Source organism: Hyaena hyaena, unplaced genomic scaffold (genome assembly GCF_003009895.1).
Source record: "Hyaena hyaena isolate Hyena2069 unplaced genomic scaffold, ASM300989v1 scaffold_193, whole genome shotgun sequence".
NCBI classification, from domain to species: domain Eukaryota; kingdom Metazoa; phylum Chordata; class Mammalia; order Carnivora; family Hyaenidae; genus Hyaena; species Hyaena hyaena.
This window is the reverse complement of record NW_024080823.1, coordinates 1,511,683-1,582,511: the sequence shown is the minus strand read 5'-3', so window position 1 is coordinate 1,582,511 and position 70,829 is coordinate 1,511,683. Positions and strand designations below refer to the sequence as shown.

At 49.7% G+C, this 70,829-nt stretch overlaps 1 protein-coding gene across 1 annotated transcript; it reads left to right on the top strand.

Annotated features, from left to right (window-relative positions):
- Positions 1 to 17,961: 17,961 nt before the first annotated feature.
- CUNH1orf198 (chromosome unknown C1orf198 homolog) lies at positions 17,962 to 48,502 on the top strand. The gene is made up of 4 exons (XM_039241268.1): positions 17,962 to 18,314; positions 32,259 to 32,309; positions 41,572 to 42,105; positions 45,586 to 48,502. The coding sequence occupies exons 1-4, from the start codon at positions 17,973 to 17,975 to the stop codon at positions 45,640 to 45,642; spliced, it is 984 nt and encodes a 327-aa protein (XP_039097199.1). The 5' UTR covers positions 17,962 to 17,972; the 3' UTR covers positions 45,643 to 48,502.
- The last annotated feature ends 22,327 nt before the right edge of the window (positions 48,503 to 70,829 follow it).

Here is a 70,829-nt window from a genome sequence, read left to right as displayed (position 1 = left end):
ATAGTTTCTCCTGGGGCGTCTGGGTGGCTCAGTCGGTTAAAGGTCAGACTCTTTTGATTTCGGCTCAGGTTATGATCTCACGGTTCAGTTCATGCGATCGAGCCCCCTGTCAGCCTCCTTGCTGACAGTGAGGAGATTGCTTGGGATTCTCTCTCTGTCTCTGTCTCTGTCTCTCTGTCTCTCTGCCCTGCTCTTTCTCAAAAGAAATAAATTTAAAAAAATAAAGTAGTTTCTCTTTTGTATATGCTTTTGGTACAGCCACAAAGGCCTTTACAGTGATACGGAGTGTATCAAATGGCTTCCTCATTTTGAATCCTATGTGGCAGATACAATAGTTCTGGCTCTTACTTTCTTTCAACCAGATTGTGTTGGGCGTAAGCACCAGAAATAATGTCATGGTCTAAACTTTACCTTTTTTTTTTTTTAACCTCTCCTCCTCTGAGTAGATAAGCAAAACTCAAGCCCTCTCAGGAAAGCCTTTCAAATCCCTCACTTTGTCCTCAATGTCAGGAGTTGGAGGCCAAGTGTGTAGGTCTGACTCATTGCCCTGTACTCCTTGATCCTTCCAGAAGTACAATGAAGAGGAAAGCTAATGCTGTAGGGCTACTTCCTGCCTGTGGTAGAGCTATTATTTGCTTTGTCTAGGGTTTTTCTCTGCTTGATCTCTCTTACATCCCACATCCCTCTCTTTCTTCCCCTCTTCTTCCCCCACCCATCTCTTCATGTGTTTACTGACAATTTGTACTTTTTTCTGAACTGTCTTCATGATCTTGGGCTACTGCTTTCAATTTAGTAAGAAATACTTGAATCATACAAGAAGTATAAAAAATTATATGTGAACCCCCAGAGGCTCACCACGTGGCTTCAGGAACCATCGCCAATGCCACTGAAACCCACCGTGCCCTCTCCCCCATTCTCATGAGCAGCCCTTGCCACACCCCAGAGGTAACCCTGACCCTAGGTTTTGAGATCCTATGGCCCATGCATCTCTTTATTTTTTTGCTACACGTGTATGTTTCTCTACTATTTCTTTTTTGCCTGTAACCATCCCTGTAGCAATTTGCATCATTAGAAAACAGATCCTGTAGAACCATGCTTTCCACGAGATGGTTTAAACCCTACACATAGCTCACTACTTCTTCTGCCGCCTTCATCATAGATGCCTAACGTTAAGTTTTATCTGGGGAAAACCATTGGTGATTGCCACAAAAAGATGTTTCTCAGGTCATCACATTATAGACAAGGGACACAATGTCTACCTAACAGAGGTGAGGAAGAACGCTATGTGCCATGAAAACCTTTCTCTGTATGCCATTCTCAGTGTGGTGCATGTCTTTCCAATATGAGGAAAACAATAAGATGAGACACAGACACCACTTACACAAGTTTGTCTCTAGCTCCTTCCTTCCTTCCTTCCTTCCTTCCTTCCTTCCTTCCTTCCTTCCTTCCTTCCTTCCTTCCTTCCTTCCTTCCTTCCTTCCTTCCCTCATCCATCCAAACATCCAATGTTTGATGAGAACCCACCATAAGTGCCAGGCACTGAGCTAAATGATGGGGAACAAAAACAAAAAAGACACAGTCTCTGCTCATGCATAGCAGAGTTAAGAAAACAGACAAGTAAACAATAGTAATAATAAGAGCTCAGAATTGTTGAGCATTTCCTATCCAGCTGGCACTGGGCTAAGCACTTGCTTCTATTATTTTATGTGGTCCTCATGTGGGACTTGCAGAGTGGGACATCAAATAGCACCTATAGAAAAATGGAAGCGGAGGAAACAAGAGTACACGGCCACCAGAGAGTGGAGCTGGGATTTGAACCTTGGCAGACTGATCCAGGGCCTATGTCTTTACAAACTTCAACAATCATCATTGAAGGAAATCAGTTGTTAGGATCCGATGGGAGGGGGCAATGACAGAGGGTGAAAGGTACCATGGGACACGGACATCTTGAACTGCTTCATCGTGAGTGGCTTGATAGTAGGGTTCAATGAGATGCCTCTTACCTCAAGTATAGACAAATGATTCAGTCCATGCTCTAACAGACACTTCTGGTATTAATTTAGTTTCATTAACTTGATATTGGAGCATTATAAATAAGTTAGTTTTAAGGCCTGGGGAAAAGGTATGCACCATCTTGCTAACTTTGGCAATAGAGAGATTCCCTGTTTGCAAAGTGCAGGTGGTTCTTGCTAGATATCCTTTCACAGATACGTGAGAGCCCAAGGAGCTGCAGAGCAATCTCTCCTTTTAAAAGGAACATGAGGAGGGGCACCTGTGTGGCTCAGTAGGTTGAGCATCTGACTCTTGGTTCTGGCTCAGATCTCACAGTCTGTGGCTTTGAGCCCCGTGTTGGGCTCTGACAGTGCGAAGCCTGCATTGGATTCTCTCTCTCCTCTCTCTGCCCTTCCCCCAGTTGCAAATCAATCAATCAGTCAATCAATCAATCAGTCAGTCATGAGGCAAGTGGCCTGAGTTATATGATCTAGCCAGATTCGAATTAGGTACATGAGGTTTTTTCCCTTAGCGTTCTTTACTTTGCCCCGGTGTAAAGTCAGAGTGCCCGGCTACTGAACAAACAGCTGGGTGGAAATCGGAAGATTGCAAGATGGCAAGTTAACAAAAGAGCAAGTCATGGAAGGTTTGACTGTGAGGACTCATGAACAACGGGGACATAATATCTATAGCCCATATGGTGGGTGTGGTTAGGAAAGGTTCTGCAGAAGCCCACCTCACCTTTATTGCGCTTCAGTCCTTCTCTGGAAGGACCCCCTTAACAGGAACCAGGATTTAACATTTAATGACAGAAACAAGCCCTTAAGTCTTTGCCTCTTGGCACGTGGACTTGGATTACTACAATTTACAGGAATAGTTCTCTGTTTCAAATTAGTGGGGAAAATTGCCCTCGCCTCAGCCTCTCAAAAGGAAAATTCCACTTATTCTCTGAGCCTTGTGCCTATGCATGTCAACTATGATTACAGCATGCATCCCTGTAAATGCAAGTCACGGCTCTGTTGACACCTTGCAAATGGATATGTTTGCCTCTTGCCCTCTGCTAGCACTTAGTATTAAACAGTGACCTTGCTTCCGAGCAAGAACTATCTCCAGTAAAGATCCTCTGTGCCAAAATCCAAGAAACCCACAGGTAGGCATGACTTTTTTGGAGGGAAGCATCACAATATGTGTGCTTAAAAATGTTTGCTCCTTTATCATTATAGAGAACCCTTTGAATGGCAAGAAATAGAAACCTCTCCAGGTTAACTTGGGCAAAAGGGGAGAATTTGCTACAGGGACATAATACGGTTCTTGTGTTTCCTATAGCCAGGCCTCAGGAGAGGACCAGAAGTGAGGGGTGGCTATAGAGAAGCCAGAATGTTTACGTTCTCTCCCTCGAACCACATTTTGAAAGAATAGGACTCTGTGTGTGTGTGTGTGTGTGTGTGTGTGTGTGTGTGTGTGTGAAAGAGAGAGAGAGAGAGAGTCTTTGCTACCCAGGGATTGTCTCACCTGTCTCTCAGCCCCAGTTTTGGGTTCCTAAGTAGAGTGCTCTGATTGGCCCTCCTCCGTTGCCAGGGAAACAGGGTCACAAGTACAAAACCCTGGCCTATCCACGGAGGGAGAGAGAGATACAGTTTCAAGAAAAGTGAATCTTACTAAGGACCTTCCTTCTGGCATTTATAAAAGTTCCAGCATATGGGTTTGGTTGAATAAATTAAGCATTCCCTCACGTTGGAATACTATGACTATTAAAATCATGTTTCAGAATATTTAACAAAATTAGAAAATGCTCATAACCTTCTTGAGTGTAAGGGGCCAGTTACAGAGTAGTATTTAATTTCATATTATGTAATAAAAAGAACTTTATTATATAATGAAAATAATATTACTTGAATTTCTAGTTTGTATACATATGCATGGAGAGAAGACCAGTGTATAAAACAGAATGTTTACATAGTTCTACTGTGTGCATGTGTTTTCTCTATTTTTCAAATATTTTTATGTTGACATTCATCACTTTTATGATCAAAGTTAATTAAAAAATTTTTTTCATGTTTATTTTGGAGAGATAGATAGAGACAGAGACAGAATGTGAGCAGGGGAGGGGCAGATAGAGAGAGGGAGACACAGAATCTGAAGCAGGCTCCAGGCTCTGAGCTGTCAGCACAGAGCCCAACACGGAGCTCAAACTCACCAATAGTGAGATCATGACCTGAGCTGAAGTTGGATCCTCAACTGGCTGAGCCACCAGGTGCCCCAATCAAAGTTAATTTTTAAACTAATTCATTGACAAATGATATAAGTAAAATTGCCTGACATGGAGATGAGGAAAAAAATCCCTCAACTTATGTCCTGAATCAGGTATTTTATAGTGTCTAAAATCACAGAAGTAAGTTGAATAAAGTTTACGTAAAAAGAGTTAAGTGGCTTGGGGAGCCTGGGTTGCTTATTCGGTTAAGTGTCCAACTCTTGCTATTGGCTCAGGTCATGATCTCATGGTCATGGGATCAAGTGCTGACAGTACAGAGCTTCCTTGGGATTTTTCTCTCTCCTTCTCTCTCTGCCCCTCCCCTTCTCTCTCTCTCTCTCCCTCTCTGTCTCTCAAAATAAATAAAAATAAACATTAAAAAAAAGAGAGAGTAAGTGGCTCTTTATAGCAACTCTTTGGGGAAATAATTAACTGCTTTAAAGTTTTGTAGTGTCCTATTTGAATGCTTCTTTTAAAGTCAAGATTTTGAAAAAACTCCCAGCCTGTAGTCACTTTGTTTGAGGAATCAGCTTGAAAAGCTGTCTTTTGCATTTAAGACATAACTTAAACATCGCAGGCCACTTAGGAATAATAATTCTAGTGATAGGTATTATTGAAAAGTGTGGGCAAGTCAGAAAGGGAAATCACCTTGTTCCACCTAAATTACTGGTTTTCCTTTTTTTACAGTGAAGTGAGAAAAACATCCAGAGGGAGTTTCTCAGTTGATGAGCCCTAACAGAGACGTTGAGTTCAATGGACCATTCTCCCATTGCTTCACTGGCACTTGAAGCTTCACAAAGAATAAAGCCATAGATGGGAGCATCCTACAGGAGGTTTGGGTACAGATTTTACTAGGAGTCTTGGGGCTGTGACCAAATCTGGAAAAGTTGACAAAAGTGTCAACATGAGTTAGAAAAGTCTGTTATCAAATCTCAGAAGAGACTAGTATGTCAGGACTCATTCTGTTCCCCAATCCCATGAGGGCAGAGCTTCTGGAAGATCAGAGAGGACTTCAGGAAGCCCTTCTCATCAGCTAATCAACGTAATTCAGTCCAAATGCTGTCCCTCAGTCCCAGATCTACCAGTTCTAGAGCATGCTCCAGTATCAGCTTTAGGTGGTCTCTCTTCGTAGCCTCTGATTTGTTTATTTTTTTAATGTTTATTCATTTTTTGAGAGAGAGAGACAGAGTGCGAGCAGGGAACTGGTAGAGAGAGAGAGGGAGACACAGAATCTGAAGCAGGCTCCAGGCTCTGAGCTGTCAACACAGCGCCTGACGCGGGGCTCAAACCTACAAGCCATGACAGAGGCTCACCCGACTGAGGACCCCAGGCACCCCTTAGCCTCTGGTTTGATACCTTCTCTTCCTCTGTCCATGATCCCGATGTTGCCCTGGCTTCTTCTGTCTTCTTTGGGTGGCTTTTCTTGCTCCCCTAGTCTGGACTGCTTGATCTCAGGCTTGATTCAGAAAGAAGACATAATAGTAATACAATACGACAGCGAGTGTTAAAAACAACATAAAAAGTGTTGTGAGAAAACCAAAAGGGCCTGATTATTTCTGCATGAAGTGGATTGCTGGCAGTTGGCTAACCAGAGGAGGTGATGAGTGTTTGGGACCTTGGAAGGTAAGTAAAAGTTTGCCAGGTAGGATGGAAGGAACTTCCCAGAAGAAGAGGAACTGGGAAAAAAAGAATCAGAAGTGAGAAAGTGCATGGCATCCTTGGGACGGCTTGTAGATGGCAACATGGAGCAGAAGAAAGTGGAGAGTCTTGCAGCTGTGCCAAGAAATTTGGACTTCATTCTCTGAAGGTAGATTTTAAAGCAGGGGAAGGACTCCATTAGATTTGCTTACACAGATCTCATTAGGCTACATCACCAAGGCTGGCTGAGAGAGGGCAGGAGGCCTTGGCCCTCATCCCTGACTCCTTTTATGCAGCCTCAGCCCTCTTGTGCGTCAGCTAGATCCTTACTGGGGGCTACATTCTTCCATTCTTCCCTGGTTTTGTCCTGGGCCTTTCTCATGGTTTAACCATCATCCTGATGCTATTTTTGGCACTGACCTCCCTGTCAACCCTAGCCTTGCATTTCCAGGTGGCTACTAACCCTACGTACCTGCATGTGCCCCCAGCCCCTCAAACTCAACATGTGTAGAGTATCCAAACTCTTTAAATCCTTCCCCCAACACTCAGTTCTTCCCCCCGACTCTTCGTTTATGCCCTTCGTCCCACCATCCTCCAAGTTTCCTAAGCTTAGAGCTTGCTAGTTGTTCACCTGTTTTTGGCCCTCATGTTCAGCCCATTTTTAAGTCTGTCGGGCTTTCTTTCTGATTTCTGACATCTGCTCCTTCCCAATCCAACCATGACCATCCTGAGACCCTCTCCACACTTTGACTCTGCTAAAGACACACAGCATCCAGCTGGTGTCCCAGGTCTCCAGTGGTTCTCCTGGATGGCCCCATTCTCATATAGTTTCTGTTCTATCTTGATTATAGAGGGCCCCATATAAGGTAAATATTGAGCATAGTCCAAATGACATTTGAAAGTCCCTTAGGAAGACACCATACTGAAGTCTGACAAACCATCTCTCCAAAAGTCCAACAGCAACAATAATGAAACAATTTTTTTCTTCCAAATTGGGAGTAGACTGTGCTTTCTTCTCTCTAGCACTACACAGTGTAGTTGACTTGTACTTAGAACTCATTTCGGGAGGGAAAATGTATTTTTAAACATTCATTCTATGAAGGGTGAACAAGGAAGACTTGAAACTGTAGGGGAGGAAAAATAATTTCCCCTCTACCATTCTCAGTTCTTATTACCTTTGTAATAAAAAACAGATTAACAACAAAAAACAAACAGATTTATTGACAGTATACCTCATGTATATATGGGAGATACTCAGGGGAAAAAATGACTAACACTCTGAGGTGGCTTAGAACTCTGGCTTAAATACCATCTTCAACTAAAGACAAGAGAAAAAAGGGGGGAGGACAGATTTGAGCAGTTACTAGGAAAAACACAGAAAATAAGAGTAAGGTTTGTTATGCAGATCTGCGTCTATACCTTCTCCAGCCCATAAGGGTTTGATGTTGTCTCAGGAAATTAGCCTTTGTCTTTCCTCAGGGGAGGGAGAAGGGACACCTTTGTAAATTATGTCTTGCTTTTAGGCAAATAGAGGGAGGCCAATGAGGCTTTCTTGTATCAGCTTCTTTTCAATTGCTTTTAGCTCAAAATAATCCTTATGCCAAACTGGGTTTCTGGGGATGGGCGTATTATGCCACTCTTCAAGATTAACCAAGAGCACAGTTGATTCATGCTCACTCGGGGCACATGTTTCTGGAAAGGATGTCATGTAACATCTTCCATACTGGTCCGGTCCTTTAAATTCTTAAAAAATATTTGCTAAGAAGCTGTAATTCAATAGACAAAAATTAAGCACAAATTTTGCTGACGTTGCTTAGGTGGATGGGCCAGTGTGTCTCATGCCTGTATGTGAGGCCCCTCACAGTGCTGGTTAGACCTGGGTGGGCGGAGAAGGCACCTGGGGTCTGCCACCCTGTGCCACCAATTCAGGTGAACTCCAAGAATTTCAAACCTTCTAAATTCATACTTGGTCTTCTAGGTCTTTATATAGGAATATTTTTCCAGTGAAGAGGATATAATATATAATTTTTAAATATGTAATTTTTTGTTACCCTGATTGATAACTTTTAGCTATTTAGACATATGGTAGACGAGCCCCTCTCTGTATTCTTGCTCTGGCGCCTGTGAATATCAGGGTGGCTGGCCTTATGTAACACATTTTCCTGAACCAGAGGGAGAAACAGCAGTGGGGGCTTTCCTGAACAACCACACAGCACAAACATCTTCAAATTGTGGGTAGGAAGTCCTGTGGCTGTTCTCACTGTCTGTCTGTCTCCATATCTTCTGGGTCCTTCTGGCTTGCCCAGACCCTTTTATGCTGCAGGGAAACCCCAAATGCTCCTTATTTTGCCAGGCAGAGAATTTAGATGTGTGCATGGCACCCTGCATTTTCAACCCTTGCTATTCATGTAGGCTCATGGGTCCTCAGCATCAGCATCAGCATCAGCTGGAAGCTTGGTGGAAATGCAGACTCTCAGCTGCCCGAGTAACAACATTCACTTTTCCTCGGAACCCTCAGGGACGCATTGGGAAATGTTAGAGGAGAAGCCATTGATGCTATAGTAAGCTTGAAGCAAGGAAGGTGATCAGAGATGAGAGAAGGCAAAGAGAGCAGCACAATCCCGAGAGAAGAGTTTCCCACCCAGGACCAGAACCACCAAGGCGTCTCTGTCTCATCCAGCAGCGGGGGCTGAGGAGGGGCGAGGGCTAGAGAAGCCCAGAAGCTGGGCACTTAGGGGGCAGAGGATGACAGCCAGTGATGTGGAGGGAGGCCTTGGCTTTAGGGACAGAGGGCAGGTGGAGATGACAAGAGCCTGGAACTGTTGAGAAAATGGGACAAAGTAAATAATGGAAACAGACAGGAAATGTTGCACACACGTTTGAATGGGAAAGGGACTGGAATGCAACCCGAGCAGCCCTGGGCTTCTCAGGATGCAGAGAAGAGTCCTGGCAGAGGGAGAGAACACAGCCTGTGTCCATGCAAAACCAGAGCTGGACAGTAGTTAAAGTGCTTAAAACAGATCCTCTTCAAGACTGTTGCAACGGGGAAAAGAGACCTGAGCACAGACCTGGGCCCAGTTCTGAATACAATAGGGGTCTGTGGGGATTTACAGCCAAGGAGCAGGTGGGGGGGGTGTCAGTGGATGGAAATTATTACTAAGAGGAAACATTGGGGTGGGGGTGGGGGTTCTGCCTGAACAGATTTAACAAGATTCTTGCTGAAGACAAGCCAGGGTGATCCGGTGTCACCTGGGGGAGGGGCATGAGGAACCCCATTAGATACCGAGGGTAGGGGGTTCTGGTTAAACCAGCTCAGCAGGGTTCTTGATAAAATTGGATTTCACAAGTGCACAGATGAACCTAGGAGAAGGTGCAGGAGCCTGACTAAAGTTTGGTCAGGCAAATCACCTTTGTCACATGCAGACAGATGGGCAGCTTCAGTCCCTCACAGGGTGTAAATGCCTGGCCCTGCTAGAACGCCCCTGTGCACCTCATACTTCTGCCCACATCAGGCTGCCATGTCCACAGGGTGCACCTTCCCCCTGGGTCCAGACCTCTGAGCCTTCAGAGGCTCCCCCAGCTAAGCCACAGAGGACCTTCCTCCTGGGCCAGCTTTGCTAAGTAAAGATACTCTCGGGCTGAGGAAGCCAGGACAGGCTCCATGGCAGATGGCTGTGCTCCTTCAGATGGCTGCCGACTGCGGACCTTCCTGGGGGCCATGGCCTTGGCCTAAGGTTCTGAGGTCATCTGTTAGAATCATTCCATGGAGCTCCTCCAGGCACCCATCCTCTGCCCCGGCCTCCCTGCTCTGTGACCGGCAGCCCTCCTCCCCGGAAATCTGCCTCCCTTCCTTTCTACCCTCCTCCCGTGATCCCAATCTCCAGGACTGCTCGCCCCTCCACCCTGCCGAGGCTCTTTACAGCTGATGTGAAGCCTTTAAAGCTTATCTGAGAAGTTCCCATGCTTCCTCTCTGGTCCCTAAGATGGGGGAGTTAAAGTCTGGGGAGGAGAGGGGGGCAGAGGCAGGGCTCTCTCCTCGTAAACACTCGCCATTCAGCCACATCTGTGTTGTGCTCCTGGTAGAATAGAATCCACCTTGTGAGCCTAATAGCTTTCAGTGCTATGTGCCAGGTACTCTTTTAAGTATTATATATACATGGTTTCTGTCTTTTAACCCAAATACAAACTTTCTGAAACAGCTGGTTCCGGATTATTATCCTCACTGAACACATACAGAAACTGAGGCACGGGGAGGAAGTTGTGTGCATCACCCCACCTATGCCCAGCGATGCCAGGACTAGAATGTAGGCGGTCTGGCTGCAGAGCCCACACCCTGCCTCTGCGAGAAGACACTTTCCCTTCCAGCCAGGGCCACCATCTCCCCTGGGGGGAGGGACGCACAGCCTTGTAGCTGGGGAATGACCGGCACCAAGGACGGAGAGCTCTGAAAGCAGCCGGCAGAACAAAGGGCCAAGTGTCTTTCTCAACACGTTTAAAGCTCCTAGAAACAGCAGGAACGTTGATAAGCAAGATGCGCTTGGTTTATTTAGTACCAGGCTCCACGTGTATAGATCAGAAAGAGAGGAGTTTTTGTTTTGTGTTGTTTCAGAAGCTTAGCTCTGAACGTCATGAGGGCAACACTTTATGTGTAGAGCTTGTGCTCCAAGCTTGAGTGGTAGTGCGACCCAGGGTGCAGGAAGGTTCATTTGTCCCCGAAGGAGGTGGCAGGAATTGGGGGGGCGGGGAGGCAGTGTGCTGCAAGAGCTGTTTGGTCTCACCAGATTGCCGAGACCCAGGGAGGGGCTTCAGGGAATGTCCAAGGATCTGCTCATGCTCTGCTGGCTTATTTTTGGAGAGGGAGTTTGGGGAATGTCCTGCCGTCTCCCCCATGGCGGTGAGGACACAGCCCATTCCCCTCCTTCGGCTGTACCTCCCAGGAGCCTGTTCTCCTTGATGAATGGGGAAGAAGAGACCCTCCAACTAACACTTAAGAAAAAGCAGGGAGCTGTCGCCCAGACCCTGGGCTTCTCTGTCTGCCTTCTGGAGGCAGGTCCAGTGAGTAGGGTGAGGTCACTTTGGCTCCGTGGTGGGCGATGTTGGGGGTCAACAGCGTGTGTCAGATTCCTGCTCTGGACAGACCAATGGGGAGACTCTGGACCCTGGTGTGGCCTTTTAGGGCTTCTGTGTGCTTCCACGTAAGATCCTTTTGACTCAGGGATGCTTTCTACAAGGAAGCGCAGTAAGGATTCAGCAGATGTGTGTTTCCTTCAGACACTTTCCAGGAGTTTTGTCTGCTTTTCATTTTCTGCCTCACCCATTCAGCGATAAGCTTGGTGAGGGCAGGGTCTTAGCCATTGTTGTTTCCTGGTGACAAGAACAGTAAGCGGCACATATTGAATGAGTGGATGAGTGAGTGAGTGAGTGAGTGAGTGAATGAATGAATGCTTATTAGGTAACATGCTGTGTTGACATGCTAGCTGGAGATCCCCATCTCAATACTGTAATCTGTGAGTTTGAGGAAATCACTTTTCTCTGTCTACACCAGTTTCCCCCACCATTAGGGGAGAGAAATGCAACTTCCTTCTTCTTAATAGGGTTGTTAACATGTCTATAGCACTCAGAGCTCCTTAGATGGAAGTTTCTACTAAAGAGATAGGATTCTTTTCAGGAAGTTCTATGACTTTGCACTCAAATATATAGAATACACAGAAAGCCTGGCTTTTGCTCTTTGTAATGGGTTTAGAAAAGAATGCAGAGATTATACCTAGTTGATGCCATCTAGCTCCAGTAATTGATGTAGGAACATGACTAATACTTCTGAAATGTAGCTTTCCTGACCTATCTGGTCTCTATTTTATGATGTTTTCAAAACGGCTTACTCAGAACTGTCCATATTTCTGGGTCTTTAGCCAGCATGGAGAATGTCCTGCAGTCTCCCCCAAGATGGCGATGCCTTCAGCCATGAAGATGGAGCCCATTCTCCTTCTAGGGACCAGAAGGAGCCCCACCATACCCTGTGGACAGGGAGTTCACATTGGCCGTGAGCAAGGTAGCCACCTGGAGGTACCCGACCAGCAGGGAGAAGGGACAAAGAGGTGGGCAGAGAGGCTCCCTGGGCCACCTGTGTGACCACTATGGCCTTCTTGTAGTCTCTTGGCTGTCCCTGGAGCCACTTGACTATTGTCCTTATGCAGCAGTCAATAGGAGAGGGGATGTGGTGACGGTTGGCCAGATGGCATTTAAAACAAATGCTCAAGAGTCAGTAGACTGTGGATGGCTGGACATGAGAAAGAAGGACTTTCCAACCAAATGGACTGATGCGCACGGAGCTAGGAGGGAGGATGCACCTGCCTCTGGTGATGTGCTGGGAGGCAGGGAGGCCAGTGAGTCCAGAAAGAATTTAGGTCTAAAGTGGTAACAAAAAGGGAAACACCCAAGTTATTGGCAAGTTTTCCCCCTTCATCCACCTCTCATTCATTTGCAAAGTATTTATTGGGGCACCTGGGTGGCTCAGTCAGTGGAATGTCTGACTCTTGATTTCAGCTCAGGTCATGATCCCAAGGTGGTGAGATTGAGCCCCATGTTGGGCTCTGCTGAGAGTGAAGCCTGCTTAGGATTCTCTCTCTCTCTCTCTCTCCCTCTCAAAAAAAAAAAGTACATAATAAGGGCTCCCTTGGGCACTGGCCAGTGACTTTCATTTACTCAGAAGTGGGAACACTTTGAAGAGGTGTGAGCCACCCTCCCTTCCTGTCTTGCATTAGACAGGTGTCAGATTCACTGACGCCAACACACATATTTCATGTATTCAGTGTTCCGTAGCATCTCACGCTTTGGAAATGTGAATGACTCATGGCACTTGGTAATTTTAATGTATCTACATTTTCACAGAATTTAAATCAATATGTTCACAGAAATTAAACAATAAAATCCAGTCTTGGAATCTTAACAGACAACTGTTTTCACTTTCCCATATTTGTTTTCATTTTTTATAGCATCTTGGTATTTTGATGGCATATCCGGTTCAAGGGATTCAAGGACATAGATTCAATCCAAGCAGGGGCAGTATCGTGAAATGTTATGAGAGCCAGAAGGCTATCTTTCTTATTGCATAAAGTTTTGACCAAGTCCCTGAGCTCTGGCTAATACTGAAAGAGGTATAGGAACAAAGAGAATCGTGTCTCCTACCAAGCAAAGAGCTCCAGTGGATTCCACTAAACTCCCCCAAGAGGGCTGAGATGACCAACTACACATCTCAAAGCGGTGACATACACAAGCCAAGAGCCAGGCGCCCATTTAACAAATGTCAGCGCAGCCTGAGGACAAGGCAGGAAAATGCATTCTACATCAAAAAGTCCCTAGATGTTGAGAACAGTTTAGAAGAGAGAGGGGAATTCCCTGGACTTCTCGGTCAATAAAGCAGTGCCCATTCTTTTCTACCTTTCTCTCCCGCGGCCATTCTTATCTCCCCCATTCTCTCTCCCTCTAACGACATCGATACATTCTTATTAAACCAAAGCTTTTATATGAATTTGAAGCCATTTTCACATTGTCTTCATTCAGGCTGCTCTAACAATAATACCATGGATTGGGGGGCTTACATAACCAACATTTATGCCTATGGCTCTGGAAACTGGGAAGGCCAAGATGTAGGTATCTGGTGAGGCCTGCTTCCTGGTTTGCAGATGGCCTCCTTCTCCCTCATGTGGTAGAGAGCAACAAGAGAGGCATGCATTTCCTATTTTCTTATGAAGGCAATATACCATCTTGGGGGCCCCATCTTCATGACTTAATCACCCCCCAAGAGCCCCACCTCCAAATACCAGACACTGGGGGTTAGGGATTCAACACATGAATTTGGAGGGGGGCGGCACACAACATGCACACATGTATAATGCCAAAAATGTTCCAGGACCCTGAAGTCCATCTGAGATCAAGCTACAAAGGAGATGAACTGGCTCTTCTGTGTCTACCTATTACTTAAAATACATTTTATTTATTTATTTATTTACTTATTTATTTAGAGACAGAGAAGTGAGGAGGCACAGAGCCCAGTGCGGGGCTAGAATGCACGAATGGTGAGATCATGACCTCAGCCGAAACCAGGAGTCAGGCACTTCACCAACTCTACCTACTACTACTACCTACTACTTTTGAGCACGGCCAATCTTGAAGGCTTCATGGAGAAGGGGGTATTGGAGCTAGGTCTTAAGGATAGGATTTCTACTTTTGGAGACAGCAGAGTGGGGATTTCAGATGAAGGGGAAAAAAGAATGAACAGTTGCTTCTAGACTTACTCAGATGCTTATAGAGGGCTGAAAATTGCAGAGGCTTTTCTAAAGGCATATTTTCAGGCAATTAGAAGATGTTTGTTGTTGTTTTCAAGAAGCCTTTTAGCATTTTTCAGAGCAGTTGAGCCGGTTGACATTGCTATGTAAAATATGATGTCAACAGAGAAAGGCCCGCTTTTGAACCTCATGTGGGTCATGTGGCTTTGCCCGGAGAAGATGATCATGTTTCTGAAGGGCCAGAGGGTGCCTCCCACCTGCCTGGACTTAGTGACAGACCATGACGGACAGAGAGAAAGCTCTCCCTACGGCTGGAAAAATAACCCAAAGCACATTTTTTCTGCCAACAGATTTGTAAACTCAGCTGCTTGTCTTTCCTTCGTTCTCCCTTGTCTCAGTCATGAGTGCTGCCCTCCAATGGCCAGGGTACCAGTCTTCTAAATAAACCAGGCTCACCCTAGCCCATTGCCCATTCTTTCTGGGTGTGGGAGTGCACAGCAGAGTATAGTCCTTTTGCAGGGTAGCATCTGGAATAACCAGTAACAGATGTAGGTATGAATCATCGTGCTCAGGGAGCCTTCCTGCAGCCAAGCTGAAAGCATCTGTAAGGAAGGCCAGCTGGATCCACCCGGACACTGCCCTGTCACATCATCAAAAGTATCCCTTCCCTAAACTGTCAGCTGTTTGCCATGGTGTCTAGAATTGCACCATTAGGTTCAGCAACTTACTCCCAAACTGTTAGAGCTGGTCAATCAACTCTTAGAAGCAGGGCTAGACTGTTTGTCCTGTGGTTTTCCATTAGCCCGCAGGGCATTTCCACCAGGAGGGGGTTGGGCACACAAATCATGTGGGTGGGGGGCGCCTGGGTGGCTCAGTCGGCTAAGCATCTGACTCTTGATTTGGGCTCAGGCCATGATCTCACGTTTTGTGAGATCGAGCCCCAAGTGGGGCTCTGGGCTGACATCCTGCTTAGGATTCTCTCTTCTCTCTCTCTCTCTCTGCCCCTCCCTGGCGTGCTCTCTCTCTCTCTCTCTCAAAATAATTTAAATAAACATTAGAAAAGAAAACAAACAAATAAAAACACTCACAAATTACTTGCTTGGGACAACAAATTCATTCAACAGACATTTGTACTAAGAGCCTATTTGACATTCAGTTGTGTAGGAGGGACTTTGGGATGGAAAACAGAGAAAGGAGCCCGGCCCTTACCCTCAAGAAAGAAGATCAGAGTCCTGAAATAGCCATACATAAACACCAATGTACCTTCCATGTAGGCAAATATGACAAATATAGTTTAAAAAATATATATATTTATAAACATATATAAATAATTTTCTACGCCAATTTCAGTTAAGTCATCCATCAGAGCGATTTAATTCCTGTGAGTTTCTTATAATCTGGAAGTTTTCTTTCAGTTAGCCCTTATCACCCAGACCATGGACTTCACATGCTTTGGCTGATGTCTCTGATATATCTCATATCATACTTATATTATGATTTCTCTGGCAACAAGTTTTATTTTATCTGAAATATACATAATTGGTTTGTGCTTTTTTTGAAAGCAACATTTATTTTTGCAACGGTTTGGAAAATCACATGGGACTGAGTTTCTAATAGCACAGAAGCCTTCTTACGTGAATTTGAAAGCAAGTTCAAAGATGTTAGTTAAGTTTCCAGAATACATCTTTAAAAATCGACCACACCCATTATGAAACAAGGATTAGGGGGATAATAATGCTAACTATGTAACATTCATTCATTCATTCATTCATGATTCATTCAATAGTCACTGAGCACTTACTCTGAACCAGGCATTCTTGTACCTGACAGTAAACAAGACAGATAAGATTCCGTGGATTCAGGTTAGTGTGCGGAGCATAAACATAGTGTCAACTTAAATAGAGAGGATAATACTACCAAACTCTTCTCAACCCGGTGGCTTCATAAATAGTCATTCACATATCCTGCAACCCAGACTATTATCTGTTGGCTTTTCCCACTGCTTCAATATATTATGCTCATCACATTGTTGATAGCAATATCTTTTCTTATAGATCTTCTCACATTGATGACATTCCAAAAATATCTTCTTAGGATTTCTGGGCCAGGATATGCTAAGGCTACCTCACATTTAAAACAGAACTTTGCAAGTTATTTCTAGGACTGTGTTCAGAATTATCCAAGTATTACTTTAGAGGCAAAGACGATAAGTTAACAGCTGAAATGCACATTTTTTTTTGGTTCTAAGAGTTCTAAATTCTCATCTGAGACTGTTATTGTCTTGTGCAAAACAGCAAGATGTTGAAGTAGATGAGGTCTCTATATTATTTTAATTGTGATCTGGAACACACTTCAAAAAGACAAACCCGCCTTAACTATTGTTGCTTCTCTGCCTAGGAAAACTTTCCGCGCCTCTTCAGTTTGCAAATACCGAGCTGCTGAGAGTTCTTGCGATCTCTGAGATTCCAAAGTAAATCCTGTCATTTCATCCGTGGTTTGGGAAAAAGCAAAGACCACGCAGACGCTCGGGGAAAACCTGTTCACGTGCAATGGGAAGGCCAAGTTCAGGTGTCCCGCCGCCGGCCCCTGCACCTGTCCGGCAGTTCATGTAAGGAAAGGCCCAGTGAGCCAGCCGGCACTTCATTTCACTCCTCGGCCTCTTTAAGAGGAGCGGGAACTAACTTTCTTTGAAAGGCCCGGACTCTAGTCCAGTGTCCCCAGGTCGTCCCCTTGGGCTTCCTCGCCTCCCGGGGCCCACCCCTTCTTTGTCGCTTGCGGCGCCCAGACCCTGTCCCAGTGTCTTGGCTGGGCTCCAAGAAAGCGAGGAAGACGGCTCATCAAGGAAAGGGACAGGACAAGAAAGAGGTGGCCGGTGGCTCGGTCCTGAAATCGGGTTTTCTTGGCACACTGGAGGGAGAAAAGTTTCCTTTGTCAAACAAGTGACCACGTGGCGCTATGGCGGTCACCACCACCAGCATCCCGGGCAGTCCTCCGGACGCGGACTTGGGGGCGCGCCCGCCATCTCCAGCGCAGCCCAAGCGGAGCCTTGAAAAGTGGGGAAGCCGCAAGAACGCACAAGAGCGATAAAGACCCGGCAGGGGGGCGTGGAGAGTGGGGTTCCCGGGAGTGGGCGGGCTCGGGGAGGCGGGGTTCCGGGAGTAGGGGGCGCGGAGGGTGGGGTTCCCGAGAGGGGCGGGCTCGGGAGGGGGTGGTGGGCAGGATTCCTGGGAGTGGGCGGGTTCGGAGGCGGGGTTCCGTGGTTGGGCGGGCTCGGTGGGCAGGGTTCTCGGGGGTCTGGGTGGGGAGGGCGGGGTACAGCGAGGGGGCCGGAGTGAGGTCGCGGGGCTCCCCCGGGCCGGGAGGTGGCGGGGGGGCGGGGTACTCGGGGTTAGGGGTACGCGGGGTTCCCAGAGTTGGGCGGGGGCGGAGGGCGGGGTGCCCGGGGCGGGGAGGTTGCGGAGGGCGGGGTTCCGGCGGGTGGGCGGGCTCGGGAGGCAGGGTCCTCGGGGGTGCGGGGCACGGGGCTCCAGGGGCGGGGAGGTTGTAGGGGGCGGGGTTCCTGGGGGTCATCGGGCTCGGGAGGCGGGTCCTCGGGGGTGCGGGCTCGGAGGGTGATTCCTGGAGCCTCGGGGCGCGGGGTTCCCGGGTCGCGCCGGCACGGGGGCGGGGCTCGGGGGCGGAAGGGCGCCGCGCTCGGGGGCGGGGGACGGGGCTCGCGGGGCGGGGCTCCGGGCTGCGGGGGCGGCGCGGCGCGGGGAGGGGCGTGGGGAGGGGCACGGGTTGGGGGAGCGGCGGGCAGGCCGGGCATGGCGTCGATGGCGGCGGCGATCGCGGCCTCGCGCTCGGCGGTCATGAGTGGGAACCGGCCTCTGGATGACCGGGAGCGCAAGCGCTTCACCTACTTCTCGTCGCTGAGCCCCATGGCCAGGAAGATCATGCAGGACAAGGAGAAGATCCGCGAGAAGTACGGGCCCGAGTGGGCGCGGCTGCCGCCCGCGCAGCAGGACGAGATCATCGACCGGTGCCTGGTGGGGCCGGGCGCCCCGGCGCCCCGCGACCCCGGCGACCCCGGGGACTCCGAGGAGCTGGCGCGCTTCCCCGGCCTGCGCGGGCCCACGGGCCAGAAGGTGGTGCGCTTTGGGGACGAGGTAGGTGCGGGCGGGGCCGGAGACCCTCTCCCCTCCGCGCGTCGTCCCTGCGGGTTGCGGGGCTCGGGGCCGGCACCAAGGCGCGGGGGATGGGAGCGGGCGCGAGGGGCGTCCTAGGGCCGCCCGCGCGGGGCTGGGGGCTCCCCAGGGGGAGTTGGAGAATCGCCGTGAGGAGGAGGTCTTTGAAGACCCTCCATCTAGACTTGCTCGGCTGGGCTGCACCGGATCCAGAGACTTCTCCGAAAGCCGTAGGCGGCTGCTCTTTAGCGAGGTGGACCAGTGTGGAAAGAGCAAGGAATTTTCAGCCAGCCAAGCCTGAGTTCTAATCCACTCTGTTACTTAGCTGTATGGCCAGGGTCACTTAACTTCCTAGAGCCTCAGTCCCCCAACCCCCACCCCAGGCGCGGTGCCTGCCAGGGAAGGCACTCAGAAAGTTATATAGATTAATGTTAATATTTGTGATGAGCTGTATGGGGCTAGTGAAATTGTCAAGCAAGACAACGGGAAGGGTGAGGTGCCTTCCTGGGTTAGGAGGCAAAACCGAAGATGTTTCCCTAAAATGCTTTCCAGGTGAGCACAGCTGTGCAACTTTGGTTTGGGGTGAGCACGGAGCCCCGGTTTTCCAGCAAGAAACTAAGGGATGAGTTCAAATGGACTCCCAACAAGCCTTTGCTACATATAAGGGCATGTCTGCGTCTTTGGTCTGGACACTGCGCTGGCTTCTAGAGGAGAGAAACACTTTAACCATACAAGAAAGAACTCGGGGATGACTGCTTCTAAATCAGAGGCCTGAGTGTTGAGTGCTGCTTGTAAACTTGGTCTTTCTCCTTTGCTCCTTCTTTGTTTGTTTCACTGAAACCTCTTAGGTGCCATTAGAATTTGCACTGTGGCTGGCTGGCCTTTCACACTAAACTTTTACCATGAAGGGCAGAGTCAAAAGGAGCAAGAGGTATAAAAAACAAAGTATACAAATGAAACGCGCACTCTGTTAAGGCTGTGAGCCTGGAGGAGGGGAGCGGGGCTTGGCAAGTTTTTCGGAGCGTGTTGTGGATTGTGGATTGTGGAAGGGATCCTGGTTAACAGCGAGTTTTAAATCTGATTCTCAGACCTGGCTATGCTGAGCCATGTATTAATACAAAATGTCTGTGGTTGTAAACCCATTTACGTGCGAGGGATGTGTGAAATGTGCTCTCAGTATTGCCTTATTCTGACAGAATTCAAAGAAAAGTCTCCATTGGACTTTCAACTCTGAAGACTTGGCCAGGAAAAACAAGGGTGTGTTAAACCGGAGGCATGAAAATATAGGTTCAAAACGTATTTAAGAGCTGAAACGTTTTGCATGTGAAAATCCGCATCTGTATTAAGATGTTTGCAGTGTGTGTGCTCAGGTTTGGGTGATGGAAAGCATGTATTCCTTCTTTGGAAAAGTCATGAGTCAGTGAATATGAGAGGAAGTAGACCTGTAAGTATTTAACAGTTGTTGGAGAGTGACAGTCATTTTTCCTTAGCTTGGTGTCCGGCTAAGAATATCCACAAGCCTGCTCATCATTAAAAGGCCCTTGCCATATAAGGCCTCAGTATCACTGATAAGGAGAGATGTGGCCAAGTTAATTTTGTGTTCCACTTCCTTCACTGGGTGCCAGACTGAGCTGTTTCTGAATTTGTAAACCCAGTGTGATTTAGAAGTGAATGGAACTATATCGTATGGTACCTACACTCTTCTCCAGGAACGGACCTTCCCCTGCTTTTCGGAGTGGAACTCAGCTTTCCAAAACTGGCTGGGAATGCGCCCTGGAGTGGCTCTGACCAGCTTTAGCACAGATGGGCAGAGAGACCGAGCACACAGAATTGGAGGAGGGGTACTAAGGGACATTGCCCATGGTGTTTTTTTGCCTGCAGTGGCTGGGTGGGTTAATGGCACTCGGCGGTTTAAAATGCATTTCCTGAGACCTATCAAGAGTCGGGACCACCAGACTAGTTGGTGGTCCAGGAGGAGAGCTGTTCATGGAGGCGGGCTTGCTCCTAGGCATGAGGGGCGATGGATGGAGACGGGGGTGGGGAGTGACCTTGGGTAGGCTGCTGGACAGAGTGGCCCAAATAGGTGACCCAGGTTTGTACAGAAGGGCCCTAAAGCAGAGTGAGTAGGGCACTCTGTCCCTTCCCACTTGATCTGTCTTCTGGTGTCTCAGGGGCCTCCGCAGCCAATCATGGAATGGAGAATGCTCTCCAGGGCCCTCCAGCATCCTACCTGCTTGACTACCTCCCCCCACCCCCCCGCCCCTCCACTTCCTGCCCCATATCTACAGACAGACCTCTGATGGCTGGGTGCTTTGAGTGAGTCAGCTCTCTCCAGAGCTACTGTCTGACCCTAGACAATGAGCACGCCCCATCTTTAGTTCTTCAACGAAAGATCACCCGCCTCCTGGGTTCTGAGCCCCTTTCCTAAGGCTAAAATAAGAGGAGCCTGGGCTTTGTAGTCAGTCTTGAGTTTTGGCTCCCCCAGCTACCCGCCTTTTGACCCTGGCTAAATCACAGAGCCTCTCTGACTGTCAGCTTTCTCGCCTCTGTGATGGGAATGACATTAATAGGATGATAGGAGAGAGATAATGTCCAGGAAGGGCCTATGGGCTCCCAAGACGGAGAGAACGCCCTTGACCCTTGACCAACATGGGTTTGAAGTGCTCGGGGTCCATTTCTATGCAAATTTTTTTGGATAACTACAGTAGAGTCCTATAAATGTATTTCTCTTCCTTATGATTTTCTTTAAAACGTTTTCTTTTCCCTTGTTTACTCTCCTTTGAGAATACGGTAAACACACATAACTCACGAAATATGTGTTAATCCACTGCTTACGTGACCGGTAAGGCTTCCGGTAGACAGGAAGCTATTAGTAAAGTTTTTTGGGGAGTCAGAAGATTACATGTGGATTTTTAACTGCACAGGTGTCCCTAACCCCCGTGCTGTTCAAGCATCAACTGTATTATTAGCCAGTCTCTCCATTTCCACTTAACAAAAATCATGAAATAAATACATTCCTGCTGCTGCTAAGCCTGGAGTTGGCCAGACACAGTTGCCCATGTGAGAGGGAGCTCTGTCCTGGGGGGCTCTGGGGCTGTCCCTTGGAGCCCGTATTTGAAACTCTGGTTTACTCTGACCACAGCCTGGCCACGATGTGACCGGTCTCCGGGTTGGCAGTCACATCGGCCTCAGATCGTGCCACCCCACCCTTTCAGCCACCCTGAAAGACAAGGACATCACCTGTTTCTCTGAATACCCTCTCCCCCGTCACCAGTAACATTTTTGTATCCCACATTTTAAGTAAAGTGTGACCAGCATCTAGTCATTAGAAACCTGATTGTGTGTTTGTGTGTGTGTGTGTGTGTACATATTTTTTTTTAAATGTTCATTTATTTTTGAGAGAGAGAGAGAGAGACAGAGCGCGAGCAGGGGAGGGGCAGAGAGAGAGGGAGACACAGAATCCGAAGTAGGATCCAGGGTTCGAGCTGTCAGCCCAGAGCCCGACGCGGGGCTCAAACTCATGGACCACAAAATCATGGCCTGGGCCAAAGTCAGACGTTTAAGCGACTGAGTCTCCCAGACGCCCCCAAACCTGATTGTATAATGATGGCCATCGATCTCGGTGGCCCTAAGTATGGTCAGGGGGGACCGCTGTGTGTTGGACTGGTGCAGTATAATGGCATCTGTGTTCATTTTTACCCTCACTGTCTGTGCAGCAAGAAGATCGGGGATCAGACCCCCCCAGCCCGTGCTGGGACGACCAGCCTGGTGCAGAGGGAGATTGGCTGTCTTTGTGCATTGAAGCCAGGAGGGGACCTTCCGTTTTCAGTTTTTACTTCCTTGGGACTCAACCCGGCAAACGTTTCTCAGCCTATTAGGTTAGACACTAGCGGCCTTCTGGTTTAGGGCTGCTTAGGCTGCCGACAGTCTTCACCAGCTCCTCTAAAAATTCTGCCCTCGGACATAGGATCTTTGTACGGTTTTTAAACAAGGCCGCCAGCCCCTCCTGCCCCCCCATCATGTCCCCAGGCACCTCCTGTCCAAGAGTCTGGAGCTCCTGCTGGCGGAATACCTCTCTCCTAGCGAAAGAAGTGGGTTCACTCCTGCCTGTGCCCCCAGCAAGGCACCCATACTCAGGGTTAGGTGTCCCTCCGTGAAATGGGCGGCAAGCCTGGCTCCGAGCAGATGTAGATCCTGGGACCTGCCCTTCTGGTCGCGTGTTTGGTATGAATATTAGGGCACATTTGCCAGCGGATGCCTCCAGCAGTCTGACTCTCCCGGCATTCTTCAGCGATGAAGTTTGGAGAATGGCTTACCCTGCTAGAGGAGAGGTTTTCATTTTAGAAGGTTTTAGGGATCACTCCGTCTGCTTCTGCTGCTTCCTGTTATCACATAGGGGGAAAAAAACAAAACTAAAGTGGAATTTTTGCGACCACTCCCAAACCCCTTGCCATCCATCTTGCAGGATCTGGGCCACCTTCTTGGCCCCACGCAGGCCATATGCAGGTAACTTATGTCTCCCACCTGGCCTAAGTAGATGAAGGTGGGCAGGAAGGGTGTTGCCATGGGCCATACGCCAGCCCCCGCGACCCTGATCTGGGTTTTGCGTGTTGCAGGACACAGCGTTTTAGGGCCCTGGAGCCAGATGTCCCCGCCCCCTCTTCAACAGCCTGGCCAGACCAGCTGCTGTGGGAAGGAAGGGTCCCTCCCCGGTGCCTGCATCCCTTCCCCTCCTGCAGGGATCTGGGGGCTGGCTGGCTGCCCCCTCGCCCCTCTCCCCTTCACCTCCTTTTCTGGGGCCGAGGTTCGGCCTCTATGAGTCCCTGACACCCTCTGCACGGTCTGAAGCCAGCACTTGCCTTCCGCGGGCCACTCAGGGTCCGTGCCTTGCCCGGACCCCACTGCCCCTCCGGCTCCTGCTCCCGGCCCTTCCCAGAAGTGATCCGCGGGGGCCTCTGAGGCGGGGGGTCAGTGTGGACTGTCCCACTTCAGCAAACGTGGCGAGGCTGCTGTCTGCACCCCGCATCCTCGGAGCTATCTCCTCCTCCTCGGGAGTCCAGGCTGGCCAGCCTAGATTTTTTTTTTTAAGTTGATTTATTTTTCTTAGTAACCTCTATCCCCGACTTAGGGCCCAAACTCAATGACCTTAGATCAAGAGTCACACACTCTACTGACTGAGCCAGCCAGGCACCCCCCCTTTTGTTTTTTTAAAATAAACTAATCAAACTGTTATAAAATATATAAAATCATGTACCTATATGTTCCTGGTAAGAAATCCAAATCACGCGGAAGCAGCTTTGCGAAGCAGTCGGTAGTATCCTTCCAGAACTTTCCTCAAGTGTTACACCTTTGTTAGGTTTGAGGTTGGATGTGTGGTGTCCTGACACAGGACCTGTGAGGGCCTTACACTTCTGCTCATGCAGTTTGGTCTTCCCTTGTTTCAGCCTTTGGCAACAAATAAAAAAGAGGGGGCGGATTTGAGAGTTCCTTTCTGAGGATTTGGGATTTGTTTTTTAAGGAGGGCGGAATGTATAATTATGATTCCCCACCTTTTGGCTGGTAAGAGCCGTGCATTTTTTAGAAAAGATGATAGGGTTCATGTGGCTTTTCAAATCCTGGGACCTGGACTTCTGTGCCCTCGCTCTGGACAAGGAGTTGAGAACGTGGCCCTGAGTCTAGATCTATTTCCTGGGCCGCGAAGGGGAGGCTGCCTGGCCTCTGTCACAGGCTCCCGCTTCGGGAAGGTTCTTTGCCCAGAGTAGCACCTGGCCTGCAACCCCATGTAGGGGAGGAAGGGTTTTGAGCAGGTGGGCCCTGGGAGCCGAGGCAGCCACCTAGGTCCTCTCCCTGGGTCCTGCGTGTGCAGGGAGGGGGAAGGGCAGAGCGTGGAAGCATGTGGAGTCCTCTCTCATTGACAGGAGTCATTTTCACACTCTTAAGAGATTCCCTTAATCTTGGAGAAGAAAATCCATTTTTTCAAAGAAAATAAAGATCAGCCCTGTCTTTCTTTTAAAAAATACATATTAAAAAATTTTTTTAAACATTTATTCATTTTTGAGGGACAGAGAGAGATAAAGTGTGAGCGGGGGAGGGGCAGAGAGAGAGGGAGACACAGAATCTGAAACAGGCTCCACGTTCTGAGCTGTCAGCACAGAGCCTGACGCGGGGCTCAAACCCACGAACTGTGAGATCATGACCTGAACTTATTAGTTGGATGCTTAACCAATTGAGCTACCCAGGCGCCCCCCCCCCAAATATTTTTATGTTTATTTATTTTGGAGAGAGAGAGAGAGAGAACAAGCGGGGGAGGGGCAGAGAGAGAGAGAGAGACAGAGCATCTGAAGCAGGGTCTGTGATCCCCATGCAGGGCTCGAACTCAGGAACTGTGAGATCATGACTCAGCTGAGGTCAGACGCTTAACCGACTGAGCCCCTAGACCTTTCTGTCTGTTGCCTTCGGACTCTCTTCCACTCCCCCCTGCTCTTCCACCTCCTCCTGCTCCCGTTACCGCGATGGCGCCCAGCTTTCATTTCCGACTTTGTATTCCCGCTAGAACCTGCCCGCCAGTTCAGTCCTAGCTGCTTTTCTGTTGTGGGGACTGCAGTTTTGTCCTTGGGCTTATGGAAACCCTCCTATCTCAGCAGAGTTAAATATATTACAAGTCAGAGGGAAAAGCATCGATCCCATAAATATATAAATAATGGTCCCTAAAAAGAAGGAGTTGGTTAAAAAGGGGCATATTTTAATCATTCTTCTTCCTCACTCCCCTGCCTTTTTTTTTTTTAAAGTAAACTTTGTTTTTTTAGAGCCGTTTTAGGTTGAGAGCAAAACTGAGCAGAAAGTACAGAGATTTCTTGTATTCTCCCTGCCCCCACATACGCACAGCACACAGACACTGACACACACACACACACCCCCGTGGACAACCCGCTCAGTGCGGTGCACCTGTTACATTGGATGAGCCCGCACTGATTCACCAGAGTCTGTAGTTCACAAGAGGGCTCACTCTTGTGAGCTGGCAGTGGGTCAGGCCAAATGTACAATGACACCTACCCACCACGATAGCATCATACAGCATAGCTCACCGCCCTGAACATCCTCTGTGCTCTGCCTGCTCACCCTCCCATTCCCAGCCCCTGGCCTTTGCACTGTCTCCACAGTTTTGCCTTTTCCAGAATGTCATATATTTGGAGCCATAGAGCATGTGGCATTTTCAGATTGGCTTCTGTCATTTAGTAATATGCAGGTCTTTTCATGTAGCATTGTAGGTCTTTTCATGGCCTGATAGCTCATTTCTTTTTAGCCCTGAATCATAATCCATTGTCTGGGGGTACTGTAGTGTATTTATCAATTCACCTGCCGAGGGCCATCTTGGTTGCTTCCAAGTCTTGGAAATTGTGAGTGAAGTTTTTGTAAACTTCAGTGTGCCCGTTTGCGTGCAGATGTAAGTTTCCAGCTTGTCTGCTTGAATACGAAGGAGTGAGATTGTCCCACCTGCTTTAACCATGCTGCTGCTGCTTTGAGGTACAGACCGACACTCAACAGCTCACCAGGGAGAATGTGCTCCATGCTGGACGTGCACTGAAACCCAGGGGGCCATCACCAAGGGGCTGGGATAGTCAGCAACAGAGGGGAGTTTCTGTCCCTGTTCTCCAGGCCCCACTGTCTGAGCCTGATTTCTCTTACCTGTGGTATTTCACAGCTCAGACTTCTTAGCTTTAAGTCAAGATGTCACCATCTGTCCACCAGAATCTCCTCTAATTTATAGGCTTCAGGAACACAGCGACAATTTATGGTCCCAGTGCACACCTTACAGTGTCCCAGGATCCTGACACCACTTCGCAATTGCTCAAGGATCAAATCTATTTCCGGGATGCTCAGTAGTCGGGATTCTAACGCTTGGAGGCACTGAAATTTACCAGACCATGCACCATGTTCCGACATTCTGAGGACATCTGACTCTAGCAGATGAGTGTTTAGTCTTTACCATTGCGTTGCGTATGCAACAGTGTTGTTAGAAATGCAGCTGCACTGGTTTTGTTTGTAATCTTTGAATGCCGGGAAGAATAAGGAGATACATGCTTTTAAGTGTGAGTTGCGTTATGCTGGAGACTTGCAGCATATTAGGAGACCGTCAGTTTGCCTCGGTTGATTATACTAATGCGCGGGGCCCTGATCTCGCCTTGCTGCGAAGCAGCGTGCGAGAGAGCTGGCCCAGAGACGCCAGGCTTCTCCTGAGAGCAGCTTGAACCCTGGGTGGGTTTAGGAGGAGGCCCTGTCTGAGGATGATGAGAGCTACCTGGCAGTATTGACGGAGGGCTCCGCTGCATGTGGCATGGACTGGGCAGACAGAGGCGGGCCCTGCGTCCTAGAGGGCCGCAGGCACGGGCAGCCTGGTGGCCGAACTAGGTAAGCCACCCGGTGGAACGGGTGATGTGAGAATTACCTAGGAGGTTGTTAGTGTTGGAAAACTAGGTCGGGTGGGACCTACAGATCCTGCCTCTTGTAACAGCACCCTAGGTGATGCCAATTTACAGTCAGGCCCGGGAATGGCGAGGGGACGGCCCTCTTGAGAGAGTCTTGAGTCCAGTGTCTGGGAACAGTGCCTGCGTGAGCCCCAGGCACGTGGGAAGGAGCCATTCCCATTGAATCCCTGGGACAGGTGTGCATGCCACAGAGGGGGTGCCGTTTGTTCAGGCCAAGGGGGCAGATAGGCCCCCAGCCTTCAGAGGGGCCCAGGGTGGAACTTAGACTTACCAAGTGCTGTAGAGCCTCAGAAACGGTTCGATGTTCCAGGGAGGGCGCGGCTTCCTGTCTGCTGGCTGCTAGCGGCCTGGCTCTGTGCAGTGTGAGGTCAGAGGCCTCCTCAGAGCGCATGCCTCTGGGTTGGCTTCCTTCTTAGGGTGGACCTGTAGAGGACCTAAGGGGCACCCAGCGCAGACAGTGCTGTCCTCAGGTGCCATCGGTCCCACATGCTTGAGACACAATGATAAAACTCACTGGCCCTGAAAGTGGAAAGAAAGTTATAAAAGAATAAATGCACAGTAGGGTCTAATCCAGTTCGTTAAGAGGAAAGGTTGATATTTGTAAAATTTCACCATATTTGAAGTCAGTTTTTTAAGCCCTGAGTTTCTCATTCTGGAATAATTTTGGAATAGTCACGACTTGTACAAAGAAATCATAACCAGTTATAGATGCGTTGCCTGTAAACCAAATAATTTCAAATTCAACATTCAGAGTCACTTTAAAATATAATAGCAAGGGGCACCTGGGTGATTCAGTCGATTAAGCGTCCGACTTTGGCTCGGGCCGTGGTCTTGCGGTTCATGGGTTCAAGCCCCACCTCGGGCTCTGTGCTGACAGCTCAGAGCCTGGAGCCTGCTTCAGATTCTGTGTCTCCCTCTCTCTCTGCCTCTCCCCTGACATGCTCTGTCTCTCCCTCTGTCTCAAAAATAAACATTAACAACAACAAAAATTTTTTTAATTGAATCGCAGAATTGACACATGATGTAGAGTGTGGTGAATTTCAGTACGTTCAGTATTGGTTTGCAGCCTGGGGCGTGTCGGTGTGAAAGGGAGCACCCCTGGTGTGTAGCACTAGCTGTGTCTAGAGGCAGATATACCCGCAGGGCCCTCTGATTGCGGACCCTTCCCCCCAGCCCCCACCTGCCGCATTGCGGACCCCCACCCCTCACCCGCCGCCCTGTGGGTGACTCACTGAATCCTAACTGGGCAGGGAGGAGGAGTAACGCCAGCCACACCCGCTGAGTCTTCTTCAGACGCGTTTTATGTCTTACAGATGCATTAGATGTAAAATAACCCCAAGACCATAGGTGGTAGCAAGAGGCACTATGGTAATTAGGAAGTGATGAGTTTTGAGTGTTTATTACCTTTGTAGGGTTTTTTCAGGGGGGACGTGTTTTTTTGAAAGACAGGTTTTATTTTTTAGAGCAGTTTTAGGTTCTTAGCAAAAGCGAGTGGAAAACTCCTACCTCCACACGTGCACAGCCTCCCCAACAGAGCAGGGCGTTTGTACAGTAGATGAACCTACTTGACACACCGTTGTTGCCCAAAGTCTATGGTTGACATTGGGGTTTATTCTTGATGTTGTACCTTCTGTAGGTTTTGAGGAAAGTATCCATCACTAAAGTATATGGTATGGAGTGTTTTCTTACTTTTTTAAAAATGTTCATTTTTGAGAGAGGAGAAAGAGACTGAGCGTGCATGAGTGGGGAAGGGGCAGAGAGAGAGGGAGACACAGAATCTGAAGCAGCTCCAGGCTCTGAGCTGTCAGCACAGAGCCTGACACGGGCCTGGAACCTATGAACTGTGTGATCATGGCCTGAGTTGAAGTCGGATGGTCAACTGAGCCACCCAGGCACCCCTGGTAGGAATGTTTTCATTGCTATAAAATCCTCTGGCCTCTGCCCTCCTTTGAACTCCAACAACGCTGATCTTTTTACTGTCTCTGTAATTTTGCCCTTTCCAGAATGCATACAGTTGGACTCATCCAGTATGTAGCCTTTTCAGATTTCTTTATTGTGGGAAAATATATGTAACACAAAACGTTACCATTCTAACCATTTTTAAGTATATGATTAGTATATTCCCACTGCTGTGCAGCCATTAGCCGTATCCATTTCTAGAACTTTTCTGTCACCTGTCAGCAACTCTGAATCCAGGGGTGCCTGGGTGGCTCAGTCGGTTAAGATTGACTCTTGATTTCTGCTCAGGTCATGATCTCACAGTTCGTGGAATTGAGCTCTACATCAGGCTCTGCGCTAAAAGGGTGGTGCCTGCTTGGGATTTCCTCTCTCCCTCTCTGTTTCTCTGTGCCTCTCTCTCTCTCAAAATAAATAAATAAACATTAAAAAAAAAGAAACTTTGAATCCATTAAACAGTAATTTCCCATTCCATCTGCCTCCTGTGAGCTCTCTTCTCCTTTCTGTCTCCATGAATTTGCCTCATCTGGGTACCTCAAAAAAGTGGCATATAACATCTGTGCTTTGGTGATGGCACATTCATTTAGCGGAGTGTCTTCGAGGTTCATCCAGGTTGTAGCCTGTTGCAGAATCTCCTTCCTTTTGAAGGCTGACTTGCATTATTTTCACATTCTGGCTCGCATGAGAAATGCTGCCGAGCGCACCAGCATCCAAGCATCTGTTCGGGTGGCTGCTTCCCGTTCCTTTGGCTGTAGATCTAGGCATGGAATTTCAGGACCAAATGGTAATTCTGTGTCTCCTCTTTTTGAGGAAGTGCCGCACCGTTTCCCACAGCCACTGCTCTATTTTACATCCCCACCAGCAGTGCGTGAGCTTCCAGTGTCTCCACATCCCTGCCAACACTTGTTAATTCTTTTTAAAAATATTTATTTATTTTTGACAGAGAGAGACAGAGTATGAGCGGGTAAGGGACAGAGAAATCAGGAGACACAGAATCTGAAGCAGGTTCCAAGCTCCGAGCTGTCAGCACAGAGCCCGATGTGGGACTCGAACTCATGAACTGTGGGATCATGACCTGAGCTGAAGTCGGATGCTTAACCGACTGAACCATCCAGGCGCCTTAATTCTTTTAATAATAGTAATGGCTATGTTCAACACCAGGTTCAAAAAACTCCTAAACCTTTCAAAGTCCACTTGTGGGAATCAGCACGAGCCCTCTCCAGCCCACTGCTGGCTGTGGCCTCCAGAAGGGAACCCACAGAGATCTTTAAAACACTGGCATCCAGTCTTCAAATAGTAAAGTAAATGCTGGAGATTTGTGCAAATATGCTTTCTGGTACTACGGGCAGAGAATAGACATTCTTTTTTTTTTTTTAAAGTACTTTCTCCATCGGAAAGTGAACATTACGTTGGGTGAGTATTTCCCAGCAAGAGGGAGTCAGGGCCTCTGGGAAGTTAGAGGAAAGACTAGTTGGTGCCTGTGCATCGTCAAGTCCTTGGGATCACGTGGGGATAAGCAGAGCCTCCCACATGTTGCGCTGGCCTCTGATAATTTCCGGGGGCTGTGTGTCTGGTGACTCTTGGTGGCTCTGTGTCCTGCTCCTTTGGGATCTGGTGACTTCTAGGCTTCGTCCTGTGCCGTGCTCCAGAGAAGAAATAGTTTTCAGAGAGAGGCAGCAATGTCTCTGTACAGCCCTCCCTCGTGGAGAGGAATTTGACTGTGAAGGTAACTCTTGGCTAAAACAGAGCCCACTCCGCAACATCCTGCTGTCTAAGTCGCGGAAGTGGTTTGGTGTTTCGATCGTTTTGGATCTCGGGCCCGGGGAGGGCCGGCAGGGGACCCTTTCAAGCAGCCTCTACAGAGCGCATCCATGAGCATCCCCAAGCATGGGTCTGGCCACGTTTTGGTTGCCTGCCGGTCATCGTGGGACTGGAAGAAAGAACACTGTGTGCACACGCACCGCCACTTTGCGGTTCTGATGCCATTTTGCATCCAGCTGCCCGGAGAGGCTGTTCCCAGCGCCAGAGCGTGCAGCCACTGCTGATGTCAGAGCTTCAATAACATTCTTGCGCGGGGTGTTTATTTTTGTTAAGCGTTTTATTATTTTTATGAGCTCAGAATTGCAGAAATCCAAGGAATTTGCCCCTTGACTGCGTTTCTTGCTGGAGCAAACGACAGACTATTGACCTGACACCGAGTTGGGGAGAAATCAGTGTGACCCTCTCTTGGTCTCCAGCCCCCTTGGAATTTCAGCTAATATGGGCTTACCACGCTCTCGTCTCAGTCTGTGTTCCTGGGAGTCTGCACTCTTCGTCCTTGCAAAGCCAAAAGCTTTATTTTAATTTTTGCCGATCTCAGCTGTACAGCTAACATTTAAGGATAGGTCCTGTCATGTGATGAGGGGAGTCCAGCTCCAGAGCGCCACTGGGTCTGCTCCCTTCCCTGCTCTGCCTGCCCAGTTAATCTCCACACACCTCCTCTGTCCGCTGAGGTGGCCCCTGGGCTCTCCCACCTCTGGTGTAAGGACCACATTGGCCAATTGATTTCCCTTTCCTTTGCCCCCACAGATGCAAACCCAGAATAAATGATACCTAAGTGCTATGAGCCTCCTTCGCTTTCCCCGTGTAGAAAAAAATCCTTCTTGTTTTATTATTCGAAGAGATACGTAGAGCCTCCTGGGCTCATAGAATTTTAGAGACTTTGGGTCCTTTGGCTCAGCTGTGCTCTCTGCCGGCTGCCCCCCTGCCCACAGAGGGTAGCCAGGAAAAGGCGATGTTCCTCTCATTTGTTCAGGCCAGTGAGCGACACATGTTGGATTCTAGGTCAGATTCTCAGTTACCGTTCTGAAGGGCGCTTTCTATTGTGTTCTCTTGGGGAGTGCAGGGGTGACTTCAGAGCTCTCATTAAGTTGGCATGTTCTTCATTAATGCTGCCCATCAGCCCTTTTGAGATCTCTGCTGGGCACAGGGGGGCGGTGGGGGCGCTCAGCTGCACTGGCTTTGGCTGGAGGCCTATTGCCTGACATCCTTCTATTCCTGCATTGCTACATTGGATTGTTACAACAGCCCTGCAAGGGAAGTGTGATTCTCCTCTTACAGAAGAGGAAACTGAGGCTCAGAAGGCTGCGTCATCTTCCCATCTAGTCTAGTCCCTGCTAGAGCAGAGGCCGGAGTGTGTAAAGCTCCTTTCCCTTTCTGCTCATATCCCCATCATTGGTTCCCCACCTTCCCCGGGGCTTCCCAGTCGTTCACTGAGTGTCCTTTGGTGGGGGAGGGGCGTGCCTGGGCCCCTCCGCAAAGCTGAGGGCAAAGCCAGACTGGGAAGGTCAGCACCGTCTGCACAGAGCATCCAGACGTCAGGCTTGTTCCGAGCGCGGAGTTGGGACGAGTCCTAAGTTTTGCTTACCCCGTGGCCTTGGGTGGATGTTTGCACGGGGTATGTTTGGGTTGGGGTTTCTGACTTACTCTCGAATTTCTATTTCAGGACATAACTTGGCAAGATGAGCACTCTGCCCCTTTCTCCTGGGAGACGAGGGTAAGTTGGAGTAAATTTGGATTTGTTTGTCCTTTTGAAAAAGAATTGCCTGCTCATGTATTTTTTCTTTAGCTCTCGGTGGACTCAGAAGGCGGAGGTCCCGCCATCTGGCTGCAGGTGATTTCCCCCCGCCCCGCCCCCGCTGGTGGAAAAGGAGAGGAGCGGAGGCTGCTGGGGAAGAGCTAGGAAACCCATGGTTGGGGGGGGGGGGGGGCGTCATGATGGAATTAAGGGGATTGCCCCTTGACTAGGGCCCTAGCGGCCCCAGGAAAGCAGAGTCAGCCCCATTTGGGGCTTTTTCTGCTCCTGGCTCTGCCCCCCAACACTTGGCCCCTTAGTGGGGGTGCTTTGTAAGGCAGAACTTGGAGAGAAGCTTCTGGAGGGGGCAGTCTTTATTAAAATGAGCTCAGGTTAGGGGCAGGAGAGAGACAGTGGCAGAAACAAGACTGCAGATCTATTAACATTGCCTGGAAGAGTCTGCTCGGAGGCGTGAGAGTCCTGGGTGGGGGGGCTGGAGGGGGGGGCTGGAGGGGGTGGGAAGGGAAATACACTCTTGGTGTCCTGTGATATTGACCGGGCAGTGGATACGCAAGGACAGGTGTTAGCGGTACAGCGCAGCCTGGATCGCTGACCTGTAGTCCCTTGTTTACTTTGATGACCATGATTATTGCCAGAGTTAGTTCATAGGATCAGGCTTCCTGTTTCTAGTTTATTTCCTCTGTCCTGCCTAGTGGCTCCAGTGGAAGTGCATGAGTAAGAGACAAAGTAACCAACAGAAAGGTGTCCATAACCCAAGGAAAATGACTGAGAGTCTAGAACATTTAGTGTGTCGGAGGGTTCTTCCCAAAGACTGCGGTGTGCCCGGAACGGGGCTCAGACTTGAGGTCGGAGCAGGGCTTTGAAGTGCCTCTACTTGCACAGGCTTTCTGGCTGGGGCCTGCGGAGAGGGTGGGTCAGAGCAGGGCAGTGAGGGGGTCTGCAGGACACCCAGAAGCCCTCCCGTCGGGGAAGGGGGCCTGTGTCTGAAAATGGAACGTTTCAGAAGGTTCTGGTGGACGAGGGCAGGGGGCGCTGTTGCACACACACAGAGCTGCTGATTGGGCCCGGTGACCTGGTCCCGAGATGGGGAGGCGCGCCCTGGTCCTCACGTGAGAGCTGGGAGGAGGTTTTGGAAATGCAGGCGCACACGTTCATCCTGTGGGCGCGGATTCCCGCTGCCTTTAGTGCACCATTACGTGGGGTCCTAAACACCCTACATATAGACGCAAACATAGAGTGTGCATCCCGCATGTGCCTGTTTTTTCTTTCCCCTGCAGATTAGTAATGTAGGTCTGTGCAGAGAGCAGTGTGAGCGAAGCGGTGTGCCTGGAAGCCGGGGTCTCCCTAGGGGTCTGGACCCTGGTTTCAAACCGTCCATCCAGGAGCAGCCAGGAAATTCAGTGGCTCCTAAAGCCAGCGAGGAATCCCCTGTCTCGGGACACTGTCAGGGAAGCCGTGGGTGGGTAGAGACTACATCGTCACGCTGGCATTCAGCCAGGAGCCATAGTCTTCTTTTGGGGCTCCGCGGTGAGTAACTGAGAAGCACTAGCCCTGCCGGTGATACCCAGTGGTCAGAGGCAAATAGACGCTCAGCAGGGTGGGATCAAACGGCCTGGGAGACGGTGGCCCAGAACGCAGCACAGACTTGCCTGGACTGGCTCCTGTGTTTGAGGATATCACAGTGATACAGGCACGGAGGTCAGAAGAGTGATAACGTCCCAAGCCCCGAGTCCATCTCATGCCCCGTGAGAATATCAGCTCGATTAAGAATTTACCTTGTAAAATATTACTGAGCCTGCTATTTTGGAGATAGGATGTTCCATCTATTATTAACTTGCTGCAGATGACATTGTGACACAGGGCTGGGCAGTGGCTGGAGCGGGTGCCGGGATGGGGCGTAGCCGTCTCCAGAACGATGAGGACAACTAACTGTCCCATGCGGATCTCACTTGTGCTGGTGCTAACGGTCCACGGCCGCCAGCCAGGCCCCTCAGGCACCTTGTCAGTTGAGAAGGCTCCAGAAGTCCATCGATGTGGTCCACTTCACAGAGAACCAGCTTACTTAACCAATGGGCGCGGGCTCCCTCGGCATCCTCACCGTTTGGTTTGCTCTCTTGAAGTTGGACTTAACGTAGTTTAGTGTTAGAACCTTGTGGAGACAAAATAGAGAACGTTCCGGAGAGCAGAGAAGCTTGTCTACTCTGTTTTCACACGTCGGCAGTGAGTTCTAGAAAGTCCCACCACTCGCCTCCCCAGCCTTACCTTGGAGCGCCCTGCCTCCTTGCTTTTTGGGCTTTGTCACACTCTCCCTTGAGGACTGGCCAGAGCCTTTTTGAAGAGCTGCAGACAGGAGGTGGCTTGAGGCGGCCCCGATCCCCAGATGTGGGATTCAGGGCCCCAGAGCGGATGCTCCTGCGTAATTAACAGATACCCTGCAGCTTCATGGACCAAAGCAGATGTTTCTTTGCTTATGACTCTGGGGCTCAGCAGGCTGGGCAGGGCTCCCGCGGCCGTTCTGTTGGCCTTGCCTGGCTTGGAGCGCTCACCGTCTCTTTCTTGGCTCTGACCTCTTAGCCCCCCGATCGTCACAACAACCGGGCCAGGGTGAGCCCGACCCAGGGTTGTGACAGTTAGCAGAACTGAGAATGCCAGGGGTTTGGGGGTGATCGGCCAATTGTTGTAACTCTGTGTGGGCCCCTCCCTTGAGGCCAGCCCGTGGTGGTTCCATCTATGGAGTGTGGGCGGGCCCTGTGCTTGGCGCCTGGGGTCCCTTTCCCCGGCGACACACAGCTCTGATCAGGGGTGCCCTTGAGGGCTGACCAAGTGCAGAACGGTATATGCAGCCGCTGTCCCCTGCTTTGTGTTCCAGCCCAGCCCTCCCTGCCTGGGGCCTGTCCCTCTGAGGCTGACCTGCCCAGGCGCCCCTGTGTCTCTGCCCTCCTCCATGATGGAGGGGAGGCTCAGAGGGAGAGCTGCCCCCCCCCAGCTGGGGGTGAGTGGTGGTTATCCTTCCCACCCATCTGTCAGCCTGGCGGGTGAGCCGGCGGGGAGGGTGCCTGTGGGCCCCCACAGCAGATTCCTTTCTCATGCTACTGGTCTTTCTAGAGGAAGAAACTCAGCACTAGGAATGCTCCAGAGAAGGGGAGGCAGGGAGCAGAGAGGATTCTTGGCATTCCCCAGTGGGTCTGGGCTGGGGAACTTAGAGGAGATGTCTCCAGAGGCAGGTCGGGCCCTGTCGCTGGCTCGCTGGGCTTTTGAGCCCCCCTTCAAAGCACGCGGCCCTCCCCCTGCCCCAGCTGTCTGGCTGCTTTCTGTCCATCTTGGTCCTCCTCCCAGCGTGCATTGCCTATTTGGGGATGGTGATGGCTGGTGGGGATCGGTTCCTTGATTTCTTTTTGTATCAAAAGGTCTCTGAGGGCCAATAGAAACCATTCCCAGAGGAGGGAGGCCTTCCAGCCCCTTCCTTGGGAAGAAGAGTAAGTGCTTATGAGTCTGAATTCGTGCTGAATTTTTGAAATATCAGCGAATGATGTCATACGTCCTGTATGCTGTGCCCGGAGTCCGGGATTTGCACACACGCTGGACTCTTTCACCCCTGGGAGGTCAGTGTCCCTGCTCTTGCAGGGGTCCGGATTTCAGCAGGGTCTCAGAGAAGGCTGTGACTGGGAGTTAGGCTGGGACGGGGGCACAGGGTGGCTCCCGTGCTGCTTGAGGTCCCTGGACCTTCCTCACCAAGACCCCCTCGTCTCTGCCCAGCAGTCACGGCTCCCTCTTCCATGCCCTGTTCTGTCCCCAGCTCTCCTTCCTGAGCCCCAGAGCTGATCCCTGTGATGCCCTGACCTTTCCTGGGTCTCCATGTGTGGAGGGTTGTGTCTGTTCCCTCAGCCAGGTGGCCGTAGCCCTGTGCCTCTGGCCCCAGGGGTCTTTCCTGCTGGTATATCCTATGTCTCTCAGCCCCGTCCCCCAGACACTGTGCTCTTCTGCCCCAGGGGCCGTGCTCTCTCCTGCCTCAGTGCCTTTGCTCAACCCCCACCCCAAACATCTCTGAGGGTCCAGTCTGTCCTCCAGGCCCGCTGCAAACCCACATTCTTCCGATTCTCCCCAGCATGGTGGTGGTGAGCGGCTCCCACGCCCTGCCCCACCCTTTGCTGAGTACCTTCAGTGCATTCTCTCGTGTGAGCCTCACCATGGCCACATTTTACAGCCAAGAAAATCAAGGCATAAAGTGTGGGGTGTAGACAAGACATCCGAGCCCAGGGCCGTATCCATCCCCTGTGCTCTAGCACCCTTGCTCCCTCTTAGATGAAAACACGGCATTGCTGTTGTTGTCCCCGTGAGAGGATGAGCCCCTGGAGGGCGGAGGCTGTCATCGATCCCTGAACCTTGTAACCTGGGCACCTGGGGCCCTGGTGCACCTCCCAGCTCTTGGGCCTCAGTTGGGTTTTCCCCAGGCTCACTCTGCCTGACATGCGGGCATGTGGGCCAGAGCAGGATTAATCCACGTGTCTGTAGGGCTCCTTGCTCCCTGGGATGAGCATAAGAGTATGTTATCTAGTCCCTGGTCCGAGCCCAGTGCCTTGGGATTGGAGGCGGGGAGTCCAGCAGGCCCTGCCCCTCCTTCTCTGGCCTGGAGGCTCTGATGGTCCCAGTGTCCAGTGGCCAAGTCATGCTGTGCCTTCCCTGTCAGGCTGTCACTTCTACTGGTTTTGTGATTCTAAAAGTTTTTTGTATCTTTGCTCTTCCTTCCTTGGAGGGAAAGTGGGGAACATAGATGCTAAATGGCCTGTGGATTTATTCCGATTTGCTCCAGTAAACTATGATATTTCCTGACAACGCTTCGTAGCCTCTGTCTCAACAATTTAGATGTGTCGGACGTTGCCAAGACAAACAGTTAGTTTTGGCTGCACGCACTCCCCCTTTCCTGAAATATTACACATTCCTCTCCAGTGAGTGGAGTGTAAAAATAGATACTGGGCTCAGTTGTGGTCTTTCTGTTTTTAGAACGGACGTGGCCAGCTGAGACCCAGTTCCCCACATGGGGTGACTGACGCCCAGTCCTGGCTTGGCTGGACCAGATCCTTCTGCACATCCTCCCTGGGGCTTTAGGTAGCGCCGGGGATGTCGGGGGTGGGCCGTCACCATTACTGTGAGGGGGAGGGGTTCTTCTTTACTCCCCCATCTCCCATCTCAAAGATTGAGTGACACTGCAGAGGTGGGTCCCCCCACCCCCGACTTCCTGTCTGTACCCGGGCAGGGGAGCTGGAGTCCTTGACCTGTCGGCTGCTCTTCACAAGCTGTGTCCATCTGCTGGGCCCTGGCTCGGTGTTGCCCAGCATTGGGGGACGCGGCTGACACCATCTCCTTTCCCTAGACCACTTTCTCTACACCAGGAAAAACAGCCTTTTTTCCAGAAGTAAGAAAATGGCGCACGGAACTTCATTTTCTTTGCACTTTCCACCTTCTGGTGGTCATCACAGGGTCCAGAAGTGGCCCCTGTGGGACATGTCAGTTCCATGAGACGGGTCTGTCCCCGTCCTGCTCACTGATGTATTCCAGTGTCAGAAGGGCACCCCTCACACTTGTCTCTCAGAGCCTCTGCTATGGCGTGACCTTCAGAGGCACGGTGGAAGGTGAGGGGGATAGTCCCCAGCAGTTTCTGAACTTCAGACTCTGGGGAAGTCCATAGGACAGGACAGTGGCTTGGCCACACTATTTGGGAGGAGCTTTGCAGCCTGGACTCCATGGCCTGACACTGGGCACCCAAAATGGGGCCTCCGGAGGAGTGTTCACCATAGCTCTGCTACGCTTCCCTGCTGCAGACAACAGGTATCACGCGCCATTACCCCCTGGTGGCCAGAGGAAGGTGTGAGAGGAGCCAGAGGCCAGAGGGGACCCACTGGGACTGTGGCCGATGCCCCGTGCAGAACTCGGGAGAAGAGCAAGGAGCTTGTGTTTCCTGAGCACGTGCTCTGCACCAGGCAGTTCACTCAGCTGCAGACCCTGAGGGACATTCTCTTGTTACCTCTTCATGACATTCTAGCAAGCTAAGAAGCAAGTAGCCACTAATGCTAGCATAGCCCTCTCTTCTGACCAGGTGACACTATCCCTTGAGGAGTGCCGCATGGCCTTCGACCGGCCAAGGCTCCATGGGCACAGCCTCAGCCAGATGTCCCGTCCAGCCGGTGCGGCTTGGGCGCCTTTCCAACTATGGCCCAAAGCAGTCTGGGAATCACTGTGACTGCCTCCTCTCCACAGCATCCCTGGCTCCGTCCGTGGCCGCCTTCCACGTAGACAGTTGCTCAGCCTAGCCTTCCAGAGGCTTCTGAGCAGAGATCCCACTGGAGAAACTGCTGATCCTAAAAAAGCCTGGGGCTTGATGAAGTGTTCAGTTTTAAGTGCCTTCCTTACATTGCAATTTCCAGATCAAAGTCAACTCTGCTCTAAGCCTTGGTCTCCACTTCCGAGGTATCTTTAGCAACTTGCTTATTTAAAGAAACTGTCATCTCTGTGCCCACAGTCTATGTATTCTGTTGTGGAATTTGGAGATATGCAGAATACTGACAATGGTTCATTCAAAAACAGCACTTTAAAAAGGCAAATTAGATCATTCACATGCTTATAGAAGTCCTGCCATGCACAAGGCTCTCCGGTGTTTATGTGGACATCTTATGTGGACATCGTCCCTGGTGGCCCCTGGTTTTTCTATCCATGACTGGATCCAGATTGGCCGGTGTCCTGAATTGCTCCAAATCTCCATTTGCCCATTTGTAGAACGAAAATTTTAAAAAACAACAACAACAAAAAGCCCAGCCCAAGGGGCTCCTGGGTGGCTCAGTCCGACACTTGATGTCAGTCAAGTCATGATCTCACTGTTTTGTGAGTTCGAGCCCTGACTCAGGCTCAGTGAGCTGACCATGCAGAGCCTGCTTGGGATTCTCCCTCTCTCTCTACCCCTTCTCCACTCATACTTTCTCTGTCTCAAGATAAATAAACTTAAAAAATAAAAAACCAGTTCAACATCAGCGAAAAAGTGCCCGATGCATTAGATGCACTCAAGCATCTGTGAATGTCTGAGCCAGCGCTCTGATGTCTTTTCCTTGGCGTTCTGTTACAATGGCCAGCTTCAGGGCAGCCTGTGCTTGTGATTCGAATTTAGTTTCTCATGGCTCCATCACATCTCATTTACAAGCCTTGAGTAGAGAACTCCCGCCACCAGAGTCCAGGTTTTCGGAGAAGCCTCAGACCAAGACCTCAGGCCACTCTCTGGGTTCAGCATGTGTGGTTTGCACATGGAAAGCAGTGTTTTCGTCCTTTCACTAACACACATGCAAGTGCCCATTGGTGAGGGTCTGGGTGAGTGCTCTTTGTCAGGTGAAGGAATACGCATTCCAATAATAAAGAACCATGCTTTGTACGTTAAGTTAGCACAGTTTTAAATCCTGCCATTTCCACATGGAAACAGGAACTGAAAATATACTCAGATATATATCATCGCTGGTGGCGTGAGAAATTGAGGCAACTCCGGAAAACAGATTGGCTAGTGTGCATCTAGAACCGTAAAAGAGGGAAAGTTTAGAGCTTTTGTATTTTGATAGTTCACTTCCGGAAGTCGATCTGAAAAAAATTAGGTCCACCCGGGCGTGAGCTGTGTGGATGAAGATAGTTGTAACACAGATTAGAAGTAGCAGATTGTCCGTGAGTAGGAAGATGGTTAAGGAGACGATGAGGCAGCTCCTCCGTGAAATAGCTTGGACCCAGTACAAATAATGGTCATAGAGACCACATATAACATCACGGCTGGTGCTCGTGAGCAGGTGAAGCACCACCACCCCATGTCACATGCAAAGCAGAATCGCAACTTCATAAAATATGTGTATGCAAATTGTTACCCCAACATACGAAAGGAAAAAAATACTCTTTTCTAATTCCTAAACTCCATGTATTATCCACATTATTAAAAAAAGAAGAAGAAGAAAGGAGTCTGAGGGCAAAGTAGGGAGAAAGAGGGGAATGTTCAGGATGGTTCAGGACTGATCGTAGAGATGGTAGAGGCGGCAGACTGCAGGCCTGGGAGGCCCCCTCGTCCGACATGTTCTGGCCTGGAAACAAGACTTGGGTTTCCTTCCATCTAATGCTGTGTCTTCCGGACGGCACACACTGGCTGTGCAGAGCAGGCTTGGATCAAGGAAAGTGTTTCTGGGACAGTCGGGCGGGATGGGGGCGCTGTCCTGGCCTCCAGGACCTGGACGACGTCAGAGCTGCAGAGGTGGCCCCTGAACATGACACACGGTCTCGCTCGGCTTGTGTTGTAACAAACACGCGGGAGGGAGTTGGGGGCTGAACAATGGACATTCGTTTCTCACCTTCCTTCTGGAGGCCTGAAGGTCAAGGGGACTGTGCAGTGGGGTTCTGGTGAGAACCCGCTTTCCCGGCTTGCAAGATGGCTGCCTCCTGTGTCCATGAGTGGGGTGGAAAGATCATTGGTCTTGTGTCTCTGCTTAGAGGGACACGGATCTCATCGTGGGGGCCCCATTCTCATGACCTCGTCTCAGCCCGATCACCTCCCAGAGGCCCCACCTCCTGTTGCCGTCACTCTGGGAGTCAGGGCCTCTGCGTGAGAATTGGGCCACACAGACATATGCTCCTGTCGCAGACATGAAGGTGGAGTGTCAGGCGAGGCTGGGCGGATCCGGGCTCCAAGGCCGCACTCAGGCCCACCCTTGACCTTCGTGGTTTTGTCCCGGAAAGCAGGGTCTGGCTCTGTTGGTTACTTTCCTGCTTGTCTGCCCCACCCTGCCGCCCTACGTCAAGATCGAAGGGCCTGGGCAGTGGGGACCGGTGCAGACCTTCACGGCTGGGCTGGGCTGGGCTATGCACCTTCTTAATCACCTCCCCAAGAGAGGGCCATCGCTGCCAGACAGCTCCTTCTCTGGAAGGTGCTGGAATCAGTCCCGACGAGACAAAGGGGTGCTCTGCTCACCAGGCAGCGAGGCCTCGGTCACGAGTGAGTCAGAGCCTCTGCACGGTTGGGGGCCTGGGTGGCTGGGCTCCCGTGCGGTGGGTGTGCTGATGGCCGTCCTGGAGGGGGGGCAGACGGTTTCGGCAGATGGACACCCCCCCCCCCCCCGGGGTCGATGCTGCTGGGCGGGTGGAGGCCTGAGCTGCTGCAGCCCTTGCGCTGGGTTGTAAGGCTGGTTCTCTCCTTTCTGTGTTCCGGCTGCAGAGTCAGATGGAGTTCAGCGTCTGCTCCTTGTCCATCCAAGAGCCAGGCAGCGGCACCGCCTGTGAGTCGAGGCAGCCGTCAAAAACCTCCCAGGGCTCGCAGGCTCTCCGTCCCTCCCAGGGCGGCAAGTCCTCCAGCCTGGATGCCCTGGGTCCCGCCCGGAAGGAAGAGGAAGCTTCCTTCTGGAAGATCAATGCAGAGCGCTCCCGGGGAGAGGGGCCTGAGGCCGAGTTCCAGTCGCTGACCCCCAGCCAGATCAAGTCCATGGAGAAAGGGGAAAAGGTCCTGCCTGCCTGTTACCGTCAGGACCCTGCCATGAAGGACAGGGAGCCCAAGGCTGAAAGGCCCAGCCACCTCCGCCAGGAGCAGCGGGGTCTTCCCTGCATCGGCATTGACGAGAGACCCCAGCCCGTCCAGGCCTGTGCCAGCGCCACTCCATCCGAGCCCGAGGGGAAGCTGTCCTCTCCCGAGGCCGGGCGGGACGACGTGGAAGATGTGGAAGACTCTCTGTTCTCGGAGCCCATGCCTACACAGGTGGGTGGGCGCCCTTCTCCAGGGGTGACCCCGGGAGGCGTCCCACAAGACAGGTGGGCCACCGATGCCCACGCTTGCTTCTTCCCCTCCCTCTTCTTCACCCTGCCTGTTCCTTGGGCGGCTCTTGGGATCTGGAGATCGGGGTTGTTGCTCAGCTGGGTGACTGACCAGTCCACAAGGGGGCGTGTTTCATGGGTCCACCTCGGTGCCATGACTCATTTGCCCATTATGTGTGGTGTGCCATGGATGCCTGCTGCCCTTCCCCATGAATGTGAGGTGGGGAGGGCCTTCAGGAGGGCTGTGAGCACAGGAGCTCGCAGGGGGGAGGCGGTCAGTATAGGAGGGATTTGGACGCCCCTTCCACCAAGGGGTCTGTAAAGTTGGGCTGGAGTTTTAGGAAGGAAGGGATGGGCAGATGCCCCAAAGGGGGCACGGAGGAAGCGGTCAGGACCCCTGAGGCTCCACCAAGAGCAGCCACTCTTGTTCTCAGGGGCCACAGGAAACTCCTGCCGCAAGGTTGTGATTGGCTCCTCGTTTCCAAGCAGGATAGGGTTATGTGTCGAGGGAGGAATCCTAAGGAAGGAGTTCTTTTTGGAGGGAAGCAAAAGAAAGATCTGGGAGGCTCACTGGGTGAGGAGGAGTGTGTCATGAAGGTGAATAAGGGTGTAGAAGAATAAGGATGTGAGTGTTTTCCCATTTCTTTGTGGGAGCATCGGCCAGCGTCTTTACCAGTCGGTCTGTATCGCTTAAGTTAGAGATCGAGATGGTGAAGAGGAAGCAAAGGGTTTGGCTAGGACTTGAAAGGGATCTAGTGTTGGAAGAGTGCATCGACAAACAAAACCACCCCAAAAGTCCTTATATTTCAAAGGGAAGCCTAGTTTGGAGGTAGGCATGTCTGAGAACTGTTTCTGGGGGGGAAACCTTGGATTGCTCATGCACCTGGGTGAGACCCTAGACAAGGTCCTATGTCCCGTCCCTCTTAGAGATGGACAGCACACCCCGGGAACATTAGTGCCTCCTGACACTCATGTCGTGTGAGTCCCGAGGCAGGCAGGGCAGGAGGGTTCCAAAGGAACCACCTACTCACACATAGGGATGGCCAGAGGGAGCAAGAGAGTGCTCTTTAGGTTTGGGTCTGGATTTTGGATCCTAGGGAAGTTTCCTATTGGCAAGAGAGACAGGCATGCTTTAGGGGGCACCCTGCCACACACACCCCACCATGTGCGCCTTGCTGGTGTGGCTGTGTTTTTTTTTTTTCTTTAAAAATTTTTTTTTAAATGTTTATTCATTTTTGAGGCACAGAGACAGAGTGTGAGCAGGGGAGGGGCAGAGAGAGTGAGGGAGACACAGAATCCGAAGCAGGCCCCAGTCCCCGAGCTGTCAGCACAGAGCCCGATGTGGGGCTTGAACTCACGAACCCCGAGATCATGATCCCAGCTGAAGTTGGATGCTTAACCGACTGAGCCACCAAGGCGCTCCTGTCTTTTTCTTTTTTTTTTTCCTTTGGCTGTCTTTTTTTTTTCTTTGAATACATATTTTAAAAATGTTTATTGTGGTTCATATATGTAACATAAAATGCATCACATGGAGTCTGTCGCCCAGCAGAGGTGGTATCAGATACACTCACGTTGTTACGCAGCCGTCACTACCATCCATCTGCAGAACTCTTTCACTTTTGAAAATGAAACTCTACACCCACTAGACAACTCCCTCTCCCCTCCTCCCCCAGCCTCTGGCAGCCACCATCTTGCTTTATATTTTCAGGAAGGTGACTAACCCTCAGTGTCTCATGGGAATCAGATAGTATCCATCTTCTCGTGACTGGGTTATTTCCCTCCGCGTAATGTCCTCGGGGTTCATCCGCATCGTGTCATGCGTCCGAATTGCCTTCCTTTTGAAGGCTGAATAATACTCCACAGTATGGATTTACCTCCATTGTTTATCCACTCTGTCCGCCGCCGGACACTTGGGTGGCTTCTGCTGCCTGGCTCTTGAGAATAATGCCCCTGTCTGCACGGCTGTACAAAGATCTGTTCCAAGTCCCTGATTTCCATCCTGTGGGATATACAGCCAGGAGAGGAATGGATGGATCGTATGGTGATTCTGTGCTTGGCTCTTTGAGGAGCCGCCATATTGTTTCTTACAGTGGCCGCACCATTTTACTTCCCTGCAGGGGTGCGCGAGAAGGTCGCTTTTTCCACTTCCTCACCTCCCCGTGTTTTCTTTCTTGATCCTGGCCACCCTAGTGGCTGTCAGATGGTATCTGTGGGCCTCCTTGTGGTTTGGATTTGCATGTCTCCATGTTGATGTTGACTACCTTACCGCATTGCTCATTGGCCAGTTTTGGCTCGAATCCGTTTTAACAGCTGTGTCCTGTCTTGTTGAGCTGTGGTCATCTTCTGGGTGTTTCCTGGAATGGGGTTCCAGGTGCTCCCACTCCTCTCTCAGCAGATGACCTTGTGAGCTGTCCTCCCGAAGAAGGGGGGGAGGGCTGTGGCAGGAGCCCCACCCACCTTCCATCCGCTGCACCTCAGCTTTCCAGCCCGTTCTTTCGGCGTACCCACCCTCGTAAGCCAGCGCTCTCGGCCCCTCCCCGTCCTGCCTCCTGTGGCTCCTGGCTCCGTCTCTTGGCTCCATTCTGTGTCTCTACCTTTCCTGCCCGCCTGCTCCTTCTTCTACACCTGCCAGGCTCTCTGCCTCCCCAGTGATCTTTCTCTGACACCTGGCACCGGAGTCTTCCTCTGACCTATAAAGCGTGAGGGAGTCGTAATGGTAGAGACGCAGGAAAGCATAGGGCAAGGGCAGAGTCAGAGACCACACGTGAAATCATCGGAAAGAACAGATGTCTGAGTGCAAAGCAGAGAGTGAAGTGCCAGCCTCACCAAAGAGACCCAGCAGGAAAGCAGAGAGAGGGACGGCTTGCCTGAAGTCCGGCGGCGCTCACTTTGCGTCACTGGCAGATGCAGCCACGCCGGCCCGAGACAGGCTTCCGGGGAACGTCCTTTGCTGCTGTTGTGTCCACATACGTGGTTTGCCATTCGCCAGCTACGTGGAGGGTGGGGTGTCACTGTGTCGTCCCCCAGGAAGGCTGCAGCCCACCGGCGGATCGCTGTGTGTGTGCTAGAAAGCAGTAGAAAGACTGTCTCTGACATTTGCCCTCTTACTTCATGACGACTAAGTTCCAACATGCCTGTCCATGCACAGGTAGAGGAGATACATTTTTCCCCTTGTCTCTGCGGCTCGGTCGATAAACTTGCTCTCAGACCTGCCTACAGACGGAGGGAGAGCCCGGAGCGTGTAGCGCACACTGAAGTTTATTTCATTTTCTGGTTCCAAGCACTGAGGCAAATTGAGGTCAGGGAGCCTCTGAGATGGAAGCAAGGTATCTCATTTGGGTCAGTTTAAATGAGATGCTGTTTTTAGATTATACACAACTAAAAAAAAATGTATCTTACTTTGCTGTTTATGTCCCTCCCCCAGGTCACCTCAAGCAATGTCGTCTTGAAGACAGGATTCGATTTTCTGGACAACTGGTAAAATGTATCAGGCAACAAAGTAATAATAATAATAATAATAAAACCAAGAACCCCTAAATGTTTTCCAAAGTGGTGTGGCGGAGGAGGATCAAAAGGGCAATATTTCCCCATGTGTTTTCCTGGTTTCTGTACACTCTTTTCTTACTCGTTTGGAAACTGGCAAATATCGCCTTGTCCGGATTTCCAGATTTTTCTCTTTTTTCATAAGGCCAGATATATATGCTATTTTCAATGATTTGATAACAGAAGTTTTACATTTGGAATTTTTAAAAGACTGTAAAGGCATTCGGTAGGTCTCGTGAATAAAGCCTCTGTTCCCAGTTCCATCCAGTGGTGCCCCGGCCTCAGAGAATGCTTTCTCACCGTGTTGCCACGAAAATCCATAAAAGCGATTTCCGTCTCTTTCTCCTTTAGCCTCTCCCCTTTTGAAATGAGTGGGGTGAACTTTGCCGGGTGGTCGTTGGCGACGCCCTCCCTTGGCACTAGCGGCCGGCTGGCTGTGACCACGGGAAGGTGGCTCCCCTCCCCCACTCCCACCCAACATTCCCTGACGCCCGTGGCTTCCTGACGCCACACTTCTTGCATCGTGTGCCATGCTCCACCCTCTCGTCATTTCCAGAAGACCCACTGCTGGCACAGAGCAGAGATGGTTTTAGGCCGCCCCAAAACGTACCGAAACTAGTCATTGTTGTTTAGGAAGAGCTGCATGTTTAAAAGTTTTGTATTAACTTTCCATTATTTTGTATGTAGACTTAGAGGTTGTAAGGCTGCCACTTTTCTCTGGCGTCTACTGGCTTCTGCTTGGAGGTTCTTTGCTACTTCTGTGGCCCTGGTGGCGGTTCCGGGTCCTGGGCGTCTGCAGGAGTGAGGACAGATGCCAGAGCTTAGAGGACAGAGCCCTTCTCATCAGTTGGGTTATGGGGTAGAACCTTCCAGCAGGAGGCTGGCAGGGGCCGTGGACGTCCTTCGTCCCAAGGACTGGTTAGAGCCTCCTAATGGATCTCATCCACCATCCCTGACCACCAGCAGGAGTCGTCGTCTCTGCAGTGCCCCAGCACCCTGCGGACCCTTGTGGTCATATCAACGGCGTCTCCGTGTGAGCCTGCCGCCCACCGCAGTTCAGATGGGCCGCCAGGGCCAGGTGGCCCTGCCCTAGTCGTGGCCGGGGCAGGGGGAGCAGGACCGTGGCCCTTCCCCTGGGAAGCCCGTGCCCTGACTGATGACCCCGAGCTGCGTGAGCCTGCCCGACGTGCCGAGTGTGACTTCCGCGTGGCCTCTCACTGTGTTCTCCTCACCTGAAGCCTTAACCCCTGCGCGCCCTGCCAGAGAGCGCCCGGTTCCAGTCTCCAAGTGTGTCTTTTTTAAACATGCGTTTCTGCCTCCTATGACATTCTTAAGTGCTGTCCGCAGCGTCTTCTCTGGCGCCAAGGTAAAGCACGTGGCAATCTTTCTTCCCCCAGGAATATTTCTGCCAAAGCTGCAGCCCGGCCAACGTTTGGCTTGGTTTCTGCCAATTGCACGATGTCCCCAAACCTCATTTGGCCCCTTGGGGGTGTGGATGTGACCTTCCTTACAGTGCTGACTGGCTGCGTTATGGCAAAGACGGATTTCTTCTGGGACCATGTAGGGATGGTTGAAACATGCGAGGGAGAAAAGGCTCGGAGCGTGGTGGGGAGGGGGAAGGGAACCTAGGAGTCCCAGCTGGAACAGCACGGCAGGGTGCCAGCCCCTCGCGTCAGCCACCGCGCCTCAGAGCCGGGCTTACCACCTGCCTCCACTTCCAGCCTGGAGGGCAGGGGCTGTTTTAACACCCGTGCTTAAAAACAGGGTTCCTTTAAAAAAAAGAGAGAGAGAGAGAGAGGTACAGGTGTGAGTTTGTATTTCTTGATGCTGATTGTGCCAGGGAAGAGCTACATCCGGGGACGGTGAGCCCATGGCGATCTGTCTGTTCTCTTGCGAGACAATTCTCATTTCTTTCTGACTTTCTCGTAAAGCCCAGTTATTCCTTTCACGTTCTCCCGGGGGCTGAGGGGGTGCGGGCGGTGTTTAAAGCCTCTGCCTCCCCCGACCCCCACCGGTGCCACCCGGGGTCCGCTACCCAGAGTGTTTAGTGATCACTTACGACAGTGCTTAATGTTTCATGATGGAGCAGCCTCCTGAGATGAAATGTAAAATCAAAACTTAGGAAATCCTCAAGTCGTGCTGCTTTGCTCCGCTTCGGAGAAGGAGGCATGACGGGGCCTGGAGGACACAGGCTGGTGAGTCCCCATCCTGCCTGACCTGCTGATCCTTCTCGTAATAACCACGGGTGGTCTGGGCAAAGATGTCTGCTGCCCCCCTCCCCCGCCCCGGGAGTCTGTTCAGAAAGGAAAAATTCAGCTCTTCTGTTTGCCACTTCCTCTCCACCCCCGGTATCAGGATGAAGTTTCTAGAACCATAAGTTTATATTTATTATTTTAAAAATACACACTTTTCAGCTGAAGCCTGTATTTGGTTTTGGGGTGTCCCCCGCTCCCCCTCTGCACACCTGGGATTCTGCTCACGGATGTAGCGTCTGCCTCCGGGTGACTGTGTTTCGTAAACTCTCCCCCAGGAAGTCAGAAACCAGTTTCAGTTCTTCCACTTGGGGGTCCCTACCCCGCTTTCTGGGTCTGGGAGTGCTGCCCCTTGGGGACAGCTGGGGCCAGTCACCCAGCCCTTGCCGTGCGCCGCACCCCACGTGGATGTCAGAGCCACCCCCTTCCTCTGCACCTCCCTTCCTTTGATATACGTTTTCCAAAACATGAAAAATTCTTACTGACGACTTGTAACTTGGTTGTATTTTATATTAATAACCTTTAATAAAGCCATTTAAGATCTGCGAGGTGTGTGTCTTTGGGGCCTCTGCTGACGTCAGGAAGCCCATCGTGGTGATTGCTGTTGAGCTCAGGGAAGAAAGGGTTGTTACTAGTTAAGCAAGCAAGAAACCTCTTCGAGAAGCCTGCTGTGCACAGGCCGGACGCAGCACCCCCTGCAGGTTAGTGGGAGGCGGTGGCCGAGATGCACAGACAGGCCTGTAGCTGAAAGGTAGGCTGGACCCTGTTGGGGGGGGGGTCCTTGTCACCCCAGGTTACCAGGAGCCCATGGCACATCATCCCAGAGACAAGCTTATCGCATCCAGTGACTGACTCAGAACAGCAGATGCTATCTCCCTGAAAGCTTTCATCTTGAACCTGGTTGAGATGGATTTTTCTTGGAAGAAATACAAGATTAAGCATGGCCAGTTAATCCTATTCATCCATTAAAGTGCAGGTGGTAAGTTACCAACTACAGATGGAAGGGAATTTTTGGACGTGAATTTTCTTTTTTTAACTTTTTAAATGTTTTTTTTAATTTAATTTAATTTAAATTTAAATTTTTTTTAATGTTTATTTTTGAGAGAGAGAGAGACAGAGCACAAGTGGAGGAGGAGCAGAGACAGAGGGAGACACAGAATTGGAAGCAGGATCCAGGCTCTGAGCTGTCAGCACAGAGCCCGACACAGGACTCGAACCCACGAACTGTGAGATCATGACCTGAGCCAAAGTCGGACGCTTAACCAACTGAGCCAGCCAGGTGCCCCTAGATGTGATTTTCCATATAAAAAAGCTTTTAAAATTAATACCTCTCAGGAAAACGGTGATTCAGGCCGATAGACTTCTAACTTTTGATCCTGCACCATGGGGCCTTGCTGCCTCAGGGACCAAAGATTCCTGGGTGAACAAGTGATTGTACTTGCTGACCTGCTGGTTGTGGTGAACATTCTGGGACCACAAGTATTTGGATTATTGTATGGATGCATTGTGAGAGGAGGCAGAATAACTCCCAAGCTCATAGGTATGATGATTCAGTATGTGATGTTAATATCCATTTATTACATATATATATGTATGAAGTTTCAACGCAGGAAGGAGGAGCCATCAGCGTCGAGGCAGAATATACCTGGGTGCATTATGGAGTCAGGAGGAAGATGTTGAATCTGGGGGGACAAGAATATCCTCTGTTGGGGTGGGGATCTAAATGGTGCTTTTCTAGCATTTTCTTTGGTCTGAGCCCGTGCTCAAATGCCGTTTTCTGATGAACTTAGCCTTCCAGGTGCCTTGATATCAAGAGGAAAACACCTTAGGAGGGTACAGTGATTCTGAACCGTCCCCCCCCCACCCCCCGAAGTCAAGCGGTGAACAAGTGAGCAATTCTGGATATGAGATCAATTTCGACATCTAGAGCGGCAATACCAACTAGAAACTTAAATAGAAACATAGCAACTCCTACTGGCAATCAAAAATATAAGGTATTCAGAAAGCAACTTCAACAGGTATAGAAAAACTTTAAAACAGTGAAAAGGAGGGGCACCTGGGTGGCCCAGTCAGTTATTCGTCCAACTTCAGCCTAGGTCATGATCGAGCCCCATGTCGGGCTCTGTGCTGACAGCTCAGAGCCTGGAGCCTGTTTCAGATTCTGTGTCTCCCTCTCTCTCTCACCCTCCCCTGCTCGCACTCTGTCTCTCAAAAATAAATAAACATTAAAAAACAGTGAAAAGGAGATAGAAGATGTAGTTTTTGATCTGAGTAATCCTGGGTAGGATAATGTAATATAAAAATGTTCATTTTCCCCAAATCAATAGAAGTTAGTGCACCTGTAACAAAAATCATGGCTGAAGGTTTTGAGAAATCTGACAAATTTACACTAAGTTGTAGATGGAGAAATAACATTCACTGAAGTATGGGAGGGTGGACTTGTGGTATCATTTATGAAAACATGTTGGAAGGCCATAGACATGCAGTTTGTGGGTATTGGTTTGAGCATAGATCATTAGATCAGTGAAATAGGGTCAGGACCTCAAGGACAAACCCATGTGTATATGAGATCTCAGTTCACAGTCAAAGTGGCACCACAGACTGGCGGGGGCCGGGGGGGGGCTCACCCCATGGAGAGATGTAAGCACAGATTCTTACCCAACGCTGTATAGAAGCTGGGCTTCTGCTTCACAGTCTGTGTCTCCGTCTCTCTCTCTGCCCCTCCCCTGCTTGCGCTCTGTTTCTCTCAAAAATAAACATTAAGAAAAAAGAGAAAAGAAGATGGGTTCCATTTGAAGTCAAGACCAAAGGATTAAAGGTAAAGGTGTAAAGTTAACAGAGGGAAATACTTTGTGGCCCAGAGCAAGGAAGGACTTCTTAAATAAAAGTTTAAAAGTACAAACCATAAAGCAAAAGTATGGATGAATCTCTTGCATGAAAACGTAGGATTTCTCTCAGCAAAGCGCACCACGGAGAGAGTTAATCAGCTGAAAAGACAGGAGAAGGTCATTGCTATGTCAATTCCCATAAAGGAGCAATATCAAGGAGACACGTGCATTCCTGCAAATCCGCAAGAGGCCAGCAACCTTAGCAGAGAATTAACACTAGAGGAAATCAAAACACCAACAAACATGTGAAAAGGGACTCAGAGAAAAAAATTAGCCGGCTAATGCCACGTGTTGGCAGAAATGGGATAGAGCAGTGGTTTTCAACTGGGGGTGATTTTGCTCCCCGCCCCCCCCCCCCCGTGATCACAACTGAGGGGGAGCGTACTGTTGGCCTCCAGTGGGTAGAGGCCAGAGATGCTACCACACATCGTTCGGTGCCCAGGACAGCCCCTCGCCACAAAGTATAATTTGGTCCAGAATGTCAACAGTGCCAGGGGTGGGAGACCCCGGGTTAGGGAAACTGTACAGGCATGTGTCAAGAGTAACCTGGCACTATTTTGCCAAGAAGATGTCTATCATGTGACCCTACATTTCCCCTCCATGATACGTGTCTGAAGGAGATTCTCGCGCAGGCACTTAAGGGAAAGTCTACAAGGCTGCTTGTTGCGGTGCTGTTTGTGGAGTTGGAGGTGAGCTGGTTGTCTGTCACTGGGGAGACGGCTGGGTAGGCAGTGAATTAACTATGCACACGGCAACATGGATGGAGCTGAGCAAATACATTAGTGGAAACAAGCGAGAAACGGAATGGAACACAGAACAATACCATTTGCATAAATTTAAAATGCACACATAAAGCAAGACATATTTAACAATGGATTGGTTGCCTATGGGAGGGCGGGAGGCGGAAAGAAGGGCAGCAGAAAGAAGAAATACAACAGATCTGGAATGCACCAATGGTGATCGCATGCCAGTAAGTGCCTACTTGCAAGAAATTTGATATCTCTCATAATTGGGGTCTGTTCTGATCTCTCACTTCAGACAGGAGACCCATGTGTTTAGCTGGTAGGTTAGGTCAGAGGTGGCCCATGGCCAGGAACGGTTACATCTTTTGTGGCATGTCTCTGGTTGCAATTGGTGTGACTACAGTTGCACATTAGCCAACATCTGTAAAGCCTACTGGATTAATCCAGGTACTTCTGTAACACCAGCTGGGGGCAACTGAGCAGATTGGGAAGATAGTGAGGGTAGGAGTTAGTGGTACCTGAGACCCTGTTCCTCAGGAGACAGAAGTCACCCAGGCTGTGTGACACTGGGAGGAGAAGATGATTACGTCACTTGGCTGCCTTTACCATAGCCATCTGAAGTTTACACCAACCAAGAATTCGTTAGGCAATAAAAGCATAGACAATAATAGGTGTGTGGGTCTTTAAAAATTATTTAAAATTTTCTAATGACACTACAGAACTTATGGAAAGCATAGCCTAACACAAACCCAGCATTTTGAAGCATTTATTGCCAGTCTTGTATTGTGAAAAATGTCCAGGTCCAAGTGGAAAGCATGTGTCACAGGAATAGTCCTGGCTGGTAATGAGATCCAAGTGCAAGTCTGGCAACCACATGGGCCCTGGCGGGTCTGTCTGTGTCATGTGGTCCACTTCCCTCCCTCCACACCCCCATTGTGTCTCCCTTCACCAATTCATGCCAACACCTAGCCCCAGGGTTACAATAATATATCGTTTGCTTCATAGTTCTTACCGTGTTGCAGCCTGGTACTAGGCACTGTGCATTCAGTAACACAGTTGCTACCCTCATGGGGCTTACATTCTACTGGAGGAGGCCGACTAAGCATGTGACCACACAGTTTTATAGTTGAAAATTACTGAAAAGTAAGTGAGATTTCTGCTTCTAGCCATGATAAAGCTGGATGAGACTTAGTCCCCTTGTTATAAACAACTAGAAAATTGGAGAAAATGGCAGCAGACATTGCAGGACTGTGATCCCAAAAGAAGGGAAGCAAGTGGAATAAGCCTTAGGATTGTCCTGGCTTTCTGTCACGAGGCATTTTCTAGACCACTTTGCCAGAGTCTCACGGAGCTGAGGAGAAAGTGTTGGGGGAGGAGAAGACGGCTGGAATTTGCAGGAGCGAACTGTGCAGAGTAAAAGCTCCAGAAGCATGCCTAGGATGCCCCTTGAGTATGTTGGAGACAATTTCTGGACTGCAACACAGGGAGAGGGAATCCGAACAGAGGTTGGCAATCTTGCTAAAGTGAAGAGAATGAGATCGGGGAGGCCAAGAGGGTTAGAATCGAAAGGGCAAAGTTCCAGCAAGTAAGATCTGCAGAGGTCTGCATAGGGAATCCCGTAAGTCTTTGGCTAAAGCCTTGGGGCGCCTGGGTGGGCCAGTTGGTGAAGTGTTTGACTCTTGACTTTGGCTCAGGTCATGATCTCACAGTTTGTGAGATCGAATCCCATGTCAGGCTCCATGGTGATAGTATGGAGCCTACTTGGCATTCTCTCTCTGCCTTTCTCTCTGGCCCTTCCCTGCTCATGCATGTGCACACACTCTTGTGCACTCTCTCAAAATAAATAAACTTAAAACAAAAAAAACCTCTTTGTCTAAAGCCAACCTGTGCATGTGTGGAGTGAAAGGTAGGCAAGAATGACCTCCCAGAGTTCACACAAGGTCAGGAATCACTCAGCTTCCATCCAGGCAGAGTATAGGCCATCCTGAGAATGTGGGGCCCTCACCAGAGATCCTAGAAGAAGCTTGCACTAGAGACAGGGCTAAATTAGCCTTAGGCTAAAGGATACTCAAGATCTGCGCTGAAGGAGCTCTAGAACAAGACATGAAAGGATCAAGCCTATTCACAAATAGCGGTAAACACAAAATTCACGATGTTCAGCCAGCAATCAAAAATTACTAGACATACAAATAAGCAGGGAAATAGGAGTCATACACAGAAGAAAAATCAGTCAAAAGACCAACCCAGAAATGACAGAGATGATGGGACAGCAGACAGGATTTCAAAGTCACTATTAATAAATATGATCCTTCTCCTCAAGGGTGTAAAGTAAAATGTAAAGAAGAGAGAAATGGAACTGAGATAAAACTCTCTGAAATGAAAATTTCACTGGAGTAGAAAAAAATTAGATGACACACTGCAGAAATAAATGAACGGGAAGACAGCAGTAGTCTATCCAAAACGAAGCAGAAAGATTGGGGAAAAAATGAACTGCAGAGTCATGTGGAAAGATATTAAGTGATCCAGTTGTAAGGACTCAAATTCCCAGAAGGGGAAGAGAGGGATGGAAAAAATATTCGAAGAAATAATGGCCAAAATTTCCCAAATTGATAAAAACTATAAACCCACAGATTCAAGAAGTTAGTAAGCTCCAAGTAGGATACACACACACACACGCACGCACACACACATACACAGCATGCCACAAGTAACTGAAAATCGGTAATAAAGAGAACATTTGGAAAAATAGTCAGAAGAAAAAAAAAAAGGCTTCTCATTCCCAAGCTTGAAGTAAATGCAGCAACATCTTTAAAGTGCTGAAAAGAAAAATAGAGCTATTGACCTAGAATTTAATAACCAGCAAGAAAAGTCCTTTAAATTGAAGGCAAAATACTTTACACACACACACACACACACACACAGAAAAATCTATCACTAGCTGGCCTACAGTACAAGAAATCTTAAACAAAGTACTTTGGGCTAAATGAAAATGATACTTAGAAGCTTGAATCTGCACAAAGAAATGAAGAGTGCAGAAAATAGTAAACATGTGAGTAAAAGCCTTTTTTTTTGAGTTTTAAAAACTTTTAGGAAGATAGTTTAAAGCAAAAATAATAAGAATGGATTGTGACATTTATAACATGTAGAAGTAAACAAAATATATGACAATAATTGAAAAGATGAGAAGGAGAAATGGAAGTATACTGCTGTAAAGATCTTAGGTTATACATAAAATGATGTCATATTATTTAAAGCAATACTGTTAGATTTAACATACAAATTGTAAACCACATAGAACCTGCTAAAAATTAAAGGAAAGATGTGTAGATCATAAATTGTGGAAATAAAGTGGAATGCTAAAATGTATAAGAAAGCAGGAAAAAAGGGAAAACAGACTAAATGGGACAAATATAAAACACATAGCAAGCTGGTAGATTTTTGCACAACTATATTGATAATTATGTTAAATGCAAATGGCCTAAGAACTCCAGTTAAAAAGCAAAATTTGAGGGCACCTGGGTGGCTCAGTCAGATAAATGTCGGACTCTTGGTTTCAGCTCAGGTCATGATCTCCCAGTTGCTGAGTTTGAGCCCTGTGTTGGGCTCTGTGATGACAGCACAGAGCCTGCTTGGGATTCTTTCTCTCCCTTTCTGCTCCTCCCCTGCTTATGCTCATGTGCGCTCTCTCTCAAAATAAATAAAACTTAAAATTTTTTTTTTAGAAAAGCAAAAATTTTACACTGGCTAAAACAAGTCCCAACTAGATGGTGTCTACAAGCAATGCACTCTAATACAAAGACACAGATAAGCTAGAAGTAAAAGGACCACAAAGAATCTACCAGGCAGCCACGAATCACAAAAAATTTGAAGTGGATATATTTTATCAGAGATATTAGACTATGTACCATGAATATTGTCAGGGGTAAAAAGTACACTTTATCTTAAAAGGGGATTAATTAATCAAGAACACATAGCAGTCTTTAACTGTAATGCAACCAACAACAGCGCTTCAAAATACATGAAGCAAAATGAAAGAACCAAAAAAAGAAATAGACAAATTAGCACATATAGTTTGAGATTACAACCCTTTCAGTAATCGATAGAATAAGGAGAAGGAAAATCAGTGAGGATATAAAAGAATATCATTAATCAACTTGACATAATTGACATTTGTACAAAATCAGTGAGGATATAAAAGAATATCATTTAACTTGATGTAATTGGCATTTGTAGAACACTCTACCCAGCAATCACAGCATACAATGTTTTTTTTAAGTGTAGGTGAAAAGTTTACCAAGATACAATATGTGCTGGGTCATATAAATTTCAATAAAATTAGGATTGAATTCATCCAGAGTATGGTCTCTGATTGAAATGCATTGAATCAGGGATTCAGAACTGGAAGATATCTGGAAAATCCTCTCATATTTAGATAGTAAATATCACATTTTAAAAGAATTCATGGGCCAAAGAAGAAATCACAGGGAGAAATTAGAGAACATTTTGAACTGAAAATACAACATATCAAAATCAGTGATATGCAACTAAAGCAGTGCTTAGAGGGAAAATTATAGCTTAAAGTGCTTACATTAGAAAAGAAGAAAGATTTAAAAAGTTAATTATCTAAGATTTTGCAATAAGAAACTAGAAGAACAACTTGAGCAAAGGAGAGAAATAATAAAGAGTAGAAATCAATTGGGGCGCCTGGGTGGCTTAGTCAGTTAAGCGTCCGACTTTCGCTTAGGTCATGATCTCGCGGTTCGTGGGTTCGAGCCCCGCGTCAGGCTCTGTGCTGACTGCCAGCTCAGAGCCTGGAGCCTGTTTCAGTGTGTGACTCCCTCTCTCTCTGACCCTCCCCTGCTCACACTGTCTCTCTCTCTCTCTCTCTCTCTCCTGGAAATAAATAAAACATTAAAAAAAAATTAAAAAAAAAAAGAGTAGAAATCAATTAAACAGAAAATGGCCCAGCAATAGTGAAATAGTTGATATTTCAAAAGCTAGATCTTTGTTGGGGCGCCTGGGTGGCTTAGTCCGTTAAGCGACCGACTTTCGCTTAGGTCATGATCTCGCGGTTCGTGGGTTCAAGCCCCGCGTCGGGCTCTGTGCTGACTGCCAGCTCAGAGCCTGGAGCCTGTTTCAGAGTCTGCCTCTCCCTCTCTCTCTGACCCTCCCCTGCTCACGCTGTCTCTCTCTCTTTCTCTCTCCTAGAAATTAAAAAAAAAAAAAAAAAAGCTAGGTCTTTGTTTTTGTTTTAATGTTTTATTTATTTCTAGGAGAGAGAGAGAGAGAGACAGCGTGAGCAGGGGAGGGTCAGAGAGAGAGGGAGTGACAGACTCTGAAACAGGCTCCAGGCTCTGAGCTGGCAGTCAGCACAGAGCCCGACGCGGGGCTCGAACCCACAAACCGCGAGATCATGACCTAAGCGAAAGTCGGACGCTTAACCGACTAAGCCACCCAGGCGCCCCAGAACTGGTGAAAACTCTTGGTAGTTCTATCTGGGAGTGTCAAGCAGGAGCTGAGCCCCAACAACCCAACCAATTCACTTAAATTGCAAGTGAATAGACTGGTTTATTGGGCCAGACATTCTGAAGGAGCTTTCTCCAATAGCCAATTTGATGAAAGACCTTTTGATTTTGAAGGAGGTATTCAAACACAGCTGCATGAAAATGTCTGTATTACTGTGAAAATCACCGTTTATTGTTGATAAGAAGTGTGCCTTCCAGGGACCTCACCCTATCTCTCACTCCCAGTTCTTACCCCTAAAGGTGGGTGTCTGCAGTAGGGTGAGGCCCATGAATTGGCTAAGGACATGTATTGATTTTCTATTGACACTATATAAAAAAAATCACCACAAACATGGTGCTTTCAATTTATTATCTTACACTTTTGTAGGTCAAAAGTCGAATACACTTCTCATGAGCTAAAGTCAAGGCGTTATCAGGGCTTTGTTCCATTCTGGAGGCTCTATGGGAGAATCCATCCTTCCCTTTTCCAGTGTGTTAAGTCTCCCCCTTTCCTTGGTTCATGACCTTCCTTCCTGCATCTTCAAAGCCAGCAATGGATTTTAATTCCTTTGGCTCTTGTCTTCTGCCTTAATTCTATCTGCAAACTTCGTTCCCTTTTGCTATGAAACAGTCACAGATTCTAAGGACTGCAATAGGATATGCTGGGGTTAGCTTTGGTCTGCCAACCACAGGATATGGTTTTAATTACCTAGTAAGATTGCCAGAATGTTCCTGAGAAAGGAACATTTAAACCAGGAGAGTAGTTGGAAAACCACTGCAATCAGTAGTTCAGGCAAGAAGTAATGATGACATGTGGTCTAGAAGGGCAGCTGGAGATGGAGAAAAATAGATTTAAGAGACATTTGGGAGGCAGCTTGACAGAATGGGTCACTACTCCAGAATCTATTATTGGAATCTATTATTGGCCTACACAAACACAGATGAGACCCTCAGTTTTGACTGGGAGGAAATAAGGTCTGGATTAAAGCTGACCCAATCAGAGTCAAGGCCAGACAAGAAATAGAACCATTTCATCAGCAGTAGGCTCTTACTAAGCCAAGCCTGGGTGTCCCTGTCAGGTTTAATCCTACATATTATTTACCTGGGAAACAAACGCACTTGATCGATTGTTTGCAAAGATGGCTTCCAGCAGTTCCTTCCATCCCTGATCATAACTCTTAGTCCCTCCCAGCAAGAGACAGAATCCATTTCCCTTCCCTTGGGATCTGGGCTGGCCCCCATGCTCGCTATGGCTAAAAGAATGTGGAGGAAGTTACGTTGTGTGACTTCTGAGCCTCAGCCTCCAGAAACTGGGCTGCCAATGCTCTTGCTCTCTTGAAATGCTTCCCCCTCTCTACAGAGAGGTGATCTGGACTTCTGGTGGATGGGTGGCTTTGGAAGAGAGCTGAGGCCAACTCAGTCAGTAGACCAAGCCAACTGCCAGATGCGTGAGCAAGGACATCCGGACCAGCCAGTTTCCTGCTTGCTAACTGTCTTGGCTCAGTCTGCTCTAACACATTACGGTTGGCCGGGTGGTACGAACCACAAGCTTTTATCATTTCCAGTCCCAGAGACTGGAGAGCCATGATCAGGGTACCAGCACGGTGAGTTCTGGTGAAGAACTGTGAGTTCTGTCTTTTCACTGTGTCCTCCCATGGAGGAGAGAGGGCTGGGTCTCTTCTTCTTCTTCTTCTTCTTCTTCTTTTCAAATGTTTATTTGTTTTTGAGAGAGAGATGAAGCGTGAACAGGAGAGGAGTAGAGAGAAAGGGAGACACAGAATCCGAAGCAGGCTCCAGGCACTGAGCTGTCAGCACAGAGCCTGACCTGGGGCTCCAACCCACGAACCTTGATATCATGACCTGAGCCAAAGTTGGAGGCTCAACCAACTGACGCACGCAGGCGCCCCTCTTCCTTTTCTTATAAAGAAAGTAATCCATCATGGGGGCTCCTCCCTGGTGAGCCAGTTCCTACCAAGGGCCCTAGCTCTCAATGCCATCCTATTGGGAGTTAGGGTCTCAACACATGAACTTGGTTGAGTAGGATGTAAACATGCCATTCATAATACCAGCTGAGGAACTGAGAGGAATGAGTCCAGCTGGCCCCTGCTCAAACACCAACCCACAGAGTCATGAGCAAATAGATGTCCTCTGTTGTAAGCCACTGAGCTTCGGTGTGGTTTGATGGACAGCAAGATAACTCATCTGCTTTTCCCACTGCTGTCCCCTCAACAAAACAAGGGGCTTATGTTATGAAAAGGGCAGAATACATACATGCATCCATCCATACATAGCAAAAAACTGAAGAAACCTTGTCTAACCAGATAAATGCCTTGTGCAATAGAAGCGCTCCATGATTATTTGTACTGTGGTTCATTTAGTGATGATACACAGGTAGGTGCATAGCCCGCCTCACCTCTGGAGGGCCATGGCCATGTACAAGGCACTGTACTTGCCTTCATTCTCGTCCATTACTGAGATGACAGATGGCGCCCCCCTGGGCTGTAGGTAAATAAGGAGCCCCGGGGATTATGAGAAAGGCCCCTGATGGGGTTGCTGGGGGCTGGTGACTCTGTGCTAAAGCGGTTAGTCGACCAGAGGATGCACACCTCCCTTAGCGCTGGGCTCGTGGTGAAATACAGAGACATGTTAATGTGCTATCACTGCTCCTGGGAAGTCTAGCTGGGGAGGCAAAGTCAGCTACTGGTGGAAGTGTTTACTGTTACTCTCTGTTTGGTGGAAAGTCACTGTCAGTTGCTAAGCTGCACCTGTCAGCAATGAGATCTAAAGAAGAGTCACAGAACAGAGAACAGGGGTGTAGGGTAGCGGGGAGGCTCCACAGAAGAAACAGGATTTTACTTTCTATGCTTCTTGAAAAAGATGTTTATTTATTTTGAGAGAGAGAGAGGGGGAGAGATAGAGAGAGAGAGAGAGAGAGAGAAAGAGAATTCCAAAAAGGCTCCATGCTCTGTGCAGAGCCTGATGTGGAACTTGATTTCATGAACCATGAGATCATGACATGAGCTGATATCAAGAGTCAGACGTTTCACCAACTGAGCCGCCCAGGTGCCCCTCTGTACTACTTTTGATCTGTCACCTCTTAGGTGGAACTGCCTCAGGATGCAAGTTGGCATGTTCCCTGGGGCTATAGAGTGGTGTGTGTGTGTCTCATCATTTGTGGTTGAGACAGCAAGAGCGCTCTGATATACCTGAATTACTACAATAAGAGCGATCATTTATTAAACATCTAACAAGTGCAACTGACATACCAGAGGTTTTATTTTGTATCATTTAGTCCTTACAATACTACCTGTGAGGTTGGTATTGTTATTAATCCCATTGTACAGATCATGAAACTGAGCCTCGGTTTGGTTAAGGATATTTTTTATTTTTAATGTTTTATTATTCATTTTTGAGAGAGAGAGACAGAGACAGAGTGAGAGTGGGGAAGGGGCAGAGAGAGAGATACACACACACACAGAATCCGAAGCAGGCTCCAGGCTCTGAGCTGACAGCACAGTGACCGACCGATGCGGGGCTCAAATCCATGAACTGTGAGATCATGACCTGAGCTGAAGTCAGACACTTAACTGACTGAACCACCCAGGCACCTCTTGGTTAAGGAACTTCTTAACCTCAGCTTAGTAATCTGACCTCCATCACTTGCGTGACTATTTGGCGAAGGCCATATTGCCGTTTGAACTCAATGACGTAACCATTTCCTAAAAGAAATCAATTTACTTGGAAACATCTTTGTGCTTCCTCTTTTATAAGCATCAAATGTACTGAGCTGCGATTCATAAAACGTTTGTGTCCTTTCTCTTCATAGAGCATAAAAGCTACAAAGAACTGCTTTTCCTGGGCATCGCACCGGTCCTTCTCTTCACATACTTATTTATTATAAAGTGAAAAACTAACCAGGTTGCTGTAACACACAACTTACATGTCTAATGTTGATCTCTCTGTTTTTCCTTTTAATAAAAGCCATTGTCCCCTGGTCCTCCACGTGGTCCTCGGTGACTTCTGCTGCATGCCCTCAATGGAGCCTCACTGTGGCCATGCCTGTCACGGGGAGAGGGGACCTGTATGTATCGAACGCATCTCTGGCAGGAGGAAACACCACCTCCTCTCAGGGGCAAGCCCAGCTCAGGAGGACGGTCACCAGAACGTGCCACCAAATCAGCAGCAGGAGTGGCTGGCCCAGACCTGCTCTTGTCCGAGCTTTCAGAACTTTGTCCAATCATCTCCCATCTGTGAGCTTTCTTACCCTTCTCTACAAGTTAGTGTGAGCACATTATCACACGTTTGAACTTTCTTGCACAGAACAGTCACCCAGGAAACATTAGATGAATCCTCAAGTCCTGATAGCATGGTTTCAGGCCTGTAGGTGTGTTTAAATACGCCCCTCACAAAATAGAGCTACCCATGAGACATTTAAAAATAACATTTTTAAATTGGATAGTGTTCTAGATGCTGCAGAGCTCATGTGTTTATTCCAAAGCCTGGATTACACAGCCTATGACGCATGTTAGAAATTGGTACATCTTCAGATGTCGGAAATATGAATATCCTGGAGGGTGCCGGGGTCTGGCCCATAGTTAGACAGTTAGACTTCTAACCGTGATTGCTGTCTGGGGCTGACGTGGTGGTCTGGAGGAAGCCCAGGGTCTTCTGAAGCAGACAGGTCAACTTGTGCATGATCTGGAACAAGTAACTTTTCCTCTCTCTACCCCAGCTTCCTCCTCTGCAAAATGAATCCAAATCATTGTGTCGCAAGGCTTCTTTTTTGTTTTTGTTTTTTTAATGTTTATATATTTTGGGGAGACTGCAAGCCGGGGAGGGGCAGAGAGAGAGGGACAGAGGATCCAAATTGGGCTCTTTGCTGATAGCAGTGAGCCCAAAGTGGGGCTCAGACTCAAGAACAGTGAGATCATGACCTGAGCAGAAGTCAGATGCTCCAGCGACTTGTCAGATTAATTTGAGAGGAGGGGGCCCCTACAAAGGGCAGATTTGCCTTTTGGTCCATCCCAATCTTTTGGGATTTCGAGCCAGGAAAAGAAACAAAACTAACTTCAAAGAATTGTACAAAATAGGCCCTGGGTCAAGGAGCTTTTTTATAAAACAGTTTTTCTTGCCAATAACCAAGGTGTTTTGAATCTTTACCAGGCTGTCACCTTTTTTTAATGTTTAATTTATTTATTTTGAGAGAAGAGAGACTGTGAGTAGGGAAGGGTAGAAAGAGAGAGACAGAGAGAGAGAGAGAGAGAGAGAGAGAAAGAGAGAGAGAATCCTAAGCAGGCTATGTGCTGTCAGGGCAGAGCCCAACGTGAGACTCAGTCTCAAGAACCATGGGATCGTGACCTGAGCCAAAATCGAGTCAGACACTTAACCAACTGAGCCACCCAGGCGCCCCCACCAGGCCGTTCTTTATAATTGACTCTTTCATCTCCCCCCCCCCAATGGAAGATGGTGTCCATCATTCTATCCATTTTCCCATTGAACAAATGAGAGAACATAAAAAGTGAGTGTTCATTTTCAAAGCAACCAACCCAACAATGGCAGAGCCCCAGAATCCAGGGGCTCGGGGAGCAAGGGGGGTGAGGCAGGAAGGAGGGCTATATGTGTGAGGCAGAGGCCAAGCAGCTGGCCAAGGGCAGCCTGTGATGGAGGTGGCAAGACCTGGCTACTGCATGGAGAAGTGGCCATGACATTCACGCTCCATGAATGAGTTGTCCCTTAAACACAGGCGGGTTGGACACATTCTCCGTTTTGGAGAAGAAGCATCGGTTCTTCTCCCGGGTGAGATGGCCTCGGGCCGTGGTGCTGCACTCAGCCTTCCCCCATGTCCAATGGGAGTGCCAATGTCAGAGCCGCGGAGGGTCCATTCCAGAAGGCCTTGGTGGAGGCTTCTGTGGCATTGACTGTCAGATAGCAGAATAGGGCCATCCAGGAGCAGCCACGACTTCCAAAATGCAGCTTCAGACACAGCCCTGAGCGCTCAGGGTTGGATGGGGAAGGGTCACACGGACTGAGACCACCCCATCTGTGTGACCTGGTGGGTTACGTGACCTCCTATGCAAAGGTCGACCTCACAGAGGCGCTGAGAGGAAGGACGAGAAAGCTATTAATGGAATGCCTGGCACATACGAGCACTCGGCACCTGGCAGCCCTGATTTCAGGTCTCAGGGAAGCAGTGAGAGGAGAAGGGGTCCAGGGGAGTGGCTGTTCTTCCCGGTGCCTAAAACGACTGCTACACAGCCAGCCGTATTCCTGCCCCTCTCCTGGCCGCCATGTCCGAGGCGCGCCCATCCCCTCAAGAGGACAGGATGTGGTTGTGTGACTTGGCTGTGTCGGCAGGCTGGTCTCGGTGGGCACTGTCCCCTGCCTCTCCTGCATGCCACCTCGCTGGCCAGGCTCCCTGCAGCAGGAGCGGCTGCCCTGCTGTGCCATTTTCCCGACTCCCAAGGGCCGACTCTACAGAAGGGTGTCAGATGCCTACTCTGGGCCGTGCTGGAGCGCCCCGCAGCACATCAGCTCCTGCCCCCCAGTCCCTTGTCTGCTCAGCTCTTCCCTGACACATATTCCATGCCTGGCAGGTGCCAGAGCTGGGGGCAGGGGGGGCCCAGCATCAGTCCCAGGGGACGGGACTCACAGGCTCTGGTTTCCATCTTCCAGGGCTCACACGCCAGCTCTGAGCACCCGGCCTTTGCTCTCCTCCAGCTTGGGGTCTGCTTCAGTCATGCACTGAGGCACAGGGTACAGCGACATGGGCCGCAGGCAGCAAGCTGATTTCTTGGGGACCCGCTTCCCAAACCGGCCGGTGCCCATGCTGCGCTATTTAGGAGACTGTGCTAATCCATAAACGACCCGCTTTCTAGAACCAGACCACTCACCAAAAGCCCCTCGTGTCTTCACTCATTTTCCCTATTGGGGCGCAATTATGAATTGCTCCCATGACCTATGGCAACGAATCTGGGTTCCTAAGTGCCTCCTTATTAGGAAATCACATGGGACATGTGACTTAACTGTTCTGCTCTCCAGGTCTCTCATGTGTAATGTGGGTAGAATAACAGGTGTTGAGGACTGAGTGAAAACATAAAGCCCACAGGGCACACAGCAGCCACTTAACCTGTGTTATCACCACCAGTGAGCTCGTTGTGAAAGCAGCCTGAGATCAAACCGCCCGCAGCTCTCTCCCCTGCAGTTCTGTGACATCCATATTTTGTAGCTTAGATCACGGCTCACCGTTTTGCTGTCTCAGGATTGATCTTATGCAGAAAATGCAAACTCGAGCCACAGACGGATGTTGAATATGCTTCTGGTGCCAAGTGTCTGAAGTGTCCCTCTTTTTCCTCAGCGCCTGCTGTTCTTGGCTTAGCCACCTGCTGTCTTCCCTGAAACACAGTTCTGATAAGTGACTCATTCTCACATTGTCGGGATTCAACTTTAGTATGGCATGGATAGGAATCTCTGCATCTCTGTGGTCTTAATAACCACGTCATACATAAAGTCGATTCCCCTTCCCATCACTAGTGGAAAGCATTCTTTACCGCGTGTTCCCTAGTGCCGTCAGTATTGCAGCATCTGTGGCCTCCAGGACTGTGTCTGCATGTAGCTGGTGTCTGTAGGGTCAGCCTTTCTGCTGACAGGCTCTTCGCTTCCTCCCCCTGCTCATCTGTCCGTCCCCATAATGGCGGCAGGTGGGCTGGTGCCGCCTCCGAGGCAGGACAGAAAGAATGAGCGATGGGACAGCTTGCACTTCTGTTACCTGGAGTGCGCAAAGGGGCTTTCCTGGGGGCCCAGGGTGTGCTCAGAAATGAGCTCATCTTGAACGGGATGTTGGTGCCAGAAATAGTCACTGTTCCTAAGCAGAACTTCCGATAGCTGGACAGATCGTTCATGGAAGGGAAGAGCGACTGATGTAGGTGGCATACCATTCCCTGGTGACTTCTTTGGGACCCTTATGGCAGGGTAGAGACGAGGCCTCATGGACCCTGGAAGCAGCTGTTCCTAGACGAGCCTGCTGATGTCTGAGCCCCAACTGACCCCGAGCTGCCTACTTAGGAGCTTGGGACCGTCTCAAGCCATTTGTGCAAGCCATGAAGCTGGGAGGGGCTGCAGGGCCCGACGGGAGTTCTCGGGACAGGTGTGGATGAGGCCAAGGTTAGCATAGAGCCAGAGAAGCTTCCAGTCCTCCAGGGAAAGACCACTGGACCTCGGAAGGCTCCGAAATCTATCAGGCAGATGGATGGCGTGGGAAAAGAAAAGAAGGCTCTGGGTTGGGTACCGAGTCCAGCTTTGCAAATAGTCAGTTGTTCCTCAGCCGCTATCTCCAAGTCAAGGAAAACAGATGAGAGACATCCATAGTGAGGCTTCGGAGAGCCTGAGAGTTCGAAAACAATGTGCACATTTTTGTGGGCCCACAATGTTCTCTTCAGGTTCTCAGAGGGGTCCCTGACCCCCTAAAAGAAGAACTACTCTATAGTGCAATCTCCAGGTTTCTTTCCATCCAATACATTCTAGATTCCTGACTCCCAGGCCCTCGGCGCTGTCCACTGGTTTCTAACGTCGATAGCAGTATTGTCCGAATCTGGCCCTTGGCCAGTAGGGACCTCAAAGGACCCTGGTGGGGTGTGACTCTGGGGGAGTGACTCTTGAGGAGACCCAGGTGACAGACGTGACTCCTAGGGGAAGCTGGATGGGCGGGTCTGTTGGTCTGCACTTGGATTCCCCCCTTGCACCGTGGAAGAAAACGCACTGTCCAAAGTGTCCTTGCTCTTCCCGAGTAATTGGACACAGATGCTCCTGTTAGAGCCATTTCCTTTTGTTCCTTGGCCACAGGCTCTGGGCGTCTCCTTGGGCAGCAGCTGGCCCCAGCTCCCCTCGCCCTCACCCTGGCTTCCAGATGCCATCTGGTGTGGAGAGGAAAATGGTGCCCATGGTAGTTCACTGTCCCCCTAAGCCACCCGAGCTCCTAGACACACAGACATCATTTTCACAGTTTTCTCCACAAAACCTTGGCTTTCCCTGCTGTCCTCAGGACAGGGCACAAGTTCATAAACAGAGATCGTGTGGGGCCTGGGAGATTCAGCCTCACAAACCGGATGAACCGAACAACCAGCGTCTGAGGGCTTCACACTTGGTGGCTTCTTTTGTCCCACCACCTCCCACCTTTCGCGGCGACCATCCCGGCCAGGCCTCAGTTCCGGGTCGGCCACCAGGATGTGGAGCAAAAAAAGGAAAAAAGAGAGAGAAATATTTGAACCCCCAGAGGCAAATGATCCGACCTATGAGTTCCCCAGTCTTTTGGGGAGAAGAGCGCCCCACTTGCAGGCATCAGCACAGGCTGTTTCTGGAAATCCAGGCCGAGCCAGCCCGCAGACCCCACAGCTGTCGGGCCAGCCATCCCTTGACCCTGGACCTGCTGCTTCAGGTTTCATGCTCTCAGGCAGCTCATTTTTTGTATACGTTTTGTTTTTCCCCAGACAACTCTTAGCCCCCCATTTAAAAGAGGCCTGTCGGTTTGAATATCCTTCTGGCAGGAGAGGTCAGGAGTTTTATTTTTCCACCCAAAGTCCTCATGGTTAATACCCTGCCAGACGCCGGGCGGTCTCACCAGCCAGGCGGAACCTAGCTCTCCCCGAGGACAGAGGCCATATTTTCCCTGGACAGGGTGAGCAAGAAGGGCTTTTCCAGCGGAGCCCAGGCTCCCGAGCCCCGTGCCATAAACTACCTCCGCGTCATGGACACTGGCCTTTCCACCAGCCAGGTCCGGCCTGGGGAAGCAGGGAGAACCAGGCATCAGAGGAGACGAAGTAGAATAGGTTCTTCCTTACCACACGGGTATCATCAGATCCTGGGTGGATTTTCTCGTCTCCCTCATTGCGGAAGATCTCGTAAAGACCTTGAAAGGACAGATCGCTGTGTCATGATGCCTGGGGTCACCTGACCCAGGGGGAGTCATCATCCATCATCTCTGATCCTTGCCTTACAGTTTGCCAGGATGTTCCCTCTAGTGACCTGGACAGAGCTGATGGCAGGTGGGGCCTTATCCCTGCCCCCAGTGCAGATGTCCCTCTGGTAGCATTTTTTTTTTAATTTTTAATGTTTATTTCTTTTTTCTGAGAGAGAGAGAGAGAGAATGGGGGAGGGGCAGAGAGAGAGAGAGAGAGAGAGAGAACGAGACACAGACTCCGAAGCAGGTTCCAGGCTCTATGCTTGACGGCACAGAGCCTGATGCGGGGCTTGAACTCACGAACTGTTAGATCATGACCTGAGCTGAAGTCAGACATTCAACTGACTGAGTCACCCAGGCGCCCCCGATTGCATCCTCCTTATACGGGGGCTCTTTCCCCGTCACCCACGTCCACTCAGCTCTGCGTGGTAACTTCTCATTTGCCTTCTTTTCACGTGCCGGGTCCTCAGCCCTCTGCTGGATTTCCTGGCTTCTTCCCCTCCCCCAATAGATGTATTCCCCATCCCACCCTCACTTTAAATTCCTTGGCCGTGGGGTCTCCTGTTGAAGCCCCGGGCCCCAAACCTCTGCCACCGAGGCCTTCTTGCTCTGGCCTCTGGGCTGCTACACAGAGCTGGACCGGCCCTTGGGCCCTCTTCCTTTTTCTCTTCTGAGGGAAGCCTTACCTCCCTTCTCATGGCGGCCAGGTCACCTCAGAGTCCCTCCCTCTGTCCCCTGTCTGCCTCTCTGCAGCTCTCTCCCTCCACAGGCCTTTCCTTCTGGCGTTTCTGGAACGGGAGGCCGCTGCCTGGCCTCAGCTCTCCCTCCTCTCCTCACCCTCACTGTCACTTACATGATGCGGGCAAGCTGTCCAACAGCTTCGTGACCTGCCTTCCTCATCTGTGAGGGGTCACGTGATGCTAGTGGCCGCTCTAAGTGCCCCAGTGAGGACTAAGTCGCAGGGAGGGGGGAAGGGCCCGGCCTGGAGTAATCGCTGTGAAGGTAAGTGAGTGAGAGCTGCTTTATTCCAGAACTTTGGAGACAGTGCTGTCTGTTCAAAGCTTGCCCTCCTATGGTCTCTTAGCTCATCCCCCCCACCCAGGAGGACTGGCTTCTCTGCGGCCCCACAGGACCGAATCTGAGTTTCTAGAGAGTGACTTGAGTGAGGCCCCTCACAGGCAGGGATGCTCGCCCTGCATCAGGCCTGAGCATCTGCCCTCAAAGACTGGCTCCCCTACCACCACTCCATGTACTTTTGTCTCATTTTTTATGTTTATTTTTTGAGAGAGACAGACAAGGTATGCGTGGGGTAGGGGCAGAGAGAGAGGGAGACACAGAATCCGAAGCAGGCTCCAGGCTCTGAGCTGTCAGCACAGAGCCTGACACAGGACTGGAACCCCGAACCATGAGATCATGACCGGAGCCGAAGATGGACGCTTAACCGACTGAGCCACTGAGGCGCCCCTTTTTCAAACAATTATCTCCTTATGATCTTGCTTGTGTATCTTTGCACCCTACCGTCCACCCCCCAACTTATTTTTACTTTTTTCTTTGGTCATTCCTACCACCCCAGAAAAAAAACAAAACAATACCCTCTTTTTTTTCTCTTCAAATAGTGTATCAGTTATCTATGGTCACAAAAACACTGCATGAAAACACAAGTCAGTAACTTAGAACAGTAGACATTTTTTAGTGCATAGGTCTGTGGGTTAGGGTTCTGGGGGGTCCCGCAGGCATGTCTGCAGTCAGGTGGCATTAGGACATCAGGGTGACCCAGCCATGCGTCTCTCCTCTACCCCCAGGCTAGCCCAGAAGTTTCTTTCCGTGGGAGCAGAGAACAAGCCCACACGTGTGAGCCTTCTTAGTCCTGTGGTTGTGTCCCATTGGCCAACACAGAGCAAGTTGCGTGACTGGTCCCAGAGTCAAAGGGGAGGCACTCCCAGTGACAGGGTCAGGAGGGTGCAGAGTGGGGGCCGAGGCCATCAATCCCCCGCACACAGCCGGGAGAGCATCTGTCTGTGTGTGTCACAGTGCTCCATCTAGCATCTGCCTTGCCCCCTGGCTGAACTGTGTTTTATTCGCCGTCTTGTCTCCACCGCTTAGCACAGGGCTGGCCCCCAGAGGCCCTCACTTGTGGTTGCCTGCATGGAATTTGTCCCCCCCTCCTCCATCTCAGTTTCAAAGAGCTCATTATGCTCTGCTTTTAAACAGATGTCCTCTCTTGTTGTTAGTCAAATGCCTTCCCTCGTCTGCACTGCTACTCTGAGCCCCCCACTGACTCTCATCCTCAAGTCGCTCGACTGTGCGGTCTGAAACCACCCTTCCTCTGCACCCCCTTGCCCACCTGTAACTGGACTTTTGAAAGCCCCTGGGCACCGCTTACCACATTCCAACTGCTCATCAGCATCTCGAAGCGTCTTTTACTTGTTAGCAACATGTGGCTGTCTCCTCTTCCAAAGGTTCTCTTTCTGGCAACATAGGCCTGTGGACAGAGCCTGGCCTCTGGTCCAGAGAGGCCCTTCTTGAGTCCTGACTTACCGCCTTCCGGTTGTGTGACGCTTGACCAGGAATGGTGCAGACTCGCTTCCTCTGAGCCTTAACGGCTGGCTCACTCCTACTGCTTGCGCAAGACCTTCAGCCAGACTCCTTTGCTGAAGACTCAGAGGTTTTCTGCACTTCTAGAAGACTCTGGACAGAAGGGTCGAGCTGAGGGGTTACATTCTTGTTCTGGAAGTAGCGGTGGGAAAAGCAGACATTAGATTTGAACAGACCAGGATTCAATTCAGACCCCTCTCTCCTCCACCCAACAAAATCCTGGGCTACTTCTCATTTCTCTCTGCCCATCTCCTTCTCAATCTCTCTCTATCCTTTAAAGTTTCTCTTTCCTTCCATGTCTTAGCATTAGGCTCCTTTAAGGTCCTAAGCCCTTAGATGTTCTCTTTTTATGTTCATTTTCTTGTGAAAGCTTTACTTTTCAATGGCTTATCTAAGTTGGTAGAATTGGGGGAATTGGGGGAATTTTTCCACTCCTTCACTCCCACTTCCTGTCAGGATGGTCTCATATTGATAGTCTATAATTAGCTCAAATCTCAAATGGAGGGGCGCCTGGGTGGCTCAGTCAGTTGAGCGTCCGACTTTGGCTTAAGTTGTGATCTCACGGTTCATGGGTTCGAGCCCCGCTTCGGGCTCTGTGCTGACAGCTCAGAGTCTGGAGCCTGCTTCAAATTCTGTGTTTCCCTCTCTCTCTGACCCTCCCCTGCTCACGCTGCCTCTCTCTCTCTCAGAAATAAATAAAACATTAAAAAAATTTTTTTTAAATTTCAAATGGAAACAAGGCTCCCCGATTTACCCATCTTTGATAGCTGTACTGTTTCCCTGCCCTTCCCATGTTCACTCGTCAGCCATCTTTGTTTCCTCCTTCCTGTGAGGACTGCTCCCTTTTGCTCTCTTCCATCGAGCTTGGCCTGGCATGCCACATCTACTCTAGAAGGTTGTGGAAGCGCGAATAAGTAAACCTTTATGGGTACATTTTCTACTCTCTTCCAAAACCAACATTACGATTTCTGGATTTATAGTGTGAGGGAATGAGGTACCAATTGGGTCTTACTTGCCTGGGCTACTGACAGCAAGATTGCAGGCAGCGCCTGGATAGCTAAGGTGTAAGGGGCACAGAAAGAGACACCGAGAAACAGAATTCCCCACACTTGTTCTTCCTCCTTGAGAATGAAACGTAGCACCAACCCCATGCCCACGTTGAATGGACACAGAACCCTTGGCCTCCGGCCT

Bases quoted from the DNA above. Each gene is read 5' to 3' on its own strand.
- CUNH1orf198 (XM_039241268.1), top strand. From the start codon at position 17,973: ATGGCGTCGATGGCGGCGGCGATCGCGGCCTCGCGCTCGGCGGTCATG. The intron at 32,310-41,571 runs GTAAGTTGGAGT...TTCCGGCTGCAG, and splicing joins CTTTCTCCTGGGAGACGAGG to AGTCAGATGGAGTTCAGCGT. The intron at 42,106-45,585 runs GTGGGTGGGCGC...TCCCTCCCCCAG, and splicing joins CGGAGCCCATGCCTACACAG to GTCACCTCAAGCAATGTCGT.